At 37.6% G+C, this 72,089-nt stretch overlaps 6 protein-coding genes across 17 annotated transcripts; all 6 read left to right on the top strand.

Annotated features, from left to right (window-relative positions):
* Positions 1-22,777: 22,777 nt before the first annotated feature.
* Positions 22,778-23,629, top strand: LOC131000923 (dof zinc finger protein 1-like). Its single transcript, XM_057927071.1, has one exon. It carries the CDS (start codon positions 23,083-23,085, stop codon positions 23,536-23,538), a length of 456 nt encoding a protein of 151 aa, XP_057783054.1. The 5' UTR covers positions 22,778-23,082; the 3' UTR covers positions 23,539-23,629.
* A 10,516-nt stretch (positions 23,630-34,145) lies between these two features.
* LOC131000869 (flavonoid 4'-O-methyltransferase 3-like) lies at positions 34,146-35,607 on the top strand. Its single transcript, XM_057926998.1, is given in 3 exon segments — positions 34,146-34,947; positions 34,949-35,029; positions 35,178-35,607. Coding segments are annotated over 3 exon segments (1,032 nt in total). The 5' UTR covers positions 34,146-34,281; the 3' UTR covers positions 35,463-35,607.
* A 2,518-nt stretch (positions 35,608-38,125) lies between these two features.
* LOC131000865 (uncharacterized) lies at positions 38,126-47,392 on the top strand. Of its 12 annotated transcripts, none has more exons than XR_009093805.1 (5): positions 38,128-38,821; positions 39,631-40,742; positions 41,437-41,973; positions 46,402-46,466; positions 47,161-47,392. XR_009093805.1 is itself a non-coding variant. In XM_057926992.1 (3 exons), the coding sequence occupies exon 1, from the start codon at positions 42,481-42,483 to the stop codon at positions 43,582-43,584; it is 1,104 nt and encodes a 367-aa protein (XP_057782975.1). In that variant the 5' UTR covers positions 41,981-42,480; the 3' UTR covers positions 43,585-44,545; positions 46,402-46,466; positions 47,161-47,392. The 12 variants fall into 12 exon arrangements, 4 of the variants coding, with proteins under 4 accessions (XP_057782975.1, XP_057782978.1, XP_057782976.1 ...); XR_009093804.1 differs by having other exon boundaries at positions 39,624-40,742; XR_009093801.1 differs by having other exon boundaries at positions 38,131-38,821; positions 40,678-40,742.
* An 11,185-nt stretch (positions 47,393-58,577) lies between these two features.
* On the top strand, positions 58,578-60,038 carry LOC131000875 (acetylserotonin O-methyltransferase-like). The gene is made up of 2 exons (XM_057927007.1): positions 58,578-59,440; positions 59,527-60,038. Exons 1-2 carry the CDS (start codon positions 58,715-58,717, stop codon positions 59,809-59,811), a joined length of 1,011 nt encoding a protein of 336 aa, XP_057782990.1. The 5' UTR covers positions 58,578-58,714; the 3' UTR covers positions 59,812-60,038.
* Positions 60,039-63,212: 3,174 nt separating this feature from the next.
* LOC131000907 (uncharacterized) lies at positions 63,213-65,374 on the top strand. Its single transcript, XM_057927050.1, has 2 exons — positions 63,213-65,020; positions 65,116-65,374. The coding sequence occupies exon 1, from the start codon at positions 64,190-64,192 to the stop codon at positions 64,811-64,813; it is 624 nt and encodes a 207-aa protein (XP_057783033.1). The 5' UTR covers positions 63,213-64,189; the 3' UTR covers positions 64,814-65,020; positions 65,116-65,374.
* Positions 65,375-67,552: 2,178 nt separating this feature from the next.
* Positions 67,553-68,322, top strand: LOC130998067 (secreted RxLR effector protein 161-like). The gene has a single exon (XM_057923501.1). The coding sequence runs from the start codon at positions 67,564-67,566 to the stop codon at positions 68,320-68,322; it is 759 nt and encodes a 252-aa protein (XP_057779484.1). The 5' UTR covers positions 67,553-67,563.
* Positions 68,323-72,089: the final 3,767 nt, after the last annotated feature.

Genomic DNA, 72,089 nt, shown 5'->3' with positions numbered 1-72,089 from the left:
GAAAGTATTCAACACCTGTTTGCTGACTTCCTTCGCTGGCATATTGGCATCCTTGTTCGTCCTCTGATTATTGCCTTCCTTAGTTGGAGCCTGCTTGGAATCATTACCATCGGCATTGATTTTAAGCCGCTTGCATTCATCGAGAACGTGGCCTGTTATTTTGCATAGAGAGCAGTAGCGAGGCAAAAAAAATTAACATTAAAAAATTGTTATTAACTGAACAAAAATTAAAACTTTGAAATTTATGAAATTGAACAAATTATATTGAAATAATGGAAAACTTTGTTAAATTGAATAATTAAATGTAATGTTTTAATGGACTTTATTTAAAAACTCATAAAAATTTATTTTAAACTTTATGCTGCATATAAAAATATTATCTCACAGTTAGTATAATTCTGTTGAACATGATATTCATAATGATATTCAAAGAAATATTAAACATATTTCATGTATCAACATTAGTGAAGTATGAATAATTCATAAAAATGGGTAAAGAATATACATGTAGAAGTCACTGAAGTTTTTGCAAAAAAACTTGTATAAATTTACCATCAACGAATTTTTTTAGTGTAATTAGAGCACAAAGTAATAGAAGAAGAAACATATCTTTTATTAAATATTCCAAAAATATTTTGATTTGGTTAGATTTATTATGGTAACTATGTTATTCTAGCCCTCCCCTATATAGAAGAAGAAACATAATATATTATGCACATATATTATTCTAGCCCTCCCCTATATACTTATATATATATATATATATAAATATATATAAATATATATATATATATATAAGTATATAGGGAAGGGCTAGAATAAAAACACTCTTAAGTGTATAAAATATAAATGATTTTCAGCCCTTAGATCATCAAGATCTACGGTTGATTCGTAACCCTGTTGGATGAATTCGTGGTCCTGAGTTCGAATCCCAAAGATAACAAATATTTATTTTTCGCAATTCGTAACCATGTTGGATGAATTCGTAACCCTGTTAGATAAAATTCGTACATTAAAAAACGTTTATATTTTATACACTTAAGAGTGTTTTTATTCTAGCCCACCCCTATATATATATATATATATATATATATATATATATATATATATACTTATGAACTTAATTATTTGTTAATTACTAACCATATACTGCTGCAGGATACGAGTCGACTGAGACCCGCCCACGTGCCTACTGATCCTTGTACCCTCCCTATCGGGCTCGGACATCCGGTTGGCACGTGCTCGTGTAGAAACAGCCTCAACCTCGGGACGCTGCCAGTATTCCTGGAGTCCAGTCCAAAAATCGGGAGTCATCCAAACGGGTCCAGACATCTCTCTCCCTTGGCGGGTACACTCCTTGAGCTCTTTCTTGTAGTCGCTCGTCATGTCGGAGTACCTTTTGCGGGCATTTTTCTCCCACATTTTCCTCACGTCATGCTCATCCTCGGGCTTCCAACTAAACTCAATCTGTTGAAAGAATGAGAATTAATTTAATATCAAACATTTTAACAATTTAATATGATATATTTATATGTACTATAAATTTAATTGTACCTGTAATTCACCAAAAAATGTATCCTTCATCGCCCGGGGCGTCAACTTCCATGTGTACCCGCCTGGGTTATCAAACATCTTAAATGTGCGCGTGCAAGCTTTGGACAGGCCGATGGGCTCCTCCAACACACTGTGTACAAGTAATTTTATCACTTAATCATGGTGTACGAGAAACAATAATTTAAACTAAAATACTTACCCCTTCGTAGGATGCCTCTGAAATTTAATCCTCCCAGTACTCTCCTTAGCCGCTCTCTCTCTGATATCGGCAGCTGTAGGGCCCCTAGGCCTTCTAGACCGTGAACTACTAGCAGAGGCCTGGGGAGTTTCGGGAGTCCCAGAAATATGCGTCCCGGACCCATCAGATGTATCTGCAGTAGCTTCTGGCGCATTACGGCCAGATCGCCTCCCAAATCCCAAGAAACCTCTATAGGTAGACATGATACCTGTTGCATACAATTACATTAACAAATATATAGCCAAATATAACATTAACAGTAACTAACAAACATAACAAATTTATTCTCAAATTCAACCAAAATGTGCATTTACATTTATTCGTAATCATCACTACTATCATCATCACTATCGTTAGATGTCAACGAGGGATCATCGTCTTCTGGTTCATCGTCATCTTCAATCTCAACGACTCCACCGAGGGGATGAAGAAGAAGTGGTTGTTCAATGCCTACACTTGTGTGAGTAGACATAATAGTAACCACTTCTTCTTGAAATGGTTGATCTAATGTTGATGTAGATGCTGCAGTAGACACTTCAACCTTTGATCTTGCGTTGACTTTGCATGCTGACCACCAATTTTTCTTTGATTGGTTCGTACTGGGATAGGGACAGTAAAACACTTGAATTACCTGACTCGCCAAAACAAAGGGATCATACTTCTTATATCTTCGTGTGTGGTTCACTGAAACTAACTTGAAGTCTGTATCAATAGAAGTTCCCTGAGCCGACAAGTCAAACCATTCACAGTTGAACAAGACTGTCTGCTATACCCCAGATACTCCAGCACGCAAACCTCTTGCAGACGCCCATAAAAGTCTAGCACATCTCTATCACTACCATAGACCGAGCCTTTTATGCAAACGCCACTGTTCACAGTCGCACTCTCGCTATCATGATCAGTTGTGTGAAATCTATAGCCATTCACGAAATAGCCGAAGCATGTTTCAATCTCCCTTAATGGTCCAGCTGCAAGCGACCTAATATAAGGGTTCAACTCGTCGTTACAAGGACGACAAACCTGTTTCACACAAATATCATTTAAGTTTGCAAGCCAATTTTAGAGTAAGTAAATGTATATTTAACATAAATTTATCGTCTCTTACGTAATGGCTAAACCACACAATAAACTCGTTGTGAAACGCGACCTCAAACTCTGCATCAGTCATGTAAGGATTTGCATATCGTTTTTCCTCCTCAAAGATCCTTGGATACAAAGAAAAAGTTATATGTTAACAACTATATATGATGAATACTTCTTATACATAAATTGAACGATAATACTCACTTGCTATATGTCTCTGCAACCTCTGCACAATTGCTCAAAATATACATGTGTGCAGCCATGTATTCGCGCTCATCCATGTATCTCTTCGTCCCTCGGCCAAGTGAACGCCCAATAGGTTTGAATATGGCAAGACAAAGAGGATCATCATTTTCAGCAACGGGCATCTCAATATTGCGAGGCAAAGTTGTCCACTTTGTAGATATTTGATCTTCAAAGTAAAATGAAGAGAAGGTTGACATTTCTGCAAGTAAGTATGCATTGGCGATGGACCCCTCAACCTTGGCTTTGTTTTTTATATGCTTTTTTAATGTCCTCAAATATCGTTCAAAAGGATACATCCACCGATATTGCACTGGACCAACCTATCGTGCCTGATCATCTGCCAAATGAACTGGTAGGTGCTCCATTAAATCAAATAAACTAGGAGGGAAGATACGCTCAAGTTTGCAAAGAGTAACAGCTATCTTCTCACTCGGTATTCTCATGTCATATATGGTCACGTTGCGGGATGTTAATTCTCTGAAGAAGAAACTTAACTCTGTAATTGCCTCCCAAACATTCTTAGGAAGAAGTTCTTTAAAGGCAACAGGCATAAGGATTTGCATGAACACGTGACAGTCGTGACTTTTCATGTTGTACATCTTCAGGGTGTTCATGTCAACGCATCTACTAATATTTGACACGTACCCATCGAGAAACTTAAGACTCTTGATCCATTGAAGTAAGAGCTTCTTCTCTTCCCTGTCAAGCGTATAACATGCTTTCGGATACTGTCGGGTTCCATCCACTTTCTTCAGCTCTTTCCACTTGCAGAAGGTGTTCAATTCTTCTCTGAATTTTTCTGTATCTTTTATCTTCCCCTTCACATTCAGGACAGTATTAAACACGTTATCAAACACATTTTTCTCAATGTGCATGACATCCAGATTATGTCGAATCAAAAGATGTCTCCAATAGGGTAGATCCCAAAATATGCTTTTCTTTTTCCACCCTACATCTTGATATTTGGCGAGTTGAGCGTTCCTGCCATCGAAGTCTTCGGTAACCTTCACGAAGCCTAACCCCTCGATTTGATTCAAGATTTGTATTCCTGATCTTTGTTTTGGTGGACCAACATTGCATGTCTTATTCCTCAAGAATGAAGTTTTGTTTCTCCTAAACAGCAACTATAGTGACCATAGTGGTCCTAATTTACTAAGCCTATACTAGGTCTACCCGGCCCCCCAATGTCGAAGCAATAATACAATACAAATAAAAGCAATAAAAATCAGGGTAATTAAATTAAAAACAATCATTTGTTGGGAGAAGATCCTTAAGAAATAATCAATTTCTATCCCAAAGGGATAAGATCCTTAAGAAATTGATTAAATCTATCTCACAATATATATAATAACATAACATTTCATAAACACATAGCACATAACATTTAATTTAACAAAATTATCCAACATATATAAATTATTCTAACAAACAACTTAAACTAATTGATTAAAATTAATATAATTTAAAATTAATCATGCTTCATAATTTTAAATTAAACTAACAACATATATTAATTGATTAATATAATTTAAAATTAATCATGCTTCATATAATATATTTATAAACAAAGCCAATTATAAATTATATATATGCATAATTTAAGTTGTCGTGAAGAAGGCGGCGAAACGAGGTCGTCGAACTACAATGCATAATATAAGTGAAAATTAAATAATTATATATATATATATAATTAAAATTAATTAAAGAGAGAGAGAGAGATTAAGAGAGCAAATTAAAGAGAGAGAGAGTTACCTGGGCGGCGGTCGGCGGCGGCGGCGACGGTCGGCGGAGGCGGGTGGAGACCGGAATCAGCAGCAACAGCAGCAGCAGCGGGGAGGGGGGGAGGGTTTTCTGTGTGCGGCGCAAAACTGAAAAAAGAAGGGATGCGTCTGCCCTATAATTAATTAATTACCGACGGCAATTGCCGCCGCTAATTAGCGGCGGCAATATCGCCGTCGGTAATTGTATAAAATTAATTAATTATTGCATATTTTACAATTACCGGCGGCGTCGCCGTCGCTAATTACCGGCGTCGATTTTGCCGTCGGTAATTGGCCGGCAATTGCGAAAGTTCGGGTCACCTGAAATGCCGCCGCCGTGCCGCCGGTAATTACCGACGGCAAAATCGCCGCCGGTAATTTCCACCGCTTTTAAAATGAGCGTATGAAATGTGATTAAATTAGTGTCGTTAGATTGCAAGTAATTAAAGGTTAAGATTGATTCTCACTTCTCAACATATTTGTGTTTCTCAATTGAACATTTGCCTATATAAATATAAATATATATATATATATATATATATATATATATATATATATATATATATATAGGGGTGGGATCATGTAGTATCCACTCCCCCATAGTATATATGTCCAAATTTTGGACCACACAATGGGGCACGTGGCGCGCTAAAATGGTTATTTCGATTTTTTATTTTTTAGATTTTTTTTTATTTTGTTTTTTTTTAAATACCGAAAATCCATTTTTTTCCTGCGGTCGTCGTCAAAATTATGCATATGATTGTACACCAATATGCATAAAGATAAATCCAAATATGCATGACGCTGGATAGAAATATGCATGAGAAAGTATCAGTATGCAAATCATCTGGTGTCTTTCGCTGTCGAAAAATGCTATGCATATTTGTGTGTAATGTTATGCATATTCGTGTTGAACTATATGCATAATACTATGTGACACCGTCAGGTAGCTCTCGCTGTTGGTCACTTGACGGGTCACACACTGATACTTTCCCATGCATATTTCTATCTAGCGTCATGTATATTTGTTTTTATCTTTACGCATATTGGTGTTCAATTATATGCATAATTTTGACGACGGTCCAGGGAAAATAATGGATTTTTGGTATAAAAAAAAATTGAAATGACCATTTTACCCCTCGGCGTTTTTGGCCTTGAAAGCCTTCGAAGATATATATATATATATATATAGGGGGCGCTCCAATGAGACCCCCTAATTTTAGTGAGATCTAGGGCACGATCTGGTGCGTTTATTTTATCAATTCTATGGCTGATATTGTATCTGGAGGGTGGTTTTTTTTCGCAGGGTTCGAATCCTGGAGGGAGCAGAATATTTTAAATTTTGTTATTCATCAGTATATACTGCATTGTTCATCAGTATATACGGCCTGTTCATCAGTATATATATCTTATTCATTACGAATTTTTTAAATTTTATTTTTCATCAATATATACATCTTGTTCATTAGATATACGTTTTGTTCATTAGTATTATATATCTTATTCATTGTACTCATGCTACACGAAAAATAGGGGGTCTCACTGGAGCGCGCCCCTATATATATATATATATATATATATATATATATAGGAATTGGTTCAATTGAGATTTATATATATTTTGAGATTTTGAGATAAATGAACATATAAGTACATTTTGATGAACTTGTCAATTAATTTTTATGAACGCGCGTTGGTCTGGGGTTCAATCCCTACAAGTGGCGTGTTTTTTAAATAAATTAAATAGATTCATATGTTCATCAGTTATATTGGTTATGTTCAAAGAATTTATTGATATGTTCATTTATCTCAAAATCTCAAAATATTTAAAATCTCAATATAAGCTAACCCTATATATATATATATATATATATATATAGAGAGAGAGAGAGAGAGAGAATGTTATTTTTTGTGATAAATGAAAATGATTGCATGAGTAAGTATATAGTGTTGTATAAGTTGCAGTATAATATTGCACAAAATTTTTACTTGCTTTCGAATTCTGGAGGGACCGAAAATTTAATCTAGTAAATTGAATTTTGTTATGCAGTCATTACAAGAAACTTATACAAATTACAAGCAGCTTATTCAATATATATACTGGCTTATGTAATTATTTTTCGTTCTCACCATATTTATCCATTCTCATTTGATATATATATATATATATATATATATACACACACACACATATATATGGATATGGTTGGTTTCTACGCTTCTCCTCCAACCAATAGGTCGGGGGTTCAAGACATCTAGAAGGCTAGAGTGTGTGAGTGTGTTTTTCCTTTATTTGGGTGTAACAAATTTTTAAAAAAAATTATGGATATAGTTGGTTTCTACAAGAAAGGGAGTTTATACAAAAAAGGAAGAAACATTGAACATGAAAGGAAATGCGGTTGAACATGAAATGAATTTTATTGAACGTTTGGGGTTTTTGGGGTTCAAAACCTGGATACGTTCAACACAATTATCGAAATGTTCATCAAAAATCTGGATGCGAAATTTAATCTTAATTATTGACCGTTCGATGGATCATGATCAATGCCTGAGATTGGTTATCTATTCTTTGAAAACATTTGCTTCTCCATAGAAATATATATATCTTAAGAAATGCTCTTATTTTAGCCATTCCCTATATATATATATATATATATATATATATATATATATATATAGGAAGAGGTTCTAATAATGTCACGACCGGACCTAATTAAGGATAATTAAGCCGGGAAACCGTGACTAATGGAGGGAGATTAGAAGCGGGGTAGAAAGGGAATAATCAAACAAGGAAGGATCGCATTTCATAATTTAACAAAAGGAATATTTATAATATAACAGAAGTTTAGTCGTATAGACTCAAATAACTAATAAGTTCAGATATCTCTGACTTAGCAAAATAAACATAAAACTTCTGAGTACGCAGCGGAATAAGGTTCTGATTACATGTATGAAGACATGTAACCCTAGAGTTCATTAATACATAATAAGATAAAAGAATCCCGCTCGTCACTTCATCACCATCTGCAGCTGCTCAACCTGCACATTTAGAAATATATGCAGGGCTTGAGTACAAAAGTACTCAGTGGGCACGTATGCCTAAGTATAAAAATACATGCTTTAAAACTGTAAATTGTCATGCCATCATAAACAGTATAGCAAGGGAGTTTTTCGCTAAGAGGCCCAAGCTTACTAAATTCATTTGTGATTCTTAAAGTTCGACTGCAGTCTAAGTTCTCTTGTAATCTATCATATCTGAAACTTTGTGCCGGAGAGGTGGCCACCTCTCACGGTCACCTGACCGGCCAACCCGCTAGATGACTCACGGTCACTGGTGTACACTAGCCCTGGCAGGATAGCTATCAACTGCTCAGGACCCGAATTCGATTGCATAATAAAAGTCACATCAGATAGATATCATACTGAAATTTAAATATTTTATGGCAAGACAATATTTGAAATAACTTCAATTAATTTCGTCATGAAATAACTTGCTTGAACGTAACATTTAAACTCATTTGATATATATGAAAGTAATGCCCACCTGTTAGAAACTTTTTGTGGTACAGTAGCTCCTTGACTGATTATTAATCTCGTGCTTGACCTTTATTACGAGAATATAAATAAGATATTGCTCGAGTAAAATCATCAAATAATGAGATTACAGAATTAACTATGCATGATTTTTATGCATGATTTATTACTCCGAGATGATATTAGATAATTACTACTATTAATCCTCACTATCGGATCAAATAAATACCAACTAGGTTTCATCTTGCGTGGTTGAGTAATTAACTAAAATAATCCGTTCGCTTCAGGTGTTCCAATCCACTAATTAAATAAATCCATCCTTCGTGGTCGTTACTAAGATATAACTAATTCGGCTTATTCGCTGAATAACCTCATAAAATCTCTCGGGTTTAATAAATAGGAATAGAAATAATATAATAAGTTCAAATAATTAAAAGGCTCAACATAAGACAGCTTAATAATTAGTCAAACAAATATGGGCTTGATTTTAAATAAATCGTGGCATTCCAATAATTAAATTGAAAAGTTTAGTTGGAGTAATTCATGGACTCAAGTAATTAAATAATTTTAGGGCCCAGTTGAATAAGGAGACAATTAGTTGGGTTTAATTAAATAATTCATCGGCTCAATTAATTAAATAAATCTTGGCCCAATAAATAAATAATTTGATTAGCTGGGCTCAATTAAATAAATCAAACGAGGCCCAACGAAGATAATATAACAGGCCCAATAAAATAGATGGGCTTTAATTTAAATAATTTACTCCAATGAAATAATGTAATAGATGCCCATCTGAGTGAAATAAATAAGGCCCAACTGAAATAATATAGCAAAGGCCCAATGAATTAAACTAAAGCCCAATTTGAATTAATAACAAAGGTCCGATGAATTAAACTAAAGCCCAATTAAAATAGAATGCAGTTGGGCTTTTATTAGTAAACTCGGCCCAAAGAGAAATAATAAAGGCCCATATGAAAATAAATGCAACAAGGCCCAAAGATAAATAAATAATGAAGCCCAAAGAAAATAAAATAAAGGCCCAAATTTTCGGCCCAACTTAATTAAATGAAGCCCATACAAATCAAAACAACAATTAAATCAAAGCCCATATAAATAAAATCGGAGGCCCAATCAGTAATTAAAATCGGTCCATATAAATAAATTCTGAAGCCCAATTCCTAATTTAAAATCGGCCCAAAATTAATAAATAACTCATTCCAACTCAAGCCCACTGAAAATAAATACAAAGCCCAATAAATAAATAGGAGGCCCAATTACAATAATAATCAAGAAAGCCCAAATGCCTTCCTCTCACCCTCAATACTCGGTCTCTCTCATCTCTCAAAAATCAACTCTCGCCTCTTTCCTTCGGAAGGAGCCGCTCGCCCCCTTCTTCTCAAAATTAATCGAGCGGTTTTCTTCTTCTCCGGCTGGAATCTGGTCGGCTTCGCTTCTCCGGCTGTTCAGCCATCGTTTGTCGACGCGTCGAACCCCGGCGACCTCTCCTCCTTCTTTCTTTCTCACGCAGATCTCAGTCGAGTCCCACTCTGGAAATCATCGCCGCTGCTGTCACGCCCGTCTGGAATCCGGCGGCGATCGTCGCGTGGGAGCGGCGCCGTCCAACTTCCGTCCTCATATTCTTCACCAACGTCGTGTGGGAGCGGCTGCTGCTGCTGCGCACAATCCTCTGCTCGGCCATGGTTCCGGTCGGCCTCGGCGATTCCCCAGCTCCGACGTCGTCGTTACTCGGATGCAGGCGAGACGACTAGAGGTCGCCGCCTTCTCCCTCCATTCCGGCAGTTGGGGCTCGGCAGTTGCCTTGGGCAGTCGGCCCTTCCCTCCCTTAAAGCTAAGTCTAATTTTTCTCTCCAAATCAGACGCTTATCTAATTTCTAAGGGTGTGAGTTCTTGTGATTGCTACTCTGGGGTGCAGTGGAAGTGAAGCATATAAATCTTTCTATTGTAAAACATATCATGGCTATTTGAGGTAGATGAACTGTAATTATGCTAAATATTGATGCGAACTGGATTGAAAATCTGAGATAGTAAAATACCTCGCTTGTGTTCAACTGATTGGTTGTTGTTGGAGTGGAGTGAAGTGTGAAATAACTGAAATGAATTGAAGCTGCCATTGTTTAACGAATGAAGGAGACTTTGGCAGAAATGGTAGAGTTAAAGTATAAAACTCACCGTGAAGTTGCTTCGTTTGTTTGATGACTATTTGCTGAACTTGAGTAGTTTTAACTAGGGAGATAACTGAAACGAATTGGTCCTTCTGTTAATGCAGGTGAACTTTGATGAAAGGAGATGAAATTATTGAAGCCAAGCTTTACCTTGAGAGCTTTGGTAGGAACATGGGGGCTGTTCTTCGATTCTCTTTTCGGTGAAATGAGTTGAGAGTAAGGAACTACATTTGTTGGCTGGCTGATACTAGAGAAAATGATGTTGCACACTTGAGTGATGAGTGGTGGGAAAAATGATGAGTGATGGGGGAAAATGATGAGTGATGGGGGAAAGTGGTTGGGAAAGAGTGAATGGTTGGGGTGAAAAATGAGTGGTCAAAGATTGATGGAAAGAAAAAGAAAAAAAAAAAAAATAGAGAAGAATTAATGATGTATTTTCTATGTCTCGGTGATTCCGTAACTGAAATAAAATACTGGCTTCGATTCTGCTTGATACTGTATTTACATAAATCTCGATTTCGACATGTGATATATCCCTAAAATCGATAAATTATAAAATGAATCTAAATTAAATCCGTAGATTTAATTCGTTCGTTGTTCTAATATATAAATTAAATCCGCAGATTTAATTAATTCACGAGTTGGAAATAATCCACAACTTGAGTAAAAATAAAATCTAATTCCATCTCGCTTAAATAAATAACGTGACTTTGCTAAGTCAGTTATAATTCTGAAATAATATCATTAACTGCTTTAACAATATAAATTCAGGATCATAAGCTGAATTCATATCAGAATAATATCCGTTTTCATTCACTGATGAACAAAAATACACACTCATTACTGGATTTAAAAAAATATAAAAGAGCGGGTCACTACATACTACCCCTCTTAACAAAAATTTCATCCCGAAATTTGCATATTTCTTCTAAAATAGTTCGGGGTATTTATCCTTCATTTTGTCTTCAAGCTCCCACGTGGCTTCCTCTTGTCCGTGGTGTCTCCATAAGACTTTCACTGATATGATTGCCTTATTCCTGAGTTGTTGTACTTTTCGATCTAGAATGGCCTCTGGTCTCTCTTCATAACTCAAGTCTGGGCAAAGGATCATCTCTTCTTGGTGGATTATGTGCTTTGGATCGAAAACGTATTTTCTGAGTTGTGATACGTGGAAAACATTGTGAACGTTTCCAAAACTTGGCGGTAATGCCAACCTATAGGCTACTGGGCCTATTCTTTCCAAAATCTCATAAGGTCCTACGAATCGGGGCCTAAGTTTTCCCTTGACACCAAACCTAGTTATCCCCTTGGTAGGAGATACCTTTAGGAAGACCTTGTCTCCTATTTCAAACTGTAATTCGGTTCGGCGTGCATCAGCGTAAGATTTCTGTCTATCTTGCGCCTCCTTTATTCGCCCTCTGATTTGGCGGACTATCTCAACCATCTCATTTACCATGTCTGGTCCTAAAACTTTTCTCTCACCCACTTCATCCCAATAAAGTGGTGATCTACATTTTCTTCCATACAATGCCTCATATGGTGCCATATCGATAGTCGCCTGGTAACTGTTATTATAGGCAAATTCAATCAACGGCAGCACTACTTCCCAACTTCTACCTCTATCTAACACCACTGTTCTCAACATATCTTCGAGGGTCTGAATTGTCCTTTCAGACTGCCCATCTGTCTGCGGGTGGAAGGCGGTGCTGAAATTTAACCTCGTGCCTAACTCCTTCTGTAAGCTCATCCAAAATCTAGAAGTAAATTTTGAGTCTCGGTCTGAAGTGATCGACACTGGTACACCGTGTAAGCGTACAATCTCTCGAACATACAACTGAGCTAGCTTGTCTGACCCGTGTGTGATCGGTATTGGTATAAAATGAGCACATTTTGTAAGTCGATCCACTATTACCCAAATGGCAGTGTTTCCTTTCTTTGTTTTGGGCAAACTGGTCACAAAATCCATTGCTATGTGCTCCCACTTCCATTCTGGGATTTCCAACGGTTGTAGTTTTCCATATGGCCTTTGGTGTAAGGCCTTCACCTGTTGGCATGCCAGGCATTTCTCCACAAATGACGCTATGTCTCTCTTCATGCCTTCCCACCAAAAGTGTTTCTTTAGGTCCTGATACATCTTAGTACTCCCTGGGTGGGCAGTATAAGGGGTATCGTGAGCCTCACTCATGATTTGATCCTTAAGCTCATCATCGTGGGGAATGCATATTCTTCCCTCAAAGATGATAGCATTATCTGCTGCTTCTTGATAATTCTTGACTCCTCCTTTCCTTACTGCTTCCCGTAGTTTCTCCATTTTCTCGTCTTTTCTTTGTGCTTCTACAATCATCTTTCTCAAGCTAGGTATTGTTGCAACAACGCTTGCTATCGTCCCTGGTGGTTTAACCACTTCTATGCTCATTTTTCCAAACTCTTTGATGAGCTCATTCTCTTGGGTGACGAGACATCCCAACCTAGATTGAGTTTTTCGGCTCAATGCATCAGCTACTACATTGGCTTTACCCGGGTGGTAGTTAATACCGCAGTCATAATCCTTCACTAGTTCGAGCCATCTCCTCTGTCTCATGTTGAGGTCCTTTTGCTCGAAAAAGTATTTCAGGCTTTTATGATCTGTGAATATTTCACACCTAACTCCATATAGGTGGTGCCTCCAAATCTTCAGCGCATGCACCACTGCAGCTAACTCCAGATCATGAGTCGGGTAATTCAGTTCATGTGGCCTAAGCTGTCGTGACGCATATGCTATCACTCTTCCTTCTTGCATCAGCACGCAACCAAGTCCATTTTTGGAAGCGTCTGTGTAGATCATGTATTCCTTATCAGCTGTTGGGACGGCTAACACTGGTGCCGTAGTCAACTTCTCCTTAAGTTCTTGGAAGCTCTTCTCGCACTCCTCTGTCCAAGAAAATTTTATTCCCTTCCTGAGTAGTTGCGTCATTGGCCTTGCAATTTTGGAAAATCCTTCCATAAACCTCCTATAGTAACCTGCCAATCCTAAGAAACTTCTTATCTCATTAGGGTTAGTAGGCGATTTCCATTCGCGCACTGCTTGCACTTTTTCGGGGTCCACTTTAATCCCTTCTGATGATACAATATGTCCTAAAAACGTGACTTCGCTGAGCCAAAACTCACACTTGCTGAATTTGGCATAAAGGCGCTCTGTCCTCAACGTTTCTAGAACAATTCTCAGATGTTCCTCATGGTCTTTATCGTTCTTCGAGTAGATCAGGATGTCATCTATGAATACCAAGACAAATTTGTCTAAATACGGATGGAACACTCGATTCATGAGGTCCATGAACACGGCTGGCGCATTAGTTAGCCCGAATGGCACAACTACAAATTCGTAGTGGCCATACCTAGTTCGAAATGCCGTCTTAGGTACGTCTTCTGGTCGAATCTTCAGCTGGTGATAACCAGACCGCAAATCAATCTTCGAGAACACGCTTGCTCCTTTGAGCTGGTCGAAGAGGTCATCTATCCTTGGTAAAGGATATTTGTTCTTCAGTGTCACTTTGTTCAGTTCCCTATAGTCTATGCACATTCTCAATGTGCCATCCTTTTTCTTCACAAAAAGTACAGGTGCACCCCAAGGTGATACACTTGGCCTAATGAATCCAAGTTCCAAAAGTTCTTGCAGTTGTATCTTGAGTTCTTCCAACTCTTTAGGAGCCATCCGGTATGGTGCCTTCGAAATGGGAGCTGCCCCGGGCTCCAAATCAATGGTAAACTCAATTGGTCTGTCCGGTGGTGGCCCTGGCAGAATCTCTGGAAATACATCTGAAAAGTCCCGTACAATTGCTACATCTTCTATACTCTTTTCAGTACCCAGTTCTCCGTGCAAGTTTACGATGTAAGCTGGGTATCCCTTCTTCATCATTTTCGTTGCTTGTAGGGCGGAGATGATCATCTTTCTTCTTCCCATACTAATTCCGTGGAAATGTGACGGCTCCCTTCCTGGGGGTCGAAACAATATCTGTCTTTCGTTACAAAGGATGGTGGCATAGTTCTCGGCTAGCCAGTCCATTCCTAGGATTATGTCCACATCTCCCATCGGTATAACATAGGAGTTGTTCACTACAATCTTGTGTGACCCTATGTTCAGTTCTAGGTTCAAGCACACATGATCTACTGTCGTCATTCCTCCTATAGGTGATGATATACTCAACTCCTGGTCAGCTCTTTCCATTTTAAGTTTTAATGTATCAATACATGTACTTGAAATGAAAGTATGCGATGCGCCCGTATCAAATAGAAGTACAACAGGAGTATTGAGTAGCATGCCCATACCTGCCAGGTTTCCCTGGTTGTTCTCGGGCTGCTTCTGCCTCATAGCATAGGCTCTAGCATGACGAGGTTTTTCATGTTGTTTCTGTTGTCGCTGCTGTTGTTGGCGGGCCTGTTGCTGATACTGTTGTTGAGGTTGTGGTTGGTACTGTAGCTGTTGGTGCTGCTGTGGCTGCTGATACTGTGGTTGCTGCCTTGGGTATGGTTGGGGCAAAACTTGAATTGCTCGCAGATGCGGAGCCTGGATAGGTGGGTTTGGCCTTGAACTCGTTCCATGTTGCTTATTCGGGCACCGGTTTGCATAGTGCCCCTTCTGGTTACAGATATAGCAACTATCACTGCCGGCCTTACAGATTCCCACATGATTTTTGTTACATTTGGGACAATGTGGGGCCCTCTGTTGGTTATTTCCCATCTGTTTCGGTGCACTCTGGCCTCCATAGCCCTGTGACTGGAAAACCCGTCCCTGCCATGGCCTCTTCTCACCTTGGTTCGGGTTACTGTTGTCCCATCTCCTCTTTCCTCTAAAATTTTGATTATGATTTTGATCATGTGAAGGTGCTGGCGTAGGTACAGTTGCAGGTCTTTCTCCTGGCATGGCTGCTTCAATGTCTAATGCTCGGCTGAGCGACTCAGTGTAAGACAATCCTCCGTGGCTTGCCAAAGCCATCCTAATTTCGTGCCTCAGACCGGCACAAAACTTTTCAGCCATCTTCTCATCTGTGTCAACTTGTTCCGGTGCATATCTAGACATATCGCAGAACATCCTGTCGTATTGAGTTACCGACATCTTCCCTTGTTTCAGATTGTAAAATTCAGCTTCCTTTTTCTTGCGGTAGCTCTTGGGTATATACTTGTCATATATACCGGCTTTGAATTGTTCCCAGGTCAGATTTTCTAACTGCTCTGCTGTCATCGTTTTCATCCTTGCTTCCCACCAGAAATCAGCTGACCCAGTCAACTGAAAGGACATACAAGTCAGGCGTTCTTGGTCGGTGCAACGCAGGAAGTTGAAAATGCGTTCAATAGCGCGAACCCAAGTTTCAGCTTCTGCCGGGTCTCCTGTCCCGTTGAAAGTAGGTGGGTTCTGTCGCAAAAATAATTCTTCAATCCGTCGTTCTGGCTGAACAGGTGGTTGAACTATTTCGGGTTCTGGTTCTGGCACTGTTTCTGGGTCTCTTCTTTCATTTCGGGGAATCCTGCCCCCTCCTCTTGGTCGTCCTCGTTTTGGCGGCATTCTATTAGGTCAAAACATAAGTTGTCAACGCATTAAAATGTAATAAGGACATACTATCATTTCTATAGTTACTCTTTAACTCATCGAGTTCTGCTCCTGTTAAAACTTAAGCGAACATATAAATAAAACATAGCGGAATGACTTGCCACGAAAGACCAATAAGGTCACCATATATAACATAGGGAAAATTGCCTCAATGAGGACTTTACATCATCATAAAAATCTAGGTTCAAAGATCTATGTAAGTACCACACATGATGAACTGGCTATCCAGCGAAGCCATTACAAAAAGTACTCAATCACAGAACGCCCCAAGGTTTCGCGTATCCGTACTAATACTAGTCAAAAGACCATGCCGGCATATGTCATACAAAAAGCATTAAAATTATCTATGTTTCTGGAATATTTAAATAACATCATACTAGACATATATATAAACCGGTCTAAGAAGATAGGGTACAAGATCCCTGGGTCGGGGCATGGCTGTCTTCCTCTGGATCCTCTTCCGGATCTTCCTCTGGATCCTCATCTGTTTCTCCGCCCGATGGGTGCGACTCACCCCCTCCTTCACCTGCTGCCTGGTCAATGATGGCTGAGCGAATCATCTTCAAGGTGACTCGAAGAGTTGGGCGGTCGTCCATGGCCGGGGCTTTTCCCTTATTGAGGAAATCAATGGTATCGGCTAAGACTCTGTCAACGTCGGCCATAGCGGCTGCTATCTCTGCCTTGCTCAACTGCCTCGATGACAATGGTGGCTCACAGACTAATGGCACTGAACCCGTGCCAGGTGGAAAATCTCTGTAGGCTTGAGGCCTAGATGGGCCTGCCTCAGCGTCGTGCCTCCTGGGTTGCCTTAAGATAGGGGCTGCTGGTGGAGTCGGCTCCGGAAGTGGGTTCAGTAGTTCGTCGGGCGAAGGTACTCCGACTCGAGCAAGGTCTCCCGGACGTATATACGGCCCTCGAGGAGCATTTCCCCAACGAGTGAATTGTGCCTGGATCTCAGCAGTAAATCCAGAGAAGTCATAATGCAAGTCATAGGACCTGCCAGAACGAGTGATGTAGTGAGCGGAAATCATCCTCGCCCATCCCTGCCATTCTGATGGCAGCAAATCCATTAGCCGCTCCATTCCGTCATAGTCCGATATCCCATGGTCTCTTGCAGCGATCCAGTGTCGATGGAAGCCGGCCAAAAATTGGCCTAAGTCATCACCGTGGCATCGGCGATAAGTAAAATATGAGTTCCTGATAGCATCCGGACTAGCATCTCGACGCAACGGCCGTCGTCTGGTAAAGCGCATCCTTGCCATCTATACATGAAGGTCGCATAATCAAACTCACGAATATCAAAATAGGTGGCAAAAACAGTAGGGTTCAAACATATCTACAACAGTAAGGTAATAATTCTACTTGAGGTCTCGAAATTCAAACCACAGTATTATAATCATAATAGCCTAACACTAGACTCGAATATAATTCGTGAAGTCTTAAATATGCTGCAACTAGTACTAACTAGGTTTTTGAAAAGAGATAACTCCGCTATGTTGCAGTTTCCAAACTATGTAGGGTATTCTTATTACTATGAAAAGTGTTCCCACTATACTCTGATTAAGGCGATAGTTGATTCGGTATCCGCCTCGCGTGAATAATCCGAACGAAGATCTATGCCCGTGTCACTATCTCGTGTGTGACACTTTTCTTTACTCCCCATTGTATTTTGTTTGTTGATTTCTTGTTTGGTTCACTAACTTTGTAACTTACTCATCGCCTCAATTTACAGAGAAAAGCAAAAATGTTCTTGCTAAATTCCTTCTATTGTTGTGTTCATAACAGTGATCATGCATCCTTAGCGCATCTAAGTTCATTGAGTAACATCTCCATAAAAAGGCATAAGTAAAATCAACATTTACATCAAGGCGAAATATAAACTTCAACATTCAAAACTTTCTGTTGCATTCCTTTCTGTTGAGCATAGCGATGTGATGAAGTGCTGAGCTTTTGCCGACTGACTCTTTCATACTAGTGATCATACAAGAAAAATTTATTATCTCTAGGGTTCAGAGCAAATGAACTGCTCTGATACCACTCTGTCACGACCGGACCTAATTAAGGATAATTAAGCCGGGAAACCGTGACTAATGGAGGGAGATTAGAAGCGGGGTAGAAAGGGAATAATCAAACAAGGAAGGATCGCATTTCATAATTTAACAAAAGGAATATTTATAATATAACAGAAGTTTAGTCGTATAGACTCAAATAACTAATAAGTTCAGATATCTCTGACTTAGCAAAATAAACATAAAACTTCTGAGTACGCAGCGGAATAAGGTTCTGATTACATGTATGAAGACATGTAACCCTAGAGTTCATTAATACATAATAAGATAAAAGAATCCCGCTCGTCACTTCATCACCATCTGCAGCTGCTCAACCTGCACATTTAGAAATATATGCAGGGCTTGAGTACAAAAGTACTCAGTGGGCACGTATGCCTAAGTATAAAAATACATGCTTTAAAACTGTAAATTGTCATGCCATCATAAACAGTATAGCAAGGGAGTTTTTCGCTAAGAGGCCCAAGCTTACTAAATTCATTTGTGATTCTTAAAGTTCGACTGCAGTCTAAGTTCTCTTGTAATCTATCATATCTGAAACTTTGTGCCGGAGAGGTGGCCACCTCTCACGGTCACCTGACCGGCCAACCCGCTAGATGACTCACGGTCACTGGTGTACACTAGCCCTGGCAGGATAGCTATCAACTGCTCAGGACCCGAATTCGATTGCATAATAAAAGTCACATCAGATAGATATCATACTGAAATTTAAATATTTTATGGCAAGACAATATTTGAAATAACTTCAATTAATTTCGTCATGAAATAACTTGCTTGAACGTAACATTTAAACTCATTTGATATATATGAAAGTAATGCCCACCTGTTAGAAACTTTTTGTGGTACAGTAGCTCCTTGACTGATTATTAATCTCGTGCTTGACCTTTATTACGAGAATATAAATAAGATATTGCTCGAGTAAAATCATCAAATAATGAGATTACAGAATTAACTATGCATGATTTTTATGCATGATTTATTACTCCGAGATGATATTAGATAATTACTACTATTAATCCTCACTATCGGATCAAATAAATACCAACTAGGTTTCATCTTGCGTGGTTGAGTAATTAACTAAAATAATCCGTTCGCTTCAGGTGTTCCAATCCACTAATTAAATAAATCCATCCTTCGTGGTCGTTACTAAGATATAACTAATTCGGCTTATTCGCTGAATAACCTCATAAAATCTCTCGGGTTTAATAAATAGGAATAGAAATAATATAATAAGTTCAAATAATTAAAAGGCTCAACATAAGACAGCTTAATAATTAGTCAAACAAATATGGGCTTGATTTTAAATAAATCGTGGCATTCCAATAATTAAATTGAAAAGTTTAGTTGGAGTAATTCATGGACTCAAGTAATTAAATAATTTTAGGGCCCAGTTGAATAAGGAGACAATTAGTTGGGTTTAATTAAATAATTCATCGGCTCAATTAATTAAATAAATCTTGGCCCAATAAATAAATAATTTGATTAGCTGGGCTCAATTAAATAAATCAAACGAGGCCCAACGAAGATAATATAACAGGCCCAATAAAATAGATGGGCTTTAATTTAAATAATTTACTCCAATGAAATAATGTAATAGATGCCCATCTGAGTGAAATAAATAAGGCCCAACTGAAATAATATAGCAAAGGCCCAATGAATTAAACTAAAGCCCAATTTGAATTAATAACAAAGGTCCGATGAATTAAACTAAAGCCCAATTAAAATAGAATGCAGTTGGGCTTTTATTAGTAAACTCGGCCCAAAGAGAAATAATAAAGGCCCATATGAAAATAAATGCAACAAGGCCCAAAGATAAATAAATAATGAAGCCCAAAGAAAATAAAATAAAGGCCCAAATTTTCGGCCCAACTTAATTAAATGAAGCCCATACAAATCAAAACAACAATTAAATCAAAGCCCATATAAATAAAATCGGAGGCCCAATCAGTAATTAAAATCGGTCCATATAAATAAATTCTGAAGCCCAATTCCTAATTTAAAATCGGCCCAAAATTAATAAATAACTCATTCCAACTCAAGCCCACTGAAAATAAATACAAAGCCCAATAAATAAATAGGAGGCCCAATTACAATAATAATCAAGAAAGCCCAAATGCCTTCCTCTCACCCTCAATACTCGGTCTCTCTCATCTCTCAAAAATCAACTCTCGCCTCTTTCCTTCGGAAGGAGCCGCTCGCCCCCTTCTTCTCAAAATTAATCGAGCGGTTTTCTTCTTCTCCGGCTGGAATCTGGCCGGCTTCGCTTCTCCGGCTGTTCAGCCATCGTTTGTCGACGCGTCGAACCCCGGCGACCTCTCCTCCTTCTTTCTTTCTCACGCAGATCTCAGTCGAGTCCCACTCTGGAAATCATCGCCGCTGCTGTCACGCCCGTCTGGAATCCGGCGGCGATCGTCGCGTGGGAGCGGCGCCGTCCAACTTCCGTCCTCATATTCTTCACCAACGTCGTGTGGGAGCGGCTGCTGCTGCTGCGCACAATCCTCTGCTCGGCCATGGTTCCGGTCGGCCTCGGCGATTCCCCAGCTCCGACGTCGTCGTTACTCGGATGCAGGCGAGACGACTAGAGGTCGCCGCCTTCTCCCTCCATTCCGGCAGTTGGGGCTCGGCAGTTGCCTTGGGCAGTCGGCCCTTCCCTCCCTTAAAGCTAAGTCTAATTTTTCTCTCCAAATCAGACGCTTATCTAATTTCTAAGGGTGTGAGTTCTTGTGATTGCTACTCTGGGGTGCAGTGGAAGTGAAGCATATAAATCTTTCTATTGTAAAACATATCATGGCTATTTGAGGTAGATGAACTGTAATTATGCTAAATATTGATGCGAACTGGATTGAAAATCTGAGATAGTAAAATACCTCGCTTGTGTTCAACTGATTGGTTGTTGTTGGAGTGGAGTGAAGTGTGAAATAACTGAAATGAATTGAAGCTGCCATTGTTTAACGAATGAAGGAGACTTTGGCAGAAATGGTAGAGTTAAAGTATAAAACTCACCGTGAAGTTGCTTCGTTTGTTTGATGACTATTTGCTGAACTTGAGTAGTTTTAACTAGGGAGATAACTGAAACGAATTGGTCCTTCTGTTAATGCAGGTGAACTTTGATGAAAGGAGATGAAATTATTGAAGCCAAGCTTTACCTTGAGAGCTTTGGTAGGAACATGGGGGCTGTTCTTCGATTCTCTTTTCGGTGAAATGAGTTGAGAGTAAGGAACTACATTTGTTGGCTGGCTGATACTAGAGAAAATGATGTTGCACACTTGAGTGATGAGTGGTGGGAAAAATGATGAGTGATGGGGGAAAATGATGAGTGATGGGGGAAAGTGGTTGGGAAAGAGTGAATGGTTGGGGTGAAAAATGAGTGGTCAAAGATTGATGGAAAGAAAAAGAAAAAAAAAATAAAATAGAGAAGAATTAATGATGTATTTTCTATGTCTCGGTGATTCCGTAACTGAAATAAAATACTGGCTTCGATTCTGCTTGATACTGTATTTACATAAATCTCGATTTCGACATGTGATATATCCCTAAAATCGATAAATTATAAAATGAATCTAAATTAAATCCGTAGATTTAATTCGTTCGTTGTTCTAATATATAAATTAAATCCGCAGATTTAATTAATTCACGAGTTGGAAATAATCCACAACTTGAGTAAAAATAAAATCTAATTCCATCTCGCTTAAATAAATAACGTGACTTTGCTAAGTCAGTTATAACTCTGAAATAATATCATTAACTGCTTTAACAATATAAATTCAGGATCATAAGCTGAATTCATATCAGAATAATATCCGTTTTCATTCACTGATGAACAAAAATACACACTCATTACTGGATTTAAAAAAAATATAAAAGAGCGGGTCACTACAAATAAAAACCTCTGTTAAAATGAGAACTAAGGACCTAATCTTGACCTTTTAAATATTAGATCTAATGGTTAGGATTTAGTCAACAAAAGAAACTGTGCATCTATTATATTTTACAGTGCACTTAAAAAATATGCAATTTATGCAATTGAAACCAACAATGCAAAATACTCAAGCAAATCGAAATTGTGCATCTATGCAATTGAATCGAAATTGTGCATCTGTAGTTTAATCTCAGCCCTCTATTTTATTTAAATCAATGACTTTACTTAGTATATAACTTTAGAACTTATATTAACCTTAGATCTCTACCTTTTTAACGGCTGAGATTAAGTTGTAAACATTTCAGATTATTCATTGTGCTGTATTAGTTGATTCGCGCAGGCAATCTCGGAAGGGTATAGTTGGCATGATATGTTGACTTTCCAAATGGGTATCTAAAAATATCCGAGAAAGACGCCTAATTAATTTAGAGGAGAGATTTGATTGGATTGAAATTATATAACAAAGATATGAATCGATTATTTGCGTGAATTAATAGGCAAGAAGGTTTGAAAATATGATTAAAAAATTAATTTGATTTATCGGTCCAATTAAATGCACCTAACCAATTAAAGTTAAACCCTATGAATATTTTCACTATCTCTTGTTATTCTTAAAGAAATTTCTTGAGGCATCAACCAGATTTTTGAGGCGGCGCGAACTTAGGGAGGTCATATTTCCAGTCTTCTTCAACCCATTTTCCGGCGATGGCACGAACCAAGGGCGGTCAGAGCGGTGAGATTTTTTATGAACGGTCATTGTTTTTCACCTGATATTTTTCGGAATTTCACGTATTTTCGTTCTTAAATAGTGAATAAATTATTTTGAGTTTTTCTGGGGGGGTTGATGGTTCAACGAAAAACCCTAATCAGGATTCGAACCTCACCCACCACCACGATTTTAAGGCCCTCAGCGACATGATCCACCTTCTCTCGCCGCTGCTGCCTCAACTCTCGTCGCTGGAGCTTCTCACGGGGCTGGCGTCCACGCCAAGGGGTTTGAGCTTCTTCATGCCGTCGCCGACGGATCCCTACTCGTCGTCGGGGTCGGGATTTCCAATGATAGAGTTCAAGTCGTCGTCTCTCAACTTCTTGCTGGATGGGGTCGGGACCGGTAGCAGCTATGGAAGCTTTCAGGGGGCTCCGGAAACGAATGGGAAGCTTTTGTTTCCGTTTGAGGATTTGAAGCAACAAGTATCGTCCAATAATGGTGACCAAAATCGAGATGATAATGATGATTCAAATGGATACTTGGGTGAATATATGAATTATTTGAGAGAGATTAATGAATTTATTTTTGTGAGTAGTTGGTGGATCACGTTTTGTTGTGGACCTTATGAATGTGCTATTATTCAAATACTTGTATTGATATGAATTTTTTTATGTGAACGTTGAATGTCTTAAACCATGCGATTTTGATGTTGAAAATGTGAATTAAGGATTGTAATGTTGACATATTCACCACATAAATAAATATATTTATTGGTATATGAATTTTTTGTGGACATCTTTTATTTGTGTACATGTTTTGGCAAAGTTTTTTTTATGGAGTTTGTTATGGGTGATATCTAATTAGCATGAATATTATTGTTTGTGTTAATGAATTTTAATTGGTATGTACGTGAATGTTTTTTTATTACATACAAAATTTGTTCATTATGATTTTATTGTTAATATATTTTAATGTGGGCGTGGTGATTAGAGGAAAGACTGACACTGAGACAAACGTTGTTCCCAACTATCCCGTGGTTGTGACGAAGAAAACATGTCATGAGAAGAGAAAAGAAGAGTTGGTTAACTACAAGCAACAAGTAATCAAACCCTAGAAGGATTACGCCTCATTGTTCACTCGGACCACACCATCTGCTCTTGTGAAAGGAATTGCAGAGATGAACGACCTCAAACTGGGATTCGAAGATGTTCTAGATCTGACCATCCAAGATCTCCCGGGTCGACTTAGCTATTGGGTTTTGGATGCGTTCGATATCAGGCGCTGTGATATTATTTTACCTAATGGACAGTCTCTTCCAGTGATCGAGGACGACGTTGAACGGGTATTTGGCTTTCCAAAGGGACCTAGAAGAATTGAGCTGATTATAATCATACGTATTTGGTAAAGGCATTCATAGAATAAGTGCAAAAAATTCGTCCATGTATTATCATGATCGTAGGTGATATTTTAATCATGCATATATAATAATATTCATACTTGCTAAAGTTGTTCATATGATAAGTGCAAAAAATTCGTAGATATAATATTATGATATATGTAATATGGCAATCCAAAACAATTCATGCAATCGGATTATCCCAAAACGTACATAAGCTAAAACTAATTCATGCAATAAATGAATTAAAACTATATCTATTGCATGAATTATTTTTTTATTTAGGGTTAATTTTGTCAAAAATCATGAACTATACTCCAATTTTAAAACTTTCCATGAACTTATTTGGTGGAATACGATGTCCACCAATGATCAATAGAGTGATTGCTTGAAGACGATGCTAGTAAAGGCGACATCGTCGGAGAATTTAGGAAGAAGAGAAAATGAGCGGTTGATACCGTCAGAATTTGGAAAAGCGTAAGAGAAAATAAAAGGTGTATTTTTCGGCGAGTTTCTGTCAATTTTGGCGAAATTAAAAAAATAAGAAATCTTAATAGTGTTAAAATGCCGTTAGGGCGGAGGCCCCCAAATTAATAAACATTAAGTTTATAAGTGCTAAGAATGCCCTATAAAGAGCTATGACGAGGGGGTTAGCTAATTCCCCCAAATATAAAGCCTAACCCCAAATCTAATCCACCATGCGCATAGGCCAAAATAAATCAGAGCCCATTTTTCCAAGTTAAAAACGTGGCATACACATGAGAATTATAACTTTTTCCATCTTTGTTTCTTTAATATTTGCATCAAAATCCTTCATCTTTTAATTCTATTTTCTTGACTCCATCAACATCGAACTTTTCAATGTCTGCACTAAAAATCACCTAAGTGTGTATATTAAATTCAATTAAAGTACAAAATAATCTAAAAATGTGAACATTTAAAATACACACATCATTTATAAAATTGTCAAAAGAAATATATTACTCCTTCCGTCCCATTACTTTTGGATATGGAGATTTAGAAATGTGTTGAAAGTAAATAAAGTGAATTGATAAAAATTATTTAAATATTAGGTATAGAAAGAGAATATATTGCCAAAAAAGGAATGTGACATTTGTAATATGACATCCCATTATGCAAAGTGAGACATTTGTAATGGGACGAAATGAGTGCTTAGTTTTTTTTTAATAATTTTTTCGAGCCCGACTAGATCATCGGGCTAGCTTTGAAACTTGAAAATTTAGGGTTGGGATTAAGAATTTATAGTCCGAAAAAATTTCAATCCAAATAATATGAATTTATATACCAATAACCCGATAAGACTGGCAGAAAACTCGATGAGTTGACCTAATCAGATCAAGAGAATTGGAGGCCTGAGGTGAAAGAAAAAATAATTACTAATTTTATCTTTCTTCCTTTTCCGGTTGCAAAAATACTTATTAAATTTTGATAATCAAAATGTTCCAACATATCACTTTCAATAGATAATATACTTAATCTATTCAATCTATGTTGTGACATAGTTGATATTAAATAAAATTTTATTTATTTTAATTTTGAAAAACTTCTTTCAGGAGAAGCAACTGTTATACTTATGGTTAGTATGTTGGGAAATTAGACGCAACTAATTCCGCCCGGGATCAAGTGTGACTCAATATTGTGGATATCGACCGATATGAAACGAGAAGAAAAAATGACACCGATATTTTTAACGTGGTTCGGCCAAACTGCCTACGTCCACGGACCCACACCAATATATTAGAGAATCTCAAAAGGAGGAGTACAACAAAAATACCACACTGTATTTTGTATATGCCTACGCAGAGGCTATCTCTCAACTCACTTTTATCACTCGTGTATAACTTCCACACTGAAGTTTTCTCTCACAAGAATTTTCTCTCTCTCTCTTTCTCTATCTCTCTCTAGCTGAAAGTTAGATTGTTGTTTTGGTGTTGTGTTTAGCAAGTGCTGCGGAGGGGATTATTTATAGTGAAGGAATTGGAGGTGGTAGGTGAGATGTGGTTGGTGAGAGGTGGTTGGTGGCAGCCATAAAAGAAAGCTGCCACTTTTGACTAACAATCTCCCACTTGAAGACTGATTTCAATCTGTCTTCACACCTCGATCAACGCAGCAGCCTTTCTGTCTTTGTCATTCTAGCAAACCAATTGAAGCTGAGCACAACTTCAATTTATCAATGGTTACTGCCTTTGTAAGCATGTCGGCTGGATTTTGAGCTCCTTGGATCTTTTCAAGTATTAACACCTCATCCTCCAACAGAGATCTGATGAAATGATAACGAAGTCCAATATGTTTCGTTCTAGAATGAAATGCTGAATTCTTTGCCAGATGTATCGCACTCTGACTATCGCTGTACAAGACATTCTTCGTCTGATCAAAACCCAATTCTGCCAACAACCCTTGTAACCAGATCATTTCTTTGCTAGCCTCGGTGATTACCACGTATTCTGCTTCTGTAGTGGATAAAGCAACAATCTTTTGTATCTGCGAGATCCAACTAACAGCAGTCGTGCCAACAGTAAAGACATAACCGGTAGTGCTTCTCCTGCGATCTACCTCACCGGCAAAATCTGCATCTACAAAACCTTGTAGTGCTACATCACCTCGTCGAAAACACAAGCATCTATCAGTAGATCCACGTAGATATCTCAATATCCACTTTACTGCTTCCCAATGCTGCTTTCCTGGATTTGCCATAAATCTGCTCACAACTCCCACTGCATGAGCGATATCTGGTCTAGTACAGACCATGGCATACATCAGACTTCCAATGGCTGAGGCGTAAGGAATTTTAGCCATGAAGTCTCTTTCCTCCTTAGTCTTTGGAGAGTGCTCTTTGGATAGGCGGAAATGGTTAGCTAATGCTGAGCTAACCGGTTTAGCACTGCTCATGTTGAATCTTTGCAAGATTCGATTGACGTAGTTGGCCTGAGACAACTGCAAAACACCTTTTTGCTTGTCTCTGTAAATTCTCATCCCGAGAATTTGCTTTGCTTCTCCTAAGTCCTTCATCTCGAACTCCGCTGAAAGCTGCCTTTTCAACTTCTTGATTTCGTTCAAGTCTGAGCCGGCTACTAACATGTCATCAACATAAAGTAGCAAGATGATATAGCTGGACTCGAACCTCTTGAAGTAACAACAATGGTCAGCATTGCACTTCATGTAGCCATTTTTCTGCATGAATCCATCAAACTTCTTGTACCATTGCTTCGGAGCTTGCTTCAAGCCATACAGGCTCTTTTTCAACTTGCACACCAGCTTCTCCTTTCCTTTGACAGAGAATCCATCTGGTTGTTGCATGTATATTTCCTCCTCTAAGTCACCAATGAGGAAAGCAGTTTTCACATCTAACTGCTCTAGATGCAAGTCCTCCGTTGCAACAATACTCAGGACCGATCGGATTGTTGTCAACTTTACAACCGGAGCAAAGATATCTGTGTAATCAATTCCTTCTTCCTGTTGGAAACCTTTGACTACCAATCTTGTCTTATATCGCTTTGAACCATCATGCTCTTCTTTGATTCTGTACACCCATTTGTTGTGTAGAGCTTTCTTTCCTTTGGGCAACTCAACTAGTTCCCACGTCATATTAGAGATAAGAGATTTTATCTCTTCTTTCATTGCAAGCTCCCACTTGACAGAATCTCCGACTTGACATGCTTCTTCATAAAATTCAGGTTCACCAGCATCGGTCAATAACATCTGATTCATGTACTTCCTGTTCGGAACATGAGGTCGAGATGACCTCCTGGGTATAGGAGTTGGAGCTGGAACTGGAGACTGTGGTGGATCAGCCTCAGAGTTGGGCTCCTCCGTCTGCAAACCTTCATCTGTTTGCTTTGATGTATTGCTCTCTGTAGTATCATCTGGATCAACATATGTTGGATCATCACTTGTTGTGTCGGTGGACTGCACTGCATTCCTGTCCTTGTACATCACATTTTCATTGAATATGACATTCCTGCTTCGAATGACCTTCCTGTTTTTGTCATCCCAAAAACGGTACCCGAACTCATCTCCACCATATCCAATGAAAGTACATTTTAGTGATTTGGAGTCGAGCTTACTCCTGGCATTATCACTAATGTGTACATACGCGACACAACCAAATACTTTCAAGTGAGAAAGTTTAATTTCTTTGCCGCTCCAAACTTCCTCAGGTATTCTCTACTCCAATGGTACAGATGGCCCATGGTTAACGAGATATGCCGCTGTGTTGACAGCTTCTGCCCAAAATTGTGTTGGCAGTCCTGCATGTATCCTCATGCTCCTAGCTCTTTCTGTCAACGTCCGGTTCATGTGTTCTGCAACTCCATTTTGTTGTGGTGTCCCTGGCAACGTCCTTTCTAACTTGATGCCATCCTGGTAACAAAATTTCTTGAACGCCATATCTTCGTATTCTCCACCATTATCGGATCTCAACTTCTTTATCCGTAAGCCAGTTTCATTCTCCACCATGGCCTTCCACTTCTTGAAAGCCTCAAACACCTCTGACTTGTGTCTCAAGAAGTAAACCCACACCTTTCTCGAGTGGTCATCGATGAAAGTCACAAAGTAAGACTTTCCGCCAATGGATGAAACTGCTGCTGGGCCCCAAACATCTGTGTGGACTAACTCAAGCTTTACTTGCTTCGGAGTTCTACCACTGGTATTGAAACTCACCCTCTTCTGCTTCCCGAAGATACAACTTTCGCAAAAGTCTATATCAACAGACTGAAGCTCTGGTAGTTTCCCTTTCGAATGCATATACTTGAGCCCTTTCTGGCTCATGTGCCCAAGTCTTTGGTGCCACAGATTTGCATTATTCTTGCTATCAGCAACTGCAATTGTCACACACGCATTCATCGTTGTGTATAGGCTTCCAGTATCCTTGCCACGTGCAAGAATCATTGCGCCCTTAGTGATTTTCCAATAATCACCAGAGAAGTGTGTATCACATCCTTCTCTTGACAATTGCTTGACGGAGATCAAGTTCTTCCTCAACTCTGGAATGTGTCTCACGTCCTTCAATTTCCATACAGATCCATTGAGTTTGATCTGTACTTCTCCTATGCCCACCACGCTGCATGGATGATCATCTCCAAGATATACTTCTCCGAAATTTCCCGACATGTAATTTATGAAGGAATTTCGATTCGAGGTGGCATGGAAAGATGCTCCAGAGTCTATGACCCAATACTCGGCCATTTTCTCCATGGAACATATCAAGGCATCGCCTTCTTCTTCAGCCATAACATTGGCTTCGGTCTTTTTCTCGTTTTCCTTTGAAGGTAATTTACACTGCGTTCTGTAGTGTCCGACCTGACCACAGTTCCAACATTCAACAGACTTTGATTTGTTGGAATTCTTGTGGATCCTGGAGCTCTGCCTGCCATTCCTTGACTTGCTCCGTCCACGCCCTTGACTTCTGTTTGAGTTTCTGCCTCTGCTTTCTGCATTTAAGGCGGCACCTGAAGTGGAGGTTACATCTGACTGTCTCCTGATCTCCTCGGTTAAGATCATGCTCACGACATCATCGAACTTCATTTTGGACTTACCGGCAGAGCTGCTAATGGCCGTAACTGTGCCATTCCAGCTCTCAGGTAACTGCCCAAGTATTAACAAAGCCCGGACCTCATCATCAAAATTGATGTCCACCGTGGTAAGTTGGTCCGTCACTTCGTTGAACTCGTTCAAATGTTCTCCAAATCTTCCGCTTTCCGTCATTTTCATATTGAACAATTTCTTGATCAAATGAACTTTATTTGCTGCAGACGGCTGCTCGTACATGCTGGATAAAGCTTTCATGAGAGACGCTGTTGTCTTCTCATGCTTTATGTTGAAGGCGACTGACTTTGATAAGGTCAGTCTGATTGCGCCGAGTGCTTTTCGATCAAGCACCTCCCACTCGTCGTCCTTCATATCCACTGGCTTTTCCTTCAAGGGCTTATACAGGTCCTTCTGGTACAAGTAATCCTCCATTTGCATTTTCCAAAATCCAAAATTCACACCATTGAATTTCTCCATTTTGGAAATTTTATCGTCTGTCGACATTGCTCCCACTCGATCAAAAACACGATAATTTTCTCAAAAAATTCGTTTCTGATGTGGAGGTTCAGTTTACACTGCAACCACAGAGCATACTAAGAATTTTAAAAGAATAATTACCGTTGCGCACGAAACACTGTTCGCAAAATTTACTATTCACGAATTCACTATTCACGTGAATAGTACCAGCGCAAGAAAAAAAAATATTTTCGCCACCAACGTGGCTCTGATACCAGTTGTTGGGAAATTAGATGCAACTAATTCCGCCCGGGATCAAGTGTGACTCAATATTGTGGATATCGACCGATATGAAACGAGAAGAAAAAATGACACCGATATTTTTAACGTGGTTCGGCCAAACTGCCTACGTCCACGGACCCACACCAATATATTAGAGAATCTCAAAAGGAGGAGTACAACAAAAATACCACACTGTATTTTGTATATGCCTACGCAGAGGCTATCTCTCAACTCACTTTTATCACTCGTGTATAACTTCCACACTGAAGTTTTCTCTCACAAGAATTTTCTCTCTCTCTCTCTTTCTCTATCTCTCTCTAGCTGAAAGTTAGATTGTTGTTTTGGTGTTGTGTTTAGCAAGTGCTGCGGAGGGGATTATTTATAGTGAAGGAATTGGAGGTGGTAGGTGAGATGTGGTTGGTGAGAGGTGGTTGGTGGCAGCCATAAAAGAAAGCTGCCACTTTTGACTAACATAGTAATATTCTATAAACAACAATTTTCGGAGTAGTGTGTATACGAAATTCTGAAAAAAGAAAAAAAGAAAAAAAGTATTTGAGAGGATTTGAACAATTGACCTTTGAAAAATAAAGAATGCATACTTCAAATTATTATTTAAGTAAATAAATAAATAATATATATACAAGAGCCTTATTTTTATCGGGAGCCTGAGGTGATCGCCTCGACCGCCTAATTGGCGAACCAACCTTGTCTAATTGATATCCCTAATTATAATACGTGGAAGTTAGACATTCACTAATATCATTGGGGACCAAACTTATAAATTAAGGCGGCAAACTTAGAATTACTCTAAATTTTAATAAATTTATCATTCTTGAGTGCTTGGTTGGTGCCCGATAGTTTACGAGTGAGGTCCGTCGTGCCTATGAATTTATTGTTTATTAGGTGTTTTGGTTTAAGATATTCCCTTCGTTCGTCAAAAGTGGACCATTTTTACTATATCGAACGTTCGCAAAGAGTATACCATTTTTCTTTTATAGAAATTGTCTCACCATCCACTTTAATCTTTTATCCTTACACACTCTTCATTTACAAAAAACCACTCCAAATTCAATCTCAACCACACATCTCATAAAGTGGTGAAACCATTTCTCCACTACATCAAAATTATCACCAATTTTATTAAATCATGTGCCCAGCTAAAGTGGTCTTTTTTTTGACGGACGGATGAAGTAATAAGTTTGCATGGTTGCAAGTTGAGTACTGTATAAGTCGTTCTTTTATTAATTTGCTTTGGTTAATTGATATTCGTCTCTCATTTTTATGAAGACGATGAATATCGTGCATTATTAAACAATAAATCTATGCAGTCATATTGTGGCCACCCACACACTAATATAACAAGAAAAATCTTGATTAATTTAATTTATTTTTTTAAATAAAAATAGAATTTAGTTATTTTATTATATTCTCTACATTGTACTTATTTTTTTTAATTTCTTTTGTATTTTTTATTTTTAATTTATTTTTTAATAAAAATAAAAAGTTACCAAAAAATTGCAAGAAAATAACTACAATGTAGAGAATATGATAAAATAACTAAATCTTATTTTTATTTTAAAAAATAAGTTAAATAAATTAAATTATTTTTTATTTAGATAAATTGTGGGTGGCCACAATGTGGCTATTTAGCATTACTCATTATTAAATTACATATCTTAAAAAAGAAAATAAGAACATAATTGACAGAGTACATGTGACTTTAAATTTTAGGTAATGACTAATGAGTTTGGCCCCTATGAGTAGCATTTAATTAAATGCCTAATTTATCCGATCGAGGATTTAATGTGCATGCTACTTAGTCGAATAATTAATTAATTAATTAATTTTATAAGTGAAATTACCTAATGAGTTTGGCCACTATGAGTAGCATTTAATTAAATGCCTAATTTATCCGATCGAGGATTTAATGTGCATGCTACTTAGTAGAATAATTAATTAATTAATTAATTTTATAAGTGACAGTCGCTTATTTAATGCTCCCTTCGTTCTTAGAGTGTGTTTAATTTGTTCGGCACAAATTTTAATAAATGCTTCATCCGTTTCATTTATTTTGAGACACTTTTCTTTTTGGGCGTCCCACTTATCTTGAAGTACATTTTTTTATAGGTTAATGGCCGAAATATACACGAACTATGCCGGAATTTATATTTTGCACATGTCCTTTAAAATTAGCTCCATAATACATAAACTTTTGATTTAATTGAATTTTGCACACTGCGTTGACCACTACATAAATCGTAGGTGACGTGTCTCCCGAAGATGCATATGAGGACACGCCGACGGTCAAGTAAAACGACGTTTTTTAGTCAGGCGTTTAAAAAAAACGTTGTCGTTTTTCCCTTTCTGCTCTCTCTCTCTCTATGCACACACAGATGGTCCCCCTTCTTTCTCACCGGCATTGCCAATTTTCCAAGCACCACCCGTCGCCTCTCCCTTCTCTCGCCTCCCTCGAATATCCGGCGAGTACAGAGCATTAATCAAACATCCTACTTCAACAGAAGTAATACACACACAACTAAGATCAAGTTAAAAAAAAAGAGTAGAAAAAGATTTCGAGCTTCTCGTTGTCGCCTTCCTTCTGGTCTCAACGAACGCCGCCGTCTAGACCACGACCACCTCACAACGCCAGCCACCACAATGTTTCTCTCGCAGAAGGGGAAATTCCCAGATCTGCACACGAGCCCATAATCATTTGAACATCCCCCCGCTCCCCGACCTAATTAAGTTGAAGGAGATGAGGGTTTGCAAGGGAAGGCGAGGCGGCGAAGGGTGGCAGAGCCGTGGAGAGAGGTCAAGGCTGCGGCGGCGCTGCTCCGTAGAGGGAGAGAAAGAGAGGGTCTCTGGAAGAGGGCGGTAGGGGGAGAGTTTTCTGATTTGGATAATAAAACAAAAATGACGTCGTTTTTTATTTTTATGACACGCGTATTACCAGATCATTAAAAATGCCACACGTATTGTCACCTAAATTAAATAATAGTCGGCATTGTTGCTGGTGAACTTTAATCATAACCGGAGTTCTCGTCGTGTGCAAATTTCAATTGAATCAAAAGTTTATGTATTATAGAGCTATTTTTTATGGTCGTGTGCAAAATACAAATTTGGTGAAACTTCGTGTATTTGTTTTCCATTAACCTGTTTATTATTTAGCAAAAATTTTACCCTTTATTCACCTTTTAACTTTTTCACCCACACACAAAAACACTATTTTCTTAATTTCCGTGCCCAAGAAAAAGATCTCAAAATTGCCGGGATGGAGGGAGTATTAGATAAATGTATCGTAATTCGTGATTGGCGGAATGAGTTCACGTTTGTAAGTGGTGAAAAAAATAATGATGAATCATATTGGTAAAGTTATAAACAAGAGTTGAAAGTGAGGATAAAAGATAAGGGATTAGTTGTGGGATCATGTCCAAACATATGCTTCTGGAAACAGAGTGAATACTACACATTGATCTACCTAAAATAATTGTCTCCCAGCATGAGCACGAGTTAATGTACCTACCACCCATATGGCAATGCCGTGCGAACATAGTCCTTAATCCATAATATTTGATTTTTTATAAATTACTATAGTTCTAATTTGTCATTTTGAACCATTCATAAAAGTTGTTCTAATTTATTTTATTAAATTTATGGATCTTTTTCTTCACTCATTAAAATAGTAAAATATAGGCCTATTTCTCCACTCACTTACTAAACGAAGATGGCAGAATCAAAAGGCACCATCACAGCCGACGCGAAACTGGAGATGTGGAGGTGCGCCTTGGGCTTCACTCCGACCGCCGTAGTCAGATGCACCATCGAGCTCCAAATCGCCGACGTCATGGACTCCCACGGCGGCACCATGACGCACGGCGACCTCTCCGCCGCCGTGGGTTGCTCGCCAACAATCCTCCGCCGTATTATGCGGTACCTGGTCCACCGACGTTTCTTCAAGCAGACGGTCACCTCGTCAAAGGTCTCGTACGTGCAGACGCCGCTCTCGCGGCTGCTGATGCGAAACGGAGATGAGAGCATGGCCGCATTTATCTTGCTGGAGAGCTCGCCGACCGCGCTAGCGCCGTGGAACAGGCTGAGCTCTCGAGCTCGAGAGAGCGGCGGGTCGACCTTCGAGGAAGAGCACGGCAGCGATATCTGGAGCTACACCGATGTTAATCCCGCGCACAGCAAGCTGTTTGATGATGCGATGAGCTGCGTGGCCAAGGTGTCCGCCGCAGCCATCGTGAATCAGTATCCGAAGGCCTTGGAGGGAATCGAGTCCTTGGTGGATGTCGGGGGCGGCGACGGCACCGCCCTCCGGATTCTGCTCAAGGCCTTTCCTAGGATCCATGGGATCAACTTTGATCGTCCCAGTGTGGTTAGTGTTGCATGCGCCGCCGTCTCAGGGCATTCAGCATGTAGCCGGCAGCATGTTTGAGGCTGTTCCTAACGCCGATGCTGCTTTTCTCATGGTATCTCTTCTTTTATGCTACATTCATCCTCATTATATAGCATCTTGTAACATATAACTAAAAATGACTTTAATTAATTAATTTTAGATTTTGGGTTCGAATTGAAGCGTGAATATTTGGTTTGGTATATATTTAATTCATGATGCAGTCGGTGTTGCACGACTGGAATGACGAGGAGTGCATACAAATATTGAAAAAGTGTAAGGAAGCAATTAAGGAGAAAGTGATAATCGTGGAAGCAGTGATTCGCGAAGAGGAAGAGGACAAATACAGCGAGGCCCGGTTACGGTTGGACATGCTCATGTTGGCTTACACCACCGGAAAAGAGAGGACTTTCGAGGAGTGGGAAAATATAATCAAATCAGCTGGTTTCACTAGCTTTGCAGTCAAACATATAGAGGCCATTCCATCAATTATTGAGGCCTATCCATGACTTCATTCAATCTTTACATTTTAAATAAGAGATAATATCTCGCATATGGCAAAAGAAAAGTATAGCTATATATATAGATAAAAATATAAAAATAATTGTTATTTTGAATTATTATGCCCTTATACACTTACACAATTTATACAAATTTTATGTGTAATCAAAATTTATGTAACACTATTATTTACGTTGTTACATAAATTCGTATAACCAAAATTTATGCAACAAAACTTGTGTAACAATGTAAATTACATGTGTACATGAATTTTAATTGCACATGTAATTTATACGTGTAAACATATAAAGGCATATTAATTAGTAGTTCAACATAATAATTATTTTCATATTTTTATTTATTTAACTATAATTTTTTATTATTATAGGTATTTTGCTATGTGTGGCCTCTTTTGAATAATGTGCGTTATTAAAGACTGAGAATACTAGCAATTTGAGAAAATGATATATATATATATATATATATATATATATATATATATATATATATATATATATATATATGGAATGGCTAAAATAAGAGCATTTATTAAGATATAAAATAAGAATCATTTTCAGCCCTTAGATCATCAAGATCTATATGGTTGATTCGTAATCCTGTTGGATTGTTTATGGTCCTCAGTTCGAATCCCAAAGGTAGCAAAAAATTATTTTTCACAATTCATACATTTATACAGCGAATTCATACGTGTTCTACATAAAATTCATACATTAAAAATTGCTCTTATTTCTTATTTTAAGATGTGCTCTCACAGTAGCCCACCCCTATATATATATATATATATATATATATATATATATATATATATATATATATATGGGCGGTTATTCACAAAACTCCCCTTAACATATAAATTAAGAACTGATTTAAACCGCAGATCTTGGGGTATTAAACGGCTGAGATCAAATATTAGATATATTTACTGATTCGTTTAATTGAACTACAAAATTCACATCTAATTTCGTATGAAGGGTAAAAGCGATATTGGGGGTTTGACTTTCCATGTAGCCAACAACATTAATTGTTCCGATTTTGGCGTCCAAGTTCATTTTCAGTTCAAAATTTGATTTTATTCATACAACAATTCACGTGAGGCATAATAAATTATCCATATAATTAAACAAAAAATAAAGATTGATTGTTCAATGCATATTATAAGTGTGTTTGTATGAATTGGTATACGAATCATTATTCATTGTTGTAGGAATTGTTTTGTCAATGTGCATGAATTTAATATAGTTGAACTTCATCGCAATTGTAACAATGATACCAAGAATGTCATATGAATTGGTAGACGAATAACTAATCATTGTTGTACGAATCGTTCTGTCAATGTGGATGAATCACTATTCATTTTTGTAGGAATCGTTCTGTCAATGTATATCCATGAATTTCATATGAATTGGTAGACGAATCACTATTCATTATTGTAGGAATCGTACTGTCAATGTGCATGAATTTAATATAACTGAATTAATGGGAACAAATCTTTAGTTGTGATTGTATCACACGATCCCCTTAATTAAGGAAAGTATAATTATTGAAAAATTGAAATTACCTTTCTAACCTATTGTGTAATTAGCGTGAAAATCAACACTTAAATTGGAACCAAATCTGTCCGTTAAATCTTGTAGATCCATTGGTTTATAATGGTTCTTAATTTATATCCTAAATCTAATTCTTATTTTAGCCTAACCCTATATATAGGGGTGGGATCATGTAGTATCCACTCCCCCATAGTATATAGGTCCAAATTTTGGACCACACAATGGGGCACGTGGCGCGCTAAAATGGTTATTTCGATTTTTTATTTTTTACATTTTTTTTAATTTTGATTTTTTTAAATACCGAAAATCTAGTTTTTTTCCTGCGGCCGTCGTCAAAATTATGCATATGATTGTACACCAATATGCATAAAGATAAATCCAAATATGCATGACGCTGGATAGAAATATGCATGAGAAAGTATCAGTATGCAAATCATCTGGTGTCTCTCGCTGTCGAAAAATGCTATGCATATTTGTGTGTAATGTTATGCATATTTATGTTTTTCTATGCATAATCGTGTTGAACTATATGCATAATACTATGCGACACCGTCAGGTAGCTCTCGTTGTTGGTCACTTGACGGGTCACACACTGATACTTTCTCATGCATATTTCTATCCAGCGTCATGCATATTTGTGTTTATATTTATGCATATTGGTGTTCAATTATATGCATAATTTTGACGACGGTCCAGGAAAAAAAAGGATTTTCGGTAAAAATAAAATAAAATAATCAGAAATGACCATTTTACCCCTTGCGTTTTTGGCATGGAAAGCCTTGGAAGGCTGCTGCCACGTGGCACGCTCCTAGCGCGCCACATGCCAGCAGTGTATGGAGGAGCGCTATATACTATATACTAGGATAAGGGGGTGGATCTACATGATCCACTCCCTATATATATATATGTATATGTGTGTGTGTGTGTGTGTATATATATATATATATATATATATATAGAGAGAGAGAGAGTGTAGTAGCCCGCTCTTTTATTTATGATAAAAACTAGTAAATGCAATTTTTTATAAATGAATCCAGTTTATGGTTCTGATTTTTTTTATCAGAGGCAGAGTTATTATTTTAGCGTTATATTTTTTATAACGTATGAAAAAAAAAAAAAAAAAAAAAAACGCGACGAGGATTATTGAGCAATCAATAATTATTATTTCCAAGTTATAACTGACTTAGCAAAGTCATGTTATTTATTAATCGAGAAACAGAAGCAGTTATATTTTATTAGTGCTACTAGAAGTCGAGAAATTATTCCGACTGCAACGCAAATTCAATCTACGGATTTAATCTAGATTCATATTACTGTATTAGCATCACCAAGGCATGAGGATATAATTCATTTATTCATCAATCTCATTCTCATACTTTACAAACTCTTATAACCAATTACAGTTTCACCTATCAATGCTATGAAGTAGATACATGAATATGCTAGACATATATGTAAGCATACAATCATCATTATTTTTTTCCACTCCCTAATGTCTCCTACACTATACACGCATAATCTCCACTTCTCCACTCCACCAACTATCTCCACCACCTTTTGCTTTCTTCCACTACATTTTTTTCTCACCACCCTTTCCACTCCACTAATTCCACTACACCAAACTTTCCACCTACTCCCTTCCCCACCACACGCAAGAATGCATCTAACATTCCATTATACAGGCAACAATCTTTTCATCATCTTCATTCTTCACTAAGGAACCGAAGAGCAGCCACGAGTTCTGCCATAAGCACACTGCTCCGGCAGTGTTTTGCAAGGCGATTCCAGCCATCCAAAAGGTTCCCAAAAAATTCCCAAATTAATTGTGTATCATCTTTCATATGTTTGCTATACTTTGGCAAAATTTCAGAAGGTTTGAAGCTCTTATGATTTATTTATGAATTTGTAAACATCACTGCCCATCTGGAATACATTTTTGGTAAACAATCTTTGGGAGGCCATAAGTAAAGTTTCAATCGGTGAAAACCTTTGAAACTTGAATATGTCACTCTAGACTCCCGTATCTTTCTTTTGACATCGGCCTCACCATTTTTGAATAAGGGAAACAACCGGTATAAATTCTTGAAATCTAGTTCTTATTCCATGTACCATCCAGTAGATTTTACAAACCTACGACTTTGAGGTGGCAAAGCCCGACTTAAATCTTTGATTCTCAAGCCTAGCTTTCTACTGAATATTCAATGACATGTTGGGAACTTACTTGCTTAGTTTTAGAATTTTTGGTGAAGCCTAAAGTTGGTTTTCTGATTTATGTTATGAATCTGCCAAACTTGAACGCTTTTTGTGCACTGAACTTTAGACAGTCATATCTTCTAAACCATGAATGTTCTTAGAGTAAATCCAACTGGAGAGTGTTATGATCTCTCCCTAGTTTCCAGATTGACCCTTGGGGTTCCCAGTGGAGTTTTGTAAAGGGAGATATGAATTTTTAAAGAAAGCCCACTGACTTGGTTGTAATCTGGAAATCTGAAATTTTCAGATTTTTGCTTGTTAAATACCCATCTTTGAGAGGGCATATCTTGCTCGTTTGAATTGTTTTTCAATCGATTCAAATTGGAGAATGATCCTTGAAATGTCTAGTTTCCAGAATGTCTTTTGGAGCATCATTTGGAGATCCGAGGCAGATTTGGTGTCTGTTGCAAAACAACCCCTTAAGAGCTCAAGTTGTTGAATTATTTTCTATGTATCAAAGTTTATTTTAAAGGATGTTTCATGAAAGATTTCGTATATGTGCGTAACAAGTTTGGGACTATTTATTTTAAATGAGGTCCGTTCTTTATTTAAATTATGATGGACTTTTAATGAATATTTTTGGGATTAAACTCTTATTTCTTGATTTATATAAATTATTTTTTTTAAGGACTTATAAATATGAATTTCGTAGGCCTACTGACCTACTGTGATCGACGGTTTGTCGATGTCTAATAGCTTTGAAAATTTTATAGCAAGTCCTGACATGAGTCTTGAGTACCCTGGTAAAATTTCAAGCCATTCCAACTTCGTTTGATACTTCTTTAAAATGCAAAACCTAAACTGCACATAACTACCGAGAATTTCAGAGAACAGATGAAAGAGTCATTTATTTCAGTAGCTTCCTGTGTGATCTAGCTTTCCAAATTTTTATGGTATTAACCTTATTGTGTTAGCTAGATATCCACCAAAGTTGAGCCCAGTTTGACAACGTTTACTATTTGTCAAAAATCCAAGTTTTCGATTGTTCAAAACTGCCGAACATGGTAGATCGTGGTAAAAACGTCATATCTCTCAAACCACTTGGAGTTTTCGACTCTACTTTTTTTTATATGAAACTAGATTCGAAGATCTTTCTTTCGGTATGAGTCTCGAGTCCAGGAGATGTCGGAGTCAGAACAGATTAAATTTTGAAGTTGAGTCAGTGTAAAAACAGAGCATGTTTTGATGATGTTTGATTGTGATTCTTATGTGCCTTATGTGTTTGTGTTGCCTATGTGTTTGAATGAGATTAGACGAGGTATGATTGATTTTTGACTGTCTTTAATGTAACGAATTATGGATGCTAGAACCCTAAAACACTAAAAGATACCCTAGGCACGTAGAATTAGACTTTGTCTTATGACAATTACTTCACGAACTTATCGACTCTTCATCAATGAAGGTCCGGGCGACAGAAAGTGAAGCCGAAGAAGAAACGACTCCACGCCAGCTTTAAGAACAATTGAGGTGGGCAATTTCTTACGCGTAAATAAAATGCTATGCAAGTGTTATGCTTTAAAATGCAAATTGGATCTTCAAGTGTGGTATGCTTTATTACGCTTAAATGAGTTAAGCTTTATTATGTTGCACGTTAAATGATTTATGCTATGCTGTTTATACTATTTACGCCCTATGTAATTTACGCTTGATTACGCTTATTTACGCTTGAATGCTTTATGCTGATAAGTTTATGCTTATGTTTGATGCTTGCGTCTGTTGGGGGAGGCCTCCCTCAACAGTACGATGCCGTGTCCGCTGAGGAGGGCCTTCCTCACGGCGCGATGCCCGTGTCTGCTGAGAGAGGTCTCTCTCGCGGCGCGATGCCAGTATGCCAGTATGCCAGTGTTACAGCGTCTATTGGGGGAGGCCTCCCTCAATAGTACGATGCCGTGACCGCTGAGGGAGGTCCCCCTCACGGCGCGATGCCCGTGTTCGTTGGGGAAGGCCTTCTCCACGACACGATGTTTGCTAATGAAGATTGATGATGAAGAATGCCCTTATGCTATTTATGAATTTGGAAATATTTAATGAGCAAATGATATGAAAGAAACTCATGCCTCTTATGCGATGTTGTGTTTTGTTGTTGATGTTATGTTATATGCTTGGCAACTGCCCACTAAGTACTTTTGTACTTAGCCCTTCGATGTTTATGATTGTGCAGGTTGAGCTGTGATGGGCGATGAAGTGTTGCTGAGTGGAGTTTTTGTCGAACTTAAAGTAGGCTCAGAAAGGATACATGTCTTCATACATGTATCACAGTTATGCTTTCCGCTGTAAACACTGATTATTTCAGTTACGCCTTCCGTTGCAAACTCTGATAATGTTTTAGCCAAGCCCCTAATGATGCCTTTTTCCTTTTAAGGAATATAACGCGTATACAAGTTCTTTGAGTACCCTTTTTATGCGAACTATGCCTTTTTCCTTTTTAAGGAATATTTCACGCGTATTCAAGCTCTTTGAGTATTCTTTTATGCACCCCTTTCTAAACCCGCTTCTTAATTTCCCTTCCCCAGTCATGGTTTTCCCGGATTAATTATCCTTAATTAAGGCCGGTCGTGACAGAGTGGTATCAGAGCAGTTCGTTTGCTCTGAGCCTATGAGTTTATTTAAGCCAAAGTTAGAATGGATCACTAAAGTGTCTAGAGTTCAATCGACAAAGCTCAGCACTTCATCGCATCACACTCAACGAAGCAGAATGGTAAGCTATTCCAAGTTTTGAGTTAATGTTTACAAAAAGTGAGAATTATCGTAATAGCAAAGTGAGTAACTGTTAATAGCTATGTTATGTTGTTATTTAATGAAATGATTTACGTAAGTGCGATTAAGTATGCCTATGGAATGAATCCCTATGAACATAGAGCTATTAAGATATGAGATCACCACTACGACAGAACATAGAAGCAAACATAGAAGAAATTAGATTGTATCTTTTGGTGGCTATAGTGAAAGCAGCAAGATAAGTGATACGTATAGAATAATTTTTAAGCTCATGATTTTATAGCCGCTATGAATCTCCATGACTTATGCTTAAGTATCCAATTTAGATGATGAGCTTTATATGCTTAAAAATTTTTATGACTCATGGATTTGAGATGCTAAGGACACTTAAAGCTTACTACATCAATGTTGACATTGGAGTTATGACTTGTTTACAAGTTAGAATAAGTTGACCTTACAAGAATTCTTTTGAGGTTTGTATTAGATTATGCTAGAGTGTACTAATTGGCACATATTTGCTACCAGAATGCCGCCTAGGAGAGGACGCCCTGCGAGAAACAATAACAATCGCAGAAACCGTAACGCTGTACCCGAAGAACCACAAGATGCTCGAGGACATAACCCATCCCCTCCGCCTCCGACTAGGAGAGTCGAAGAACTCTTTTTAAGGCAAAATCCACCTACGTTTGACGGAACGAGTGAACCGGCTGAAGCTGAGATTTGGGTGCGTGCAATGGAACGTATTTTCAACTTTCTACGTTGTACTGATGAGGAGCGCCTATCTTGCGTCTCATTCCAACTAACAGGATCAGCGGATTTCTGGTGGGAAGCACGTCGAAAAATTCTGACACCTGAACAATGGGCAAGTTATACTTGGGAAGATTTTAAGACAGGATTATATGATAAATATATTCCGAAAAGCTATAGGAAGAAGAAAGAAGCTGAGTTCTACGAGTTGAAGCAAGGAAATAAATCTGTGGTTGAATACGACAAGGAATTCTGCAACATGTCTAGGTTTGCTCCGCAACAAGTGGACACAGAGGAGAAGATGGCAGAGAAATTTTGTGAAGGACTGCGGTACGAAATTAAGATGGTTCTAGCAAGCCATGGAGGACTCTCATACACGGAGTCTCTGAACAGGGCACTTGACATTGAAGCTGCAATGCCGTCAGACAAGTCAGCCCCACCATTGATCTCAACGCCAAACGATCCACCAGGAGCCTCACATACTCTCAAAGGGAAGCACAAGTGGGACAACAACGAAGACAATATCAATCAGACCAGTAAGAAAGTGTGGCAAGAAAAGGAACGGGCCGAACAGTTTATTCAACCAAGGTACGAGGCACAGACTAATCTCGAGCCAACTGGAGGTAACCAAGGTCAGAAAGGAATTTCACCTTGCCCAAATTGCGGTAAGATGCATAGGGGTATCTGTCGGGCTGGAACTAACGGTTGTTACAATTGTGGCCAAAAAGGTCACTACTCCACGCAATGCCCCAACAGACAACGAGGTTCAGCAATTGGGAACACCCACACCCCCTTGCCAGCAATACGTGGACACTTGCGAAATCAGCCTCAATCACATCAGTGAAAATCTTATGGAGACACCGCAGACAAGAAAAGCTACGTGGGAGCTTGAAAACAAGATGAAGGAAAAATACCCCGAATTGTTTTAGCAGAGATATGCAAATTTCGGGACGAAATTTTTGTTAAGAGGGGTAGTATGTAGTAGCCCGCTCTTTTATTTATGATAAAAACTAGTAAATGCAATTTTTTATAAATGAATCCAGTTTATGGTTCTGATTTTTTTTATCAGAGGCAGAGTTATTATTTTAGCGTTATATTTTTTATAACGTATGAAAAAAAAAAAAAAAAAAAAAAACGCGACGAGGATTATTGAGCAATCAATAATTATTATTTCCAAGTTATAACTGACTTAGCAAAGTCATGTTATTTATTAATCGAGAAACAGAAGCAGTTATATTTTATTAGTGCTACTAGAAGTCGAGAAATTATTCCGACTGCAACGCAAATTCAATCTACGGATTTAATCTAGATTCATATTACTGTATTAGCATCACCAAGGCATGAGGATATAATTCATTTATTCATCAATCTCATTCTCATACTTTACAAACTCTTATAACCAATTACAGTTTCACCTATCAATGCTATGAAGTAGATACATGAATATGCTAGACATATATGTAAGCATACAATCATCATTATTTTTTTCCACTCCCTAATGTCTCCTACACTATACACGCATAATCTCCACTTCTCCACTCCACCAACTATCTCCACCACCTTTTGCTTTCTTCCACTACATTTTTTTCTCACCACCCTTTCCACTCCACTAATTCCACTACACCAAACTTTCCACCTACTCCCTTCCCCACCACACGCAAGAATGCATCTAACATTCCATTATACAGGCAACAATCTTTTCATCATCTTCATTCTTCACTAAGGAACCGAAGAGCAGCCACGAGTTCTGCCATAAGCACACTGCTCCGGCAGTGTTTTGCAAGGCGATTCCAGCCATCCAAAAGGTTCCCAAAAAATTCCCAAATTAATTGTGTATCATCTTTCATATGTTTGCTATACTTTGGCAAAATTTCAGAAGGTTTGAAGCTCTTATGATTTATTTATGAATTTGTAAACATCACTGCCCATCTGGAATACATTTTTGGTAAACAATCTTTGGGAGGCCATAAGTAAAGTTTCAATCGGTGAAAACCTTTGAAACTTGAATATGTCACTCTAGACTCCCGTATCTTTCTTTTGACATCGGCCTCACCATTTTTGAATAAGGGAAACAACCGGTATAAATTCTTGAAATCTAGTTCTTATTCCATGTACCATCCAGTAGATTTTACAAACCTACGACTTTGAGGTGGCAAAGCCCGACTTAAATCTTTGATTCTCAAGCCTAGCTTTCTACTGAATATTCAATGACATGTTGGGAACTTACTTGCTTAGTTTTAGAATTTTTGGTGAAGCCTAAAGTTGGTTTTCTGATTTATGTTATGAATCTGCCAAACTTGAACGCTTTTTGTGCACTGAACTTTAGACAGTCATATCTTCTAAACCATGAATGTTCTTAGAGTAAATCCAACTGGAGAGTGTTATGATCTCTCCCTAGTTTCCAGATTGACCCTTGGGGTTCCCAGTGGAGTTTTGTAAAGGGAGATATGAATTTTTAAAGAAAGCCCACTGACTTGGTTGTAATCTGGAAATCTGAAATTTTCAGATTTTTGCTTGTTAAATACCCATCTTTGAGAGGGCATATCTTGCTCGTTTGAATTGTTTTTCAATCGATTCAAATTGGAGAATGATCCTTGAAATGTCTAGTTTCCAGAATGTCTTTTGGAGCATCATTTGGAGATCCGAGGCAGATTTGGTGTCTGTTGCAAAACAACCCCTTAAGAGCTCAAGTTGTTGAATTATTTTCTATGTATCAAAGTTTATTTTAAAGGATGTTTCATGAAAGATTTCGTATATGTGCGTAACAAGTTTGGGACTATTTATTTTAAATGAGGTCCGTTCTTTATTTAAATTATGATGGACTTTTAATGAATATTTTTGGGATTAAACTCTTATTTCTTGATTTATATAAATTATTTTTTTTAAGGACTTATAAATATGAATTTCGTAGGCCTACTGACCTACTGTGATCGACGGTTTGTCGATGTCTAATAGCTTTGAAAATTTTATAGCAAGTCCTGACATGAGTCTTGAGTACCCTGGTAAAATTTCAAGCCATTCCAACTTCGTTTGATACTTCTTTAAAATGCAAAACCTAAACTGCACATAACTACCGAGAATTTCAGAGAACAGATGAAAGAGTCATTTATTTCAGTAGCTTCCTGTGTGATCTAGCTTTCCAAATTTTTATGGTATTAACCTTATTGTGTTAGCTAGATATCCACCAAAGTTGAGCCCAGTTTGACAACGTTTACTATTTGTCAAAAATCCAAGTTTTCGATTGTTCAAAACTGCCGAACATGGTAGATCGTGGTAAAAACGTCATATCTCTCAAACCACTTGGAGTTTTCGACTCTACTTTTTTTTATATGAAACTAGATTCGAAGATCTTTCTTTCGGTATGAGTCTCGAGTCCAGGAGATGTCGGAGTCAGAACAGATTAAATTTTGAAGTTGAGTCAGTGTAAAAACAGAGCATGTTTTGATGATGTTTGATTGTGATTCTTATGTGCCTTATGTGTTTGTGTTGCCTATGTGTTTGAATGAGATTAGACGAGGTATGATTGATTTTTGACTGTCTTTAATGTAACGAATTATGGATGCTAGAACCCTAAAACACTAAAAGATACCCTAGGCACGTAGAATTAGACTTTGTCTTATGACAATTACTTCACGAACTTATCGACTCTTCATCAATGAAGGTCCGGGCGACAGAAAGTGAAGCCGAAGAAGAAACGACTCCACGCCAGCTTTAAGAACAATTGAGGTGGGCAATTTCTTACGCGTAAATAAAATGCTATGCAAGTGTTATGCTTTAAAATGCAAATTGGATCTTCAAGTGTGGTATGCTTTATTACGCTTAAATGAGTTAAGCTTTATTATGTTGCACGTTAAATGATTTATGCTATGCTGTTTATACTATTTACGCCCTATGTAATTTACGCTTGATTACGCTTATTTACGCTTGAATGCTTTATGCTGATAAGTTTATGCTTATGTTTGATGCTTGCGTCTGTTGGGGGAGGCCTCCCTCAACAGTACGATGCCGTGTCCGCTGAGGAGGGCCTTCCTCACGGCGCGATGCCCGTGTCTGCTGAGAGAGGTCTCTCTCGCGGCGCGATGCCAGTATGCCAGTATGCCAGTGTTACAGCGTCTATTGGGGGAGGCCTCCCTCAATAGTACGATGCCGTGACCGCTGAGGGAGGTCCCCCTCACGGCGCGATGCCCGTGTTCGTTGGGGAAGGCCTTCTCCACGACACGATGTTTGCTAATGAAGATTGATGATGAAGAATGCCCTTATGCTATTTATGAATTTGGAAATATTTAATGAGCAAATGATATGAAAGAAACTCATGCCTCTTATGCGATGTTGTGTTTTGTTGTTGATGTTATGTTATATGCTTGGCAACTGCCCACTAAGTACTTTTGTACTTAGCCCTTCGATGTTTATGATTGTGCAGGTTGAGCTGTGATGGGCGATGAAGTGTTGCTGAGTGGAGTTTTTGTCGAACTTAAAGTAGGCTCAGAAAGGATACATGTCTTCATACATGTATCACAGTTATGCTTTCCGCTGTAAACACTGATTATTTCAGTTACGCCTTCCGTTGCAAACTCTGATAATGTTTTAGCCAAGCCCCTAATGATGCCTTTTTCCTTTTAAGGAATATAACGCGTATACAAGTTCTTTGAGTACCCTTTTTATGCGAACTATGCCTTTTTCCTTTTTAAGGAATATTTCACGCGTATTCAAGCTCTTTGAGTATTCTTTTATGCACCCCTTTCTAAACCCGCTTCTTAATTTCCCTTCCCCAGTCATGGTTTTCCCGGATTAATTATCCTTAATTAAGGCCGGTCGTGACAGAGAGAGAGAGAATGTTATTTTTTGTGACAAATGAAAATGATTGCATGAGTAAGTATATAGTGTTGTATAAGTTGCAGTATAATATTGCACAAAATTTTTACTTGCGTTCAAATTCTGGAGGGAGCGAAAATTTAATCTAATAAATTGAATTTTGTTATGCAGTCATTACAAGAAACTTATACAAATTACAAGCAGCTTATTCAATATATATATATATATATATATAGAAGGTCTAAAATAAGAGCATTTCTTAAGATATAAAATAAGAATCATTTTCAGTCATTAGATCATCAAGATCTACGATTGATTCGTAATCATGTTGGATGAATTTATGGTCCTGAGTTCGAATCCCAAAGGTAGCAAAAATTTATTTTTCACAATTCATACCTTTATACAGCGAATTTATACGTGTTCTACATAAAATTCATACATTAAAAATTGCTCTTAATTTTTATTTTAATATGTGCTCTCACGGTAGCCACCCCTACACACACACACACACACACACACACATGTATATGGATATGGTTGGTTTCTACGCTTCTCCTCCAACCAAGAGGTCGGGGGTTCAAGACACCTAGAAGGCTAGAGTGTGAGTGTGTTTTTCTTTTATTTGGATGTAACAATTTCTTTTAAAAAATTGTGGACATAGTTGGTTTTTACAAGAAAGGGAGCTTATACAAAAAATAAAGAAACATTGAACATGAAAGGAAATGCGGTTGAACATGAAAGATATTTTATTGAACGTTTGGGGTTTTTGGGGTTCAAAACCTGGATACGTTAAACACAATTATCGATATATTCATCAAAAATTTGGATGCGAAATTTAATCTTAATTATTAACCGTTCGATGAATCATGATCAATGCCTGAGATTGGTTATCTATTCTTTGAAAACATTTGCTTCTCCTTAGAAATATATATATATATATATATATATATGTATATATATATATATATGGGGCAGTTATTCCACAAACCCCTCTTAGTATATAACTTAAGAACTTATATTAACCTTAGATCTCTACCTTTTTAACGGCTGAGATTAAGTTGTAAACATTTCAGATTATTCATTGTGTTGTATTAGTTGATTCGCGCAGGCAATCTCAGAAGGGTATCTGAAAATATCCGATCAGAAAGACGCCTAATTAATTTAGAGGAGAGATTTGATTGGATTGAAATTATATAACAAAGATATGAATCGAGTATTTGCGTGAATTAATAGGGAAGAAGGTTTGAAAATATGATTAAAAAATTAATTTGATTTATCAGTCCAATTAAATGCACCTAACCAATTAAAGTTAAACCCTATGAATATTTTCACCATCTCTTGTTATTATTAAAGAAATTTCTTGAGGCATCGACTAGATTTTTTAGGCGGCGCGAACTTAGGGCGGTCATATTTCCAGTCTTCTTCAACCCATTTTCCGGTGATGGGACGAACCAAGGGCGATCAGAGCGGTGAGATTTTTTATGAACGGTCATTGTTTTTCATCTGATTTTTTTTTTCTTCAGAATTTCACGTATTTTCGTTCTTAAATAGTGAATAAATTATTCTGAGTTTTTCTGGGGGGGGGGGTTGATGGTTCAACGAAAAACCCTAATCAGGATTTGAACCTCGCCCACCACCACGTTGATGGTTCAACGAAAGAATGACACTGAGACAAACGTTGTTCCTGACTATCCCGTGGTTGTGACGAAGAAAACATGTCATGAGAAGAGAAAAGAAGAGTTGGTTAACTACAAGCAACAAGTAATCAAGCCCGATAAGGATTACGCCTCATTGTTTACTCGGACCACACCATGTGCTCTTGTGAAAGGAATGCAGAGATGAACGACCTCAAGCTGGGATTCGAAGATGTTCTAGATCTGACCATCCAAGATCTCCCGGGTCGACTTAGCTATTGGGTTTTGGATGCGTTCGATATCAGGCGCTGTGATGTTATTTTACCTAATGGACAGTCTCTTCCAGTGATCGGGGACGACGTTCAACGGGTACTTGGCTTTCCAAAGGGACCTAGAAGAATTGAGCTGATTATAATCGTACGTATTTGGTAAAGTTGTTCATAGAATAGGTGCAAAAAATTCGTCCATGTATTATCATGATCGTAGGTGATATTGTAATCATGCATATATAATAATATTCATACTTACTTGCTAAAGTTGTTCATATGATAAGTGCAAAAAATTCGTAGATATAATATTATGATAGTATGTAATATGGCAATCCAAAACAATTCATGCAATCGGATTATCCCAAAACGTACATAAGTTAAAACTAATTCATGCAATAAATGAATTAAAACTATATCTATTGCATGAATTATTTTTTATTTAGGGTTAATTACGCCACAAATCATGAATTATACTCCAATTTTCAAATTTTCCATTAACTTATTTGGTGGAATACGACGTCCACCAATTATCAATAGAGTGATTGCTTGAAGACGATGCTAATAAAGGCGAGATGGCCGGAGTCCGGAGAATTTAGGAAGAAGAGAAAATGAGCGGTTGATACCGTCAGAATCTGGAAAAGCGCAAGAGAAAATAAGAGGTGTATTTTTCGGTGAGTTTCCGTCGACTTTGGCGAAATTAAAAAAAAAATCTTAACGATGTTAAACAGCCGTTAGGGCGGAGGCCCCCAAATTAATAAACATTAATTTTATAAGTGCTAAGAATGCCCTATAAAGAGCTTTGATGAGGGGGTTAGTTATAGATTGAGATTCAGAGGCCCCAAATTAATAAACATTAAGTGCTCGTTTGGTTCAAATAGATGAATGGAAAGGGAATGGAATCAAATAAAGAAATGGAATGGTAACCATAACCATTACTTTTATTAAATGTTTGGTTTAACAATGGAAATGAATCATTTATAAGGTATTCTCTTTCTTTTGTTTCCCCTCTATTTTAGAGGAGTAACAAATTGAGTGATTGAGTTACCTTTTAAGTAAATGTAATGATTAACTCATTGCCTAAATCAAACAACAAGTAATAGATTTAATTAATTAAATTCATTTCCAACCTGTAAAAACACTCAACCAAACGTGAGCTAAGTTTATAAGTGCTAAGACTCAAAATAGGACTCAAAAGCCTCAATCTCTTAATATTCCCACGCAGCCTCGGCTCTAGAAAAATATGCTCGCATGACCAAATCAAGCGGAAATCTGTATCTATCATGGTTTAGGCACGCGGCTGCGTTTAGATTTTATTGAGATCAACTTCATTCATCTGAAGCCTAAAATCCATAATTTAGGCCCAATATTTATGCAAATTCAACCAATCAACAAATAAGTATCACATTTCATAAGTTAAAATAATTCAAACGTAGAACTTGTTATCAAACATGATTTTTCCCCAAAAATTGACTTCTAATGAACCATATAGAAAAATACATGTTTTTCAGTTTGTCATATATAATTCTTCCAATATATAAATTGGAGTTTGCATCTATGCTAACCAAATATCATTTGGCACCAAACTTATAAATTGAGGCGGCAAGTCAAAATTATTCTCAAAAGTCAATTGTTACTCTATCAATTTCTCAAATATCTTTTAATGGAAGGGTAACACGAATTTAATAAAAGTTAGTAGGAATTGGATCCTACAATATTATAAGAGTAATAGTGAGGAGACACCACCCTAATGTAGCCAAAACTTTTGAGTTATAGAAAATTCTAACCATGCAAATAAAAATATAGAAATAATAGCATTTTTGGCTAAAATATTCTTTTAATGTATAACAGTCTAAACTATTACACACTTTTTAGAAGCGAAAAAAATATGTAATAGTGTATTTTACATTGTTACACACTTTTACGTTATACACACTTTTGTGAAAAAGTATTGTAACAGTGTAAAATACACTATTACACGATTTTCGTGATTATTATACGATTTTTGAAAAGTGTGTAAAAGTGTATTTTACATTGTTACACATTTTTTTTGCAATTACACACTTTTGCAAAAAAGTGTGTAACAATATTAAGGGTATAATTGTACATTTACATTAAAAAAATGCTAGTTTTTTCATATTTTTATTTGGGTGGACACTTTTTCATTTTCTTATACAAGAAGGGCTAATTGAGCCCATTAATTCTAATAATGAGTGCAATCACAACTAGAATCTGGCCGAACACCGACGGAATATTCCGTCAGTAAGAATCAAAATTCCGTCGGTAAATGGAGATACCGACGGATTACCGACGGATTTCACCCGTCGTGAAAACGCTCGTCGGTAAATGATTTACCGACGGATTTTTTCTGTCCGTCGGTGGATACCGACGGATTACCGACGGACGTCGCCGTCGGTAAGTCTCCGGCGGCGGCGTTGGCCGTGGTAGGTGGCGCGTTTACCGACGGAGTACCGACGGAAAATTCCGTTGGTAAATTATTTTTAATTTTTAAATTTAAATTTTAATTTAAATTTTAATTTTATTTTATTTTTTTTTATCAACCTATCTTCGTATTCTACAAGTATTTCGTATTTCTAATGTATTTTGAACTTAATTGCATATGATTTGGCCAACTTCCTGGTGGGTCACCCATCTTACTAGTGCTCTGAGTCAAGCACGCTTAACCTTGAAGTTTCTTTCGAGTGGTCGTCAGTAGAGAACACGCGTATTATTGATATAACTAGCACCTATTAATTCATTTAAACTCTATTTCAATATACAATATCATTTATTCATAACCTTAGAATATGTCGAGATGATATCTAAGACTTGTGGTGCCGGCGAAAAAATGACGATAAATATATGATCGAATTTAAGATAATAAAAAAAATTAATATTATCGTTTATTAAAAAGAGAAAATATTATTGCTAAAAATAACTATCAATTTTAAAATATTTTCAATAATTTAAAAATAATAATAATATAGAAAATTAATTTAAAATAATTTTAAAAAAAATTAAATAATAAATAATAAAAAAATAAAAATAAAAAAAAATCAAATAATAAAAAAATAATTTACCGACGGACTTTATCCGTCGGTACTAATTTTAAAAATAATTTAAAATAAATAAAATAAATAAATAAACAATAAAAATATAAATAATAATATTTATTGAAATTACCGACGGAATATTCCGTCGGTAATCCGTCGGTAAAAATAAAAATAATTAATAAATTCGAAATTATCCAAATTTCCGACGGAGTTTAATCCGTCGGTATTCCGTCGGTAAAAAATAAAAATAATTATTAAAATCGAAAATACCGAAATTACCGACGGATATTGTCCGTCGGTAGTGATTCCGTCGGTAGTCCGTCGGTATTTTCATCGGAAATAGATGTCGGCTCCGGCGATGTTGCCGGATGACGGTCCGTCGGGGATCCGTCGGTATCTACCGACGGAAAATAGTCCGTCGGTGATTTCCGTCGGTGTTCGACGAATTTTCTTGTAGTGAATTATTTTCAAAAATATGTTAGGAAAATATTTTGGGGGCAAGCTAAGATAGAAAGAGAGTAAGATATTTGAGGGACGTGACAGCTGGTTTTGGTTTAAAAAAAATCACCTTTTTTTTTGGAAATTTTTATTAAGAAAATTTGCACCTGTGCTATTAATTTTTTTTAGGGAAATACAAATAAGATTATCTTCCAAGCAAGGCGGAAAGTTATTAGTCCACCATCAAAACAACTTGTAAAATGGGTGATGCCATAGAGCACCGCCATTGGACGAGCCGGGCGTCAACATACTCTTCCGATCCATTTCCTTTCTCCACACCTCAGATGCATGTGCTATTAAATTAGATATTTAGCCCATATTTACGTATACTAGTTCAATTCAATTCCTTAAATACAGTTGACAGTATTCATCGTCTTTTACAACAAAACTAAGATGGCAGAATCGAAAGCAAACATGAGCACCGCCGATGCCAAACTGGAGATGTGGAGCTACGCCTTGGGCTTCACTCCCACCGCAGTCGTCAGATGCGCCATCGAATCCCACGGCGGCGCCATTACGCACGCCGACATGCGCTACTTAATTCGGCGTCCTTCTGGAGAGCTCGCCGACGATGCTGGCGAAACAAGCTGCGTCGCCAGGGGATCGAGTCCTTGCTGTGTGAGGGGATTCAGCATGTTTGAGGCTGATGCTGTTTGTATCGTAGCATATAATAATTTCATTATTTTCGAAATAATTAACTGGATCTGGACGGGTCGGTACTACAAGATTGGAGCGACGAGGAATGTATAGGCAAAGACAGGACTCTCGAGGAATGGGAATTTGTGATCAAAGCTTTACGCTCAACCATTCAAGGCTCAAGCTATTATTGTGGCCTATCCATAATTTCAATAATTCAATATAACTACGCAACTAGCATAACATGCCTTTTTTTTAACATATATAGTTTGTCGATGATGGTTCATGTCGTGTCAATATAATGGTAATTTGTGTTTCTGGAGTTTCGTTATGTCATCCTCTGCCTTTGGTTACAGGTTATGTGTGTGATAATTTATAAAATAATAATCTAATAGTAGTACATTGTATTCATGGAAATTTATATAACTATAGGTAGAATTTGCATAAATTTTGATAATTATCTTGATAGTTGTGTCCAAGATTTTGAATTTGGAGGCTGGAACAAATAATTACATATAATCATGAACATAAAATATTTAATATTAAAAGTAATACTCCTACATCCCAAAATATTGTTAAGTTTTAAAGTTACGTACAGACTTAAAAAATACAAAAGATAAATATATAAATATTTATTTTATTTTTCGATGAATGTTCATTCTTTGAAAGTGATCGACAACTTCGTCATTACAAATTAAAGTGATCAAACAATCATTTAAAACTAAATTATTTTTTATGCTATTTCACAACTTATATTTTGACATACTCTATTTTTTTCGATTGAAGGTTGGAAGTTGTTACTATTTTGTTTATTTTCTTACTCATTTGGTGATAGGTTGTTTTTTTTATATTGGGGTTTAGAGCTTTTTTCTAAGTTAACTTAACTTATATTTTGCACTGGACGTAATTTGATTAGGGATATAGAAATACTAAATATAAAATAATTTATATATAATGATCAATACTATTAAAATAATTTAAAAAATTGGTGCAATTGTACTCCTTGCACTTAGTTGGATCCGACTCAGTAGTGTTATGCAAAATTCGCTATTACAAGTAAAATATGATTATAATTAAATATCAAAACTTATTTGATTGAGTCGTACTCTTATAATAAGAAAAATTATAGTTTGGTATCTAAAATTGACATTTTAAAGAAAATGTCTTCGAATTATAAATAATTATAATAAAAAATCTGTAATATTAACCTTTTAATGGTTGTCCCAAATTAAACATAAATTGTGTGTAACTGATCAATTAAAAAAAATACGACAGTAATTAATAGAGCTAGTCGCAAGTTATTCGAGACTCGACTCAAAAAAAGCTCGTTTAGAGCTCAATTCGATAGTAAACGAGTTGAGCTCGAGCCCGACAGCACTCGACTTGTTGAGCTCACGAACATGTTTAGATTCAATTGGTCACAAACATATTTATGGGCCTATTCACGAGCCTTCAATTGAGCCATAAACAAGTCGAGTTTGAGTAACATATTAATTAAGATCAAGAGCACATTTTGAATATTTATCAAGTTTTTCCTAAGTTCTTAACATGTTCGAACTCGAACATCATGTATACAAATATCTAACGAGTTGAGTTCGAGTGCAAGCTCGAATTCATCATTATCGAACATCACCCGAGTCAAGTTCGAAGTAAGCTCGAGCTCGATCAATAAAATAAAAAATCGAATCGAATTAATTGAGTTCGAACAACCAACTATTTAAACGAATTGAACTTAAACCTGCTAATATTCGATTCAGCTCGATCCATTTACGACCCTAGGAAAATCTAACAAGTGAATGATAGAAAGATTACTAAAAACTAAATGACAGTTCGGAGCGGGCGCCTACAATCTATCTTCACTTGGACCAACTTAACAAATTGGGCCTGCCCATTACATTTCGCGAACCAAGGCCTACTTTACTTAATTATTTCCTTTTGATAGACTATTCCCATTGGCGACATAGTATAAAACTTATGAATTAAAAAATAAATATAAAAATCAAATAAATTGGTGATATTAGTTGGCTAGCAGTCTCAATGTCGTAAGAAAGGCATGACTGTGTGCCACCCTCTTATTATTAAATGTAACTTACGTATGTAATTTTAAAATATTAATGGAATTAAAAATAAGATGAAGATTAGATTATGTGAGTGTCGTTAATGGGAGTAAAAATAAAATGAAAAGTTGAGTTATGTATGTGAAAGAGATAAATAAATATTTTAATTGAAGGTTGGGTCGAGGAAAAGTTGTTGATGGGTATAATTTATAGAATCCCAAACCTTCTGAATCCAAACATCATTCTTCTTCATACAATCAAAACTATTTTATTAATGCTAATGAAGCGTAGATCAAGTGACAAAATTGAGGTACATAAAGACTCTCTTTCACAAAAAATTTTGGGTTCCATAGTTTTCTCACCTTTGCGTAGGTAGTAATCACGTGGTCCTGTCTACGTACAATTACTTTTCCACCTTTAGGTGGTGTAGAGGTTTCATGATTTATTTGATTATATAACAGATATCTCTTGTAATTCTAAAAAAAAAAACAAAAACAAACTACTTTATTAATTAGCTAATCGATATAATGGTAAGTCATATATTTACGTCTTCCATTATCGCAGATTCGCAGTAGATGATCAACCCAAGAACTTTATGATTGACACAAATTCATATAAATAATCAATTAATTATTAATTGTGGCCGCACCAGAGTTTTGGCTATTAATGAACTAATTGAAGTTACTTATGGAGTGAGAATAAGATCCGACCTACTAATTAATAATATCGTTGCCGTATATTTGACGAAGCAATAACCAGTATATTTCAATATATATTAGTATCTGATAGTACATTTATAGTTGATTTTTGTAGCAGGTTGCTAAAGCTTGTTTTGCAATCTTCTTTTTTCTTGCTAAATGTGTTGCTATCTTCATATCCAGTGGACGACGACCTCAATAATGTATTCGAACAAAACACAAAAAACAAAATAAAACAAATTTTTGAGATCTTCATGGGAAATTATTCATGTTTTCTATTACGCACTGACAATTGCACTCTCACTCGTGATTCATGAAATTGAACTACATAAACTGATACAAGTAATCGCTCAAACTTGTCATTTGTTTCTCGATTCATCCACACGTTTTCCAATCACAAGAAAATTGTTTTCTAGATAAATAAATTTTTAAATTTTGTGTACGCTAGACTCAATCTTATGATTTAATTCCAATCTAAAATATTATTAATATATAGCTCCATCACTAAACAAACACGCATAAAATATATTAGCTAGGTTCGACTATATATCATGTGTGTGTGTACTTTTGTACTAAAAATAATGTACTCCCTCCAATCTCTTTTATAAGTCGTTCTATAAAATATTTTATTTGTAAAATATAAGTCCTTCTATATTAACTTACCTTATCTGCCTCTCATCTCATTAATTATAGTCAAAACTTTTTCGATTTTTTTGGCTCCAAATTAAATTTCTGGTGTGAAATAAATTGAAACTCCTATCATTTAGCAGGTTAAAATTGAGAAGATGATGAAGAGTCTTTTTTGTTTTTCCTCATGGATATAATTGCGATTAAAAAATTAAATACCATTAAATAAGGATAGTTTAAGTAAAAAAAATATTAAAACATGTGTAAAAGTTAAGGATAGGGATCAATCGGACCAACCCACCGAATTTCGGGCTAACCCTATCGGGTGCGAGTTAACTTAAGGACAATATTTTTTTTAGCATTTCGTACAGTTTATTTTGGGTGATTCTATTCATAACCCCCATTTTACTCCGTATAGCCCCTACTTAAAATAATAATAAATAAATAATTATAAATTTACTATTTTATTCTATAGTCCATAGCCCCCAAATTAAATTCTTAATTCTTCGGACGAGATTAGCGTAAGTGTTCTTGAAGACCACCTTACCGGATATGGAAGATCTGAGCATATAAAATAGGCAATGGCTTCTACATGAAGGGAGTCGCGTACTGGCTCACTCGAAACGCCGTTTGGAGATCAACATTGAGATAACGATGATTAAGTTTGAGGATTGCTGTCGTTTTACTGTTTTTGTGGTTGGTGGTCATCGTGAAAGGTTAATTGGAGTTATTGGTTTATTTGGTTGATTGGTTCCAATTGTTGTGGCGCAAAAGACAAAAAAAAAAGTGTGTTAAGCAAATTTAATTTGCTTTTTGCTGTCTTGGTTTTGGAATTGAAGGTGACGATAGATTGTGGAGGCGCACCGATTGGCCAATATTCAACCTTGACACAAGAAATTTAAAGGAAAAAAAAGAAGAAGAAAAGAAATTGTGTTGGTTTGTTTTACAGCGTGAAGAATTGTTCGACTTGAATGCTTATGTTGAAGAATTATGACAGTATACATAAATGCACTCAGATTTGGTTTGGTGCAGAAGATGATGATCTTAGACGTTCAAATCAATAAATATTTTAATCTTTTATGAATTATAGGGTTTTTAATTTGGGGCTATGGCCTATAGGGTAAAATAGTAAATTTATAATGATTTATTATTATTATTTTAAATAGGGGGCTATGAGGAGTAAAACGGTGGCTATGAATAGAATTACCCTTTATTTTTTATGCCCGAATAGAATTTTAATGGACTTAGGAGTAGCTCTCATTCACTTACTATGATAAATAGTTGTTTGCATAATTCTATTAATTCAACAACAAGTACATTAAAAGCATATAAAGACTTACCTCTATGCATTTTTAAAAAAAATGTTTCTATCTTCTAAAAAAATAAACTAATTTATTGTTAATAGTTCATAGTTTTACTTTGACTCGAATTCAACAATGAAAATTAACTAAGAAAAGAAAGTGAGATAAAAATAACACAAATTTAACACTACATTAAGCAATTAATGTAGATAAACAATGTATCATATCCCTTGTATTTTTTATAGTATATAGTAAATTTTAAAAAATTAAAATAATTGAAAGGGGGCTTTAGTCCCGGTTACATGCATCATCACATTGGCGTCACTCATGAGTCCTTAAATACATGACGGTTTCTATCCATGTTCTAAACAAAATTAGAAACACGAATTAAGATGGCCGAAAACATGATCATCGCCGACGCCAAACTGGAGATGTGGGGCTACGCCTTGGGCTTCACTCCCACCGCCCTAGTCAAATGCGCCATCGATCTCCAAATCGCCGACGTCCTCGAATCCCACGGCGGATCCATGACGCTTGCCGACCTCTCCGCCGCCGTTAACTGCTCGCCGCCGGTCCTCCGCCGCATCATGCGGTACCTGGTCCACCGGCTTTTCTTCAAGCAGACAACCACCTCCTACTCGCTGACGCCGCTCTCGCGACTGCTGATCAGAAACGACCCCGACAGCATGGCGGCGTTAGTGCTGCTGGAGAGCACGCCGGCGATGCTAGCGCCGTGGCAGCGGCTGAGCTTGCGAGCTCGACAAGCAGAAGGCTCGCCGTTCGAGGACGAGCACGGCCGCGATCTCTGGGATTACACCAACGCGAACGCCGCACACAGCAAGCTGCTCGACGATGCCATGAGCTGCGTTGCGACTGCGACCGCGGTGGCGATCGTCGATCAGTACCCGGAGGCATTCGAGGGGATCACCTCCGTGGTGGATGTCGGAGGCGGCGACGGCACCGCGCTCCGGATTCTGGGGAAGGCTTTTCCTTGGATCCATGGGATAAACTTCGATCTCCAGCATGTGGTTGGCGTTGCGCCGCCTTGCGACGGAGTTGAGCATGTCGCCGGCAACATGTTTGAGGCTGTTCCAAAAGCTGATGCTGCTTTTCTCATGGTTTTTACATTCGACCTGATTTAAATTTTCTTCCTTAAATTCACTTACTCTATATAATTAATTAACAGTTTCGTATTTATACATAGTCGGTACTACACGATTGGAACGACGAAGAATGCATAGAGATATTGAGGAAATGTAAGGAGGCGATTAAGACGAAAGTGATGATCGTGGAGGCGGTGATCCGGGAAGAGGAAGAGAGCAAGTACAGCGACGTCCGGCTAGCGCTGGACATGGTAATGTTGGCCCACACCTCCGGAAAAGAGAGGAGTTTGGAGGAGTGGGAATTTGTAGTCAAAGCTGCTGGTTTTAGTAGCTTCACAGTCAACCATATGGATGCTATTGCAGCGCTTATTGAGGCCTATCCATGACCCATACCCCGGATGATATCAGCACTATGGGAACTAAAACCAACCTATTTCTATGTCTACCTTTCTTTACATTTTCCACACTCTATTTTTATGCTTTTATATTCATAAGCTGCCAATATCTTGTTATGTTTTGTGGCATGTTCAATTTTTGTCGTCTTCGATTTTATCGTTTGTGTGTAATGTAAATTATACAATATATAATTCACTACCATATTCTAGTTTCTAAATATTATTTTTAACTTTTAATTATTATATTTTCATATAATTTTAAAATAATTAAATTTAATTATATAATACTCCATTCGTCCCTAAAATGCATACATATTTAAAATAACATGAATTTTAAGAAATTGATTGAATATGTGTTAGTAGGGGTGTCAATGGGTGAGTTTTACCCCGAAAGGAACCATTCAGATTATTATTTATTGGACCCGGACTGGATCCAAACCATTAAGTGACATAATAAAATGGTCTGGGTAGATTAATTACCCATGGGTCAGATAATACCCATTACCCAAACCCAAAAGCCCAAAAATTAAGAAAGGGAGTTAGGCTGAGCAGCTGAAGTCAGAACCCATACTCCGTCGCCGCGGCCGCCGCTGATGGTCGCTGCATCAATTAGGTACACATATGGACATGTTCTTAATCTCGTCGAATGTAATGTTGAAGTTACTGCAGTGATATGTTGAAGTTTGAGATTCTGGTGGAGATCTTGAATGTTGCCGATTTAATCTAAGTGCTTGTTTGGTTCAAGTAGAGGATTGGAAAGGAAATGAAATCAAATAAAGGAGTGGAATGGTAACAATAACCATTAGTTTTATTACGTGTTAATTTGGTTTAACAATGGAAATGAATCATTAGTAAGATATTCTCTTTCTTTTGTTTTCCCTCTATTTTGAGGGGTAACAAATTGGGTGATTGAGTTACCCTCATGTAAGGATAATGGTTATCTCATAATTCAAACCAAACAACAAGCAATGAATTCAATTAATTGAATCCCTTTCCAACCTTTAAAAACACCCAACTAAATGTGGGCTAAATTAGTATTTACGATCCGTGCAAAGCGATGCGGACTTTTTTCTTCTGCTTTATTTAGTTTGTCCCGTGATGATCCTTCTCAAGTTCCATGTTTCTTGTAAAAATCATTATCTGTTCTAGTATATCGATCTTGTTCAATTAGTTTTTTCTAGCAAGTGCTCACTAGGCAACTCCATCTTTGTTTAACAATTGATATGTTAGAAAATTATTATGCCATCTCATCAGGTTCTTTTCTGGCTTTCTTATCTGGATATTATCTAATGTCATTAATTACCCATTAATCGAAATTGATTGGAGTCTTCAATTATTGATATAATTGTATAGTAAACAACAATGGGTGGGGCGAATTATGTTTCTATATATCGACAAGATTAGTGTATTAAGTGATTGCATTTTCATTTGTCTATGTTCCCTAGCTAGTTTTAAGAAACGAAGTTCGCAGTGTCCCAAATATTAAAAGGAAAAAAAAAAAAAGTTACGAGTCGGGTCGGACCGAACTCGAAACAAGTGGATCAGATAAGATTTAGATCGGTCGGGTTTTGGGTGTGAGCAGATCGGATCTAGAATCAGAACCCAAAACCGAAACTATTGTTTTGTAGCTAAACGGGTAACCATTAATGGTTTCGGATCGATCCGGATGAATCAGTAATTGACACCCCTATGTGTGAGTGGAAGAAGAGCTTCATTATGGGCGAATTGTGTGGAGTATACTTATCAAAAAAAGAAATAAAAATATTTTTGTGTATATATAGATAAAAAAAAATATGAATATATATTTCAGGAAATGCCGGAGTATTATTTAATTTTTATAATAAATAATTATAAATAAATAAAATTAGTAGTGAAACTCAATAACACTCAATAAAATACCGAACAATCATTCAATAACACAGCAATTCGACCAAAAAGATGGTTGTGATAAAATCGAATGAAACGTTTTTGGAATACTAAAAAGTCGGTCCTAATTTCTACTATTAATTGAAGTATCTATAAATGAAAGATATTATGGACTAGATTAGGATATATTTGATATATTCTAATACTAAGTAAGACAGTTCAAGTGTGAATTACTTAGTCGTAATTGTTGACTCAAGTGTGAATTCCTTAGTCGTAATTGTTGACTAAGGAAGACAAGACAATTTAGAATTGTCTTCTTCGCTTATAAATAAGGAAGCTTGGTCTTACGAATTATATACGAAAACATACGAAAACATTAGCTTAGAGCTTTTGGTTTGCAAACACTAAAAGAGCACTATAGTTTCAATCGGAGATTTCCTAGCTGTCAACGATTGAATCGTGCACTTGGAATAGTTCCTGCATTGAATCGACATACACGTGGATACCTTAGTAGTGGATTCACGGCACGAATCGAGACGCACGTTTACCACATAACAAGTAAGTTATTCCTTTCGTTGTGTGCCTATCTCTACACATGATGCATTTGTAAATCTAGATCTAATCCTTGAATGTATATTCCGCTGCGTATCATTAGATGATGTCAAGGATAACCAACAGTGGTATCAGAGCCCGGGGCTCGATTTACAATTGCTATTGTGTTCTAATTGTTTATGGGTTAAGAAAAATCTGATTTTAGAAATCTGTTTTCGAAAATCGAAATTTAATTTGGAATTAGAAATTTTCAAAATTTGTTTTGAGAATTGGTTTTCTGAAATTGGATGTTCATTGGATGAACCTACGAGCCTTTCGCCTGCTGCTGCCATCGACCACCACCGATGCAGAGGGCGTGGGTGATTGACGAGGCGGCGCAGGTGGGTCGGGGCTCGCCGGTGCGCCGCGCCCGACCACTCGCCGCCGTCTGCGTCGCACCTCGATTCAGAGACGCCGCTGTCCCTCTGCAACGCGTCCATATCGCGGGCTTGGAGTCCGAAAACGGAGGGTGACTGATGGTGGAGGTCTTGCACGCCTCCGGGCGGTGAACGGCGACAAAGGAGCTTCGAGCTCCTGCCGGAATGACCGAGAAACCGTGAGGACGCAGGGAGGCGTCTGGAGAAGGCGCCGCTTCTTCCTCCGCTGAAAACGCGTCCCCTCCGACGCGGCTTCGAGCCGCAACCGGCGTGGAGACCTCCGGCGTGGACGCGCGACGTCTGATGGCGTCGTCGCTTCATGCGCGGCGGCGGCGGCGGCGGGCTGACGGGCGGCGTGGCTGACGGGAACGACAAGGAAGCAGCGGCTGCTGCTACAAATCTTTTCTCAAACCCTTAAAGCTAAAAATTGGATTTTGGGCTTTAAGATGTTTGGGCCCGGTATGGGCTTGGTGCTGCTGGGCTTCTGTTTCTTTTATTATTATCGGCTGGGCTTGCGAATTTTAATGTAAAGGCCCCTTTGTGGGCTGAAACTGATTTAAAAAAAAAAAAAAACTTTTATTAATTTAGAATTAATAATTGAATCCCAATTTCAGAATTAATTTATTAATTGGATTAATAGATTTAAATTATTGTTATTAGTTTAGAATCAATAATAATAGAAATAAATTTATATTAATTTAGAATTAATATAAATTGATTAATCCATATTTAATTAGAGAATAAAATATTAATTTGATTAATAATTTTATCCGTAGAGATTTTATGTCTTTATGTGATAAGCATGTTATTTGATTTTATGCTTATTATTTAACTATAGTAGTTAAAGACCGCATTTATCTTGGGTAGGCGGCGCCCAATATATGTAGTCCGCTTTGCTATGTATGGGTAGGCGGCGCCCAATATGTGTGGTCCGCATTTTATATGCCTGGGTAGGCGGCACCCAGTAATTGTGTTGCTATTTAATATTGGATATTAAATATAAGCAATTAGTATCACATGCTAAATCCCCATTAAATATAAGTCTTTGTGTAAGCACAAAACGCGTCGTCCATCATAATTGTCTGAGCAACCCATCCTTTTCGATCAAGAGTATTTACATAAAATTGTATGCTCTAATCTACAAGGCCAAGGCTCATTCATAGGTTGGCACCGTGTGATGGGGTTGACTTACTTAAATTATTTTGGAACGCAAAGCGACCAAGAATAATTTAAGGACGCAGATTAATTTGATTAATCAACCAAGAGTTGCAAAATTGTTGTTGCAATTGGCTTAGAGGCCTACTAAGTAATATTATTGTAGTCATCAGCAAAGCAGAGGCTGCATAATATTGACTTGGATCTTGGACCACTAAAATTTATATGGATTATAAATTCGTGTTTTACGTTGGGGGCGTAAGATATGTTAAAATTAGTGGGAGCTAATCAATACGATAGCCCATTGTTTGATTAGTGATACAATGTGATCATAGTTTATTCTTTCTAATTTGCTTTTCTTTATTTATTGATCAGATAATATGTCGAATTTGTCATTGAAATGTTTGATGGAAACAAATAAGTTGACTGGGTCAAACTTCACGGATTGGCTCCGTTGCTTGCGTCTGGTCTTAAGGCTAGAAAAGATTGAGTATGTCTTGGACAACCCAATCACTGTCATTCCTGACAAGAAGTCTGCTGAGTATGCATCATTTGATGAGGCTGCTCACAAGAAGCATGTCGAGGATGCAACATCGGCACAATGTGTGATGCTGTCCTCTATGACTACGGAGTTACAGAGGCAACACGAACACATGTTCCCTTATGATATGCTGAAACACTTGAAGAGTCTGTATGCTTCAGAAGCTCAGACTATGGAGTATGAGATACTCCGAGATCTTTTCAAGTGTAAGCTTCATGATGGGGGTCAGGTTTCTGATCATGTACTGAAGATGATCGGGTTGATTGAGAGGTTGGCATCGATTGGAACGATGCTACCCGCTACTGTCTCTGTCAATCTGATTCTGCAGTCTTTGCCTGCCTCATTTGAAAACTTCATAGTGAACTTCAATATGAACGGCACGAAGGCAAGCCTGCCTGAGCTTCATAACATGTTGAAGACCTATGAGTCTTCCACCTCTAAGGCAAATTTGTGCTCATGGTGAGCTCTACTGCCACGTCTTCCAAAAGGAAGCACAAGCAGAAGAAAAAGCAGAAGAAGGCATTTGATGCTGGTTTGAAGCCTAAAGGTGGAGGAGCTCAGAAAAAGCCGAAGTTGCTAAAGGATGAGTGCCTATTCTGTCATGAAAAGGGGCACTGGAAGAGAGACTGCCCGAAATAGAAGGCACAAGGTGCATCGGGTATGAGCTCAGGTATGTTTGTTATTGAGATAAACATGTCTATTAACAATTCACAATCATGGGTATTAGATACAGCTTGTGGCTCACACATTTGTAATAATGTGCAGGGTCTAAGTGAAGTCAGGAAAGTGAGGCCCGGGGAAGTCGATCTACGCGTGGGAAATGGAGCAAAAGTTGCTACCGAATGCGTGGGGACTTATAGATTAGATCTTCCTTCGGGAAATAGACTTGTTTTAAGTAATTGTTACTTTGTTCCTTCTATTTCAAAGAATATTATTTCCATTCCGATGTTGGACATTGAAGGTTTTTCCTTCCATTTTGGAAACAGTCGATGCTCGTTTTCCCTTAATGGATTGTTTTATGGAAGTGCCTCTCTTTTGAATGGTTTATATTATCTTGAATGTGAAAGGAGTATTCTCAATGTACAAAACAAACGACCTAAGCTGAGTAATGCGAATAATACTACCTATCTTTGGCATTGTAGACTTGGTCATATCAATGAGAATAGGATAGCAAGATTGAGAAAGTTAGACTATCTCAAATCATTTGACCTTGAGTCATATGGTGCTTGTGAATCCTGTCTCAAAGGTAAGATGACTAAGAAACCTTTTTCTGGGAAGGGGTTACGATCCAAAGACTTGCTAGAATTGATTCACACAGATGTGTGTGGACCGTTTCCAACAGAAGCAAGAGGTGGATATTCGTACTTCATAACTTTTACTGATGATTTTTCGAGGTATGGATATGTGTATCTCATGAAGCACAAATCTGAGGCCTTTGAGAAATTTAAGGAGTTCAAGTTAGAAGTCGAGAAACAACTTGGAAAAAGTATAAAGGCTCTTCGATCAGATCGAGGAAGAGAATACTTAAGCCATGAGTTTCTTGATTACTTAAAATCACATGGAATTCGGTCAGACTGGACTCCTCCGGGGACACCTCAAATGAATGGGGTATCCGAAAGGAGGAATCGGACTTTATTAGATATGGTTCGATCCATGATGAGTTTTGCAAGTCTCCCTTTATTCCTTTGGGGTCATGCCTTACAGACCGCTGTTTATATTCTGAATAGAGTTCCTTCTAAATCAGTTGAGAAAACACCATATGAGTTATGGTGTGGCAAAAAGGCAAGTCTTAACCATATGCGGACCTGGGGATGTCCTGTTTTTGTTAAGAAAATGATGACTGATAAGTTGGAATCTAAAAGTGAGAAATGTTATTTTGTGGGATATCCTAAGGAAACAATTGGATATTATTTCTACGTTCCCGGTGATCACAAGGTGATTGTTTCCCGGAATGTGACGTTTCTTGAAGACACCTTTGTCTCTAAGGAACAAGGTCACAATACGATAGAACTTGAAGAAATTCAAGAACTGCAAAATAACATAGAGGATGAAAACTTGTCTAATGGTGTGGACAAAAATTCAGTGGGAGTATTTGATGATCTATTGGGAAAGGGAATATCTCTTAGAGAGACACCTCAAGACAATGAGATGCATCAAAGACATGATGATACAATAGTTGTGTCACCACCACCTCAAGAAAATCTTGAGGAAGTCCCTGAAAATTCCAAAACTGTTGAAACGTTCAACACAGAGGAACCTGCTCACATTCAGAATATACAACCCGAACAAACGCAAGTACAACTCCATAGGCCTCGTAGGAATCGTCGAGCACCTGAAAGACTTAATCTATTGGTTGAGAACCAAGATGATGGAGTTGATTCAGATGATGATGAACCTAAGACCTATACTGAAGCGGTGTCGGGCACCGACTCGGAGAAGTGGCTTGAAGCTTTAACTTCCGAAATGGACTCGATGTACTTCAATCTAGTCTGGGAACTAGTTGATTTGCCAGATGGGAAATATCCCATAGGCTGCAAATGGATCTTCAAAAAGAAGAGAGATGCAGATGGCATAGTACGAACCTATAAGGCTAGGTTGGTGGCAAAGGGTTATAGTCAACGCGAGGGCATTGATTATGACGAAACCTTTTCACCAGTCGCAAAGATCAAGTCCATTAGGATTTTACTTGCTATAGCTGCATACTATAACTTTGACATTTGGCAAATGGATGTCAAAACCGCGTTTCTCAATGGAGAACTTGAAGAGAAAGTCTATATGACTCAACCTGAAGGTTTTGTATCCAAAGAAAGGCCAAATGCAGTATGTAGGCTAAAGAAGTCCATTTATGGACTTAAGCAAGCTTCTAGGAGTTGGAATATTTGCTTTGACAGAGCTATCAAATCGTTTGATTTTGTCAGAAGCAAAGAGGATCCATGTGTTTATAGTAAACGCAAAGATGGGAACATTGTCTACCTTATCATATATGTTGATGACATTTTGATTATGGGTAGTGATCGTTCTATGATGCAATCCGTGAAAGATTGGTTGGCTAGTTCCTTCATGATGAAGGACCTGGGTGATGCTTCCTATATCCTTGGGATAAAGATCTATCGGGATAGACCTAATAGATTGTTGGGATTATCACAATCCACCTACATAGACAAATTGCTAAAGCGCTTCTCAATGAAAAATTCTAAGAAATGATTTCTTCCTATGGGACATGGTATAATCTTGTCTAAGAAGGGTTGCCCTTCTAGTGACCAAGAGATTGAATACATGAAAATGATCCCATATGCTTCTGCTATAGGATCGATAATGTATGCCATGACATCTACTAGGCCAGATGTGGCATATGCGCTTAGCATGACAGGCAGATTTCAGCAAAATCCCGGTGAGGTACATTGGAGAACTGTCAAGACTATTCTAAAGTACCTTAGAAGGACTAAAGAATACTTCTTAGTCTATGGTGGACAGCCAGAGTTATCAGTTACTGGGTATACTGATGCTAGCTTCCAAACAGACCATGATGACTATAAGTCACAGTCTGGCTATGTCTTCATCCTCAATGGTGGAGCAGTTAGTTGGAATAGTTCCAAACAAAGCACTACTGCCGACTCCACCACCGAAGCCGAGTATATTGCTGCATCTGAAGCTGCCAAGGAGGCTGTGGCTCTGTTAGAATTCGTGAAAGAACTGGGTGTCATTCCAAGTACCAATTGTGCAATACCGTTGTATTGTGACAATACTGGTGCAGTTGCGCAAGCAAAGGAACCAAGACCCACGAATAGAAACAAGCACATTCCCCGAAGATATCATCTGATCAGAGAAATAATTGAAAGAGACGATGTGAAATTAGAAAGAATACCCACTAATGATAACTTAGCCGATCCTTTCACCAAGCCGTTGTGTATAGCAAAACACAACAAACATTTTGAGAGCTTGGGTGTTAGACATGTTGGAAGTTGGCTTTAATTTAGTGGGAGTTTTGGTTTGAATGTCTTAGAAACAATTTGATTTGAGACATCCTTACCTGATCACATTTATATATGTTATTTGATTTCATGGGCTAGTGCATTTATTAGAATATTTGGTTTTATTGTTTGACTTTATTCTTTTATTTGTTCCCTTGAATTATCACTACTATTAATGATGTGAGACATTAATGTTTTGAGTGTAATTCTAAAGATGCCCTAACCAATGGTCATCAAGAATGAGATATTGATGACATGCGATAGGTTAGCATGTGGTCTGCATCATATTCTTAGAGAATGTAGTTGATCTCACAACTACGAGTAATTTGATTCTCGTGATGGACACATGGATATTTTGGAGAATATTGGTATACCCTGCTATTAAATCATTTGTTCTAGTGTCTATGATTTAATAGTGTATGGAGTATGTAATAGTCCTTTGACTTGAGGTCAATACTCATTTTGTTTGTTGAGTGGTGTGCTTTGACCAAGTACAATGCTTGCACTCCATCAAAGGGGTAGATACGGCTTGTGTTGGGTACATCATGAGGCAAATGGAAATGGTAGTTGAGCCAAGAATAGGATTCATTCCTCGATTTGAATTTCGAGAGAACACTTCAAATTCTCTATATTATTTGACCGTTAGTCATTGGCCAATGCAAAGATATATTCAATTAGAATAATTGAATATGATCGGAAGGGTCATTTAATAAATATGAGATAAAATGATTGAGCTATTGGGATAGACACATGGCAGATCCTAGGCTCAATCGAGTGGTTCGTGAATGAAGGGATATTACATAAACTTCATATAAAGGTTTGTTTACAGAATCCACGTAAACGTTCTTCATATATCGAGTTCGCTACACAACGCAGTCTAGGAGTTTTGTATAGACTTTAATTTGATTATCGTCGATAATGGAGGCCTAAAGGGTCACACTTTATGTGTATTGTTGATTCGCTTAAGAGTGCAAAGTTAGTGCTTGGTGTTTAATCTAATGCTAGTCCAAGTGGGAGATTGAAAGATATTATGGACTAGATTAGGATATATTTGATATATTCTAATACTAAGTAAGACAGTTCAAGTGTGAATTACTTAGTCGTAATTGTTGACTCAAGTGTGAATTCCTTAGTCGTAATTGTTGACTAAGGAAGACAAGACAATTTAGAATTGTCTTCTTCGCTTATAAATAAGGAAGCTTGGTCTTACGAATTATATACGAAAACATACGAAAACATTAGCTTAGAGCTTTTGGTTTGCAAACACTAAGAGAGCACTATAGTTTCAATCGGAGATTTCCTAGCTGTCAACGATTGAATCGTGCACTTGGAATAGTTCCTGCATCGAATCGACATACACGTGGATACCTTAGTAGTGGATTCACGGCACGAATCGAGACGCACGTTTACCACATAACAAGTAAGTTATTCCTTTCGTTGTGTGCCTATCTCTACACATGATGCATTTGTAAATCTAGATCTAATCCTTGAATGTATATTCCGCTGCGTATCATTAGATGATGTCAAGGATAACCAACAATAAATAGCTAAAGTCGGTACTAATTTCTAATTTCTACATATTATTAAACGAAACTATGGCAATTTCGTTCTCAAGTATTTTAAATTTTTAAGTTTGTCATTTTTTGTTCGTCTCTCTTTAATACTTTTGATTTTCATTTCTTATCTTCATAGTCTATTACAAAATAATAATTTGAGTATATTTTTATTAGACTATGGGGAAGAGTTGATGAGGACAAATTTATGTTGCCTACTAATCCGAGTTTGAAGCAACGAAAATGAGGGCGGATTTAAAGGGATTTAACAGTTAATTAATGAGCTTGAAGCTGAATATGATCACGTGGGATTGACGTTATCTTAAAGAAATCACATGTCTAGTAAAAGAGAGATTCGATTTAAAGTACTAATACTACTAGGATTCATATGTTTTTAGCTTATAAATATGCATGTATTTCCATTGTAAACGGACGCTGAACTATTTGCGATTTACTCTAAAGTATACAAAGTCCTAAAATTTCAATCATAACATGATCTTGACATAAAAAATTCTCACATGCACCATAAGAATATACATATCTTTCTCTATTGTGATACTTGTATATTGCTTGGTGAATGGAAATTAGAGTTTCTCTTCCTTGACCATACCATTCTGTAAGTGATGAATTCCTTTTTAAGATGTACATTAAATATTAGGAAGAGGATCTAATTATATATATTTGTCTTAGTGGGCCTTTTAATCCTCTTAAATCTGTCATGCCCATCAAATATGAGATATGAATATTTAATTGCTCAAGCAGATCCAATTAGTAAGTTAAGTTCCCCCAATTATCCAAAGTCACTTAGGGCATCAGCAATGGGGGGCTCGCAGGTGGGATCGAGCCCCCTTTTTCCGAGCCTCCCCCGGTTGGCGCACCGGCAGTGCGCGCTCTCGCCTCGTCCCTCCGCTCTGGCCTAACGTGGAAAAGGGGATGGCGCATGCAAGCCACCCCCCAATTTCGGCCATTAAAAAAAATCAGAATAGAGCCGTTGCCATGTAGCCATTTTTGGCTACTGAATTTCGGTCGTTGGCCATTTTTTTTTATTTTTTTTTCCTTTCTTTCTTCTATAAATTAATGTCCATTCACTCTTTAATTTGCAACATCTTTTTCCTTCATCTTCTACTCCTACTATTCTTCATCTTCTTCTCTTACTTTTCTCACAAAACCATGGAAGGAAATTGGAGAAATTATTGGAACCAACACCCCCAAAATCCATCTCCCGGCGAATCAGATGCATCCGCCTAAGGATTCTCGCCATTCACGCAAGAATCAAATGCTTTTGAAACGGTGGGCATTAATTTGAACGCCTGATTTGCCGCAGCAGCCGACCCCAAGCCCGAGCGGAGGAGATAGCTTCTATACCGACGACCACCAAACAACGAGATCACTACTCTCCGCCGGAAATGATACTCATATGTCGTTTGTATCTCAAGCACACAAACGACTCTGTGGTAGGGGTCGACCAAAAATCCGCTTAGTTTTGGGGCGCTATATGCAAAATCAACAATGATCAACGGTCCCAAGGCACCATTCCACGCGACATTAAGAAAATCAAGTCGCACTTTCAACGCGTCGCAAATGACTGTAAGTCGTGGGAGGGCATATACAAAAAGTGTCGGGAGAATTGGGCATCCTGCATGAGTGATGAGCAAATCATGGAGCAAGCAGAAAAAAGGTGGATCGCCGAGTTTCGTTCGTTGTTTAAGTATCCATATGCATGGAAGATACTGAGCGAGTCTAGAAAATTCGCAAGCATTGGCGATGATGTCCACTCCGATAAACGCTCCAAGGGCTCGGACAGTTGTGGCACAACGACTTCTAGCGACCAAAGTATCCACACGACCCCCTAGGCCAAAAGGCGACAAAGAGAGATAAAGGAAAAGACAAGAAGAAGGTGGAGACGTCCGACGAAAATACTAGAGCTCTCGGGTACATGGCGGAGATGGTGAAGGTCATAGGACAATTCTCCCAAACTCAACACGACCTCGCCGATAGCATGTTGATGAGTAGGGACACCTCTCAAATGAATCCCGACGAGTTGGCGTTTCACTTGGCCAAGGTGGCGGAAATCAAGCAACGCAACAATCTCCCATAGATTTTAGGTTGTTTTTTTTTTTAAATTTTAATTTTAAGTAATTTAGGACTTTACTCAATTGTATTGCAATTTTAATTTTCAATCAATGTAGGGTTAAATTTTAAATTTAATGAAATT

Source organism: Salvia miltiorrhiza, chromosome 8, assembly GCF_028751815.1.
Source record: "Salvia miltiorrhiza cultivar Shanhuang (shh) chromosome 8, IMPLAD_Smil_shh, whole genome shotgun sequence".
Taxonomy (NCBI): Eukaryota; Viridiplantae; Streptophyta; class Magnoliopsida; order Lamiales; family Lamiaceae; genus Salvia; species Salvia miltiorrhiza.
This window is presented reverse-complemented; position numbering and strand designations above follow the sequence as displayed.

What these genes read in the sequence shown, in the direction of transcription:
- LOC131000875 (XM_057927007.1), top strand. Translation starts at nt 58,715, where the DNA reads ATGGCCGAAAACATGATCATCGCCGACGCCAAACTGGAGATGTGGGGC. An exon ending in CTGATGCTGCTTTTCTCATG is followed by an intron (nt 59,441 to 59,526) that starts GTTTTTACATTC and finishes ATTTATACATAG; the next exon opens with TCGGTACTACACGATTGGAA.
- LOC131000907 (XM_057927050.1), top strand. Translation starts at nt 64,190, where the DNA reads ATGTCGAATTTGTCATTGAAATGTTTGATGGAAACAAATAAGTTGACT.
- LOC131000923 (XM_057927071.1), top strand. Translation starts at nt 23,083, where the DNA reads ATGATCCACCTTCTCTCGCCGCTGCTGCCTCAACTCTCGTCGCTGGAG.
- LOC131000865 (XM_057926992.1), top strand. Translation starts at nt 42,481, where the DNA reads ATGCTAGAGTGTACTAATTGGCACATATTTGCTACCAGAATGCCGCCT.
- LOC130998067 (XM_057923501.1), top strand. Translation starts at nt 67,564, where the DNA reads ATGGGACATGGTATAATCTTGTCTAAGAAGGGTTGCCCTTCTAGTGAC.